This window comes from Pestalotiopsis fici (genome assembly GCF_000516985.1).
Source record: "Pestalotiopsis fici W106-1 unplaced genomic scaffold PFICI_Scf_10, whole genome shotgun sequence".
Lineage (NCBI taxonomy): Eukaryota > Fungi > Ascomycota > Sordariomycetes > Amphisphaeriales > Sporocadaceae > Pestalotiopsis > Pestalotiopsis fici.
Window position 1 is genome coordinate 1,087,148 of NW_006917100.1, and position 62,650 is coordinate 1,149,797.

At 49.4% G+C, this 62,650-nt stretch overlaps 18 protein-coding genes across 18 annotated transcripts in view; 9 read left to right on the plus strand and 9 right to left on the minus strand.

The window, feature by feature from the left end:
- PFICI_12577 (uncharacterized protein) overlaps positions 1-1,262 on the minus strand; it is a gene marked incomplete at both ends in the record, with an annotated part of 2,312 nt that extends 1,050 nt beyond the window's left edge. The window contains 3 exons of the mRNA XM_007841158.1: positions 1-987; positions 1,058-1,114; positions 1,182-1,262. The exon at positions 1-987 is cut by the window's left edge and continues 1,050 nt beyond it. Of these exons, the coding sequence (XP_007839349.1) occupies positions 1-987; positions 1,058-1,114; positions 1,182-1,262 (1,125 nt within the window). The remainder of the gene's footprint in view (positions 988-1,057; positions 1,115-1,181) is intronic.
- A 5,017-nt stretch (positions 1,263-6,279) lies between these two features.
- Positions 6,280-8,315, minus strand: PFICI_12578 (uncharacterized protein; the record flags this gene model as incomplete). The annotated part of the gene is made up of 5 exons (XM_007841159.1): positions 6,280-6,779; positions 6,841-7,036; positions 7,098-7,988; positions 8,046-8,186; positions 8,244-8,315. 5 exons carry the CDS (start codon positions 8,313-8,315, stop codon positions 6,280-6,282), a joined length of 1,800 nt encoding a protein of 599 aa, XP_007839350.1.
- Positions 8,316-14,266: 5,951 nt separating this feature from the next.
- On the minus strand, positions 14,267-16,136 carry PFICI_12579 (uncharacterized protein; the record flags this gene model as incomplete). The annotated part of the gene is made up of 4 exons (XM_007841160.1): positions 14,267-14,539; positions 14,609-15,431; positions 15,586-15,734; positions 15,852-16,136. 4 exons carry the CDS (start codon positions 16,134-16,136, stop codon positions 14,267-14,269), a joined length of 1,530 nt encoding a protein of 509 aa, XP_007839351.1.
- Positions 16,137-18,038: 1,902 nt separating this feature from the next.
- On the plus strand, positions 18,039-18,485 carry PFICI_12580 (uncharacterized protein; the record flags this gene model as incomplete). Its single annotated transcript, XM_007841161.1, has 1 exon — positions 18,039-18,485. One exon carries the CDS (start codon positions 18,039-18,041, stop codon positions 18,483-18,485), a length of 447 nt encoding a protein of 148 aa, XP_007839352.1.
- Positions 18,486-18,984: 499 nt separating this feature from the next.
- On the plus strand, positions 18,985-21,053 carry PFICI_12581 (uncharacterized protein; the record flags this gene model as incomplete). Its single annotated transcript, XM_007841162.1, has 5 exons — positions 18,985-19,563; positions 19,616-20,515; positions 20,577-20,742; positions 20,806-20,922; positions 20,980-21,053. 5 exons carry the CDS (start codon positions 18,985-18,987, stop codon positions 21,051-21,053), a joined length of 1,836 nt encoding a protein of 611 aa, XP_007839353.1.
- Positions 21,054-21,306: 253 nt separating this feature from the next.
- PFICI_12582 (uncharacterized protein) lies at positions 21,307-22,530 on the minus strand (the record flags this gene model as incomplete). Its single annotated transcript, XM_007841163.1, has 2 exons — positions 21,307-21,891; positions 21,973-22,530. The coding sequence occupies 2 exons, from the start codon at positions 22,528-22,530 to the stop codon at positions 21,307-21,309; spliced, it is 1,143 nt and encodes a 380-aa protein (XP_007839354.1).
- Positions 22,531-23,270: 740 nt separating this feature from the next.
- On the minus strand, positions 23,271-24,648 carry PFICI_12583 (uncharacterized protein; the record flags this gene model as incomplete). Its single annotated transcript, XM_007841164.1, has 4 exons — positions 23,271-23,988; positions 24,060-24,156; positions 24,219-24,377; positions 24,435-24,648. 4 exons carry the CDS (start codon positions 24,646-24,648, stop codon positions 23,271-23,273), a joined length of 1,188 nt encoding a protein of 395 aa, XP_007839355.1.
- A 1,699-nt stretch (positions 24,649-26,347) lies between these two features.
- On the minus strand, positions 26,348-29,353 carry PFICI_12584 (uncharacterized protein; the record flags this gene model as incomplete). Its single annotated transcript, XM_007841165.1, has 2 exons — positions 26,348-28,530; positions 28,597-29,353. The coding sequence occupies 2 exons, from the start codon at positions 29,351-29,353 to the stop codon at positions 26,348-26,350; spliced, it is 2,940 nt and encodes a 979-aa protein (XP_007839356.1).
- An 808-nt stretch (positions 29,354-30,161) lies between these two features.
- PFICI_12585 (uncharacterized protein) lies at positions 30,162-31,289 on the plus strand (the record flags this gene model as incomplete). The annotated part of the gene is made up of 1 exon (XM_007841166.1): positions 30,162-31,289. The coding sequence occupies one exon, from the start codon at positions 30,162-30,164 to the stop codon at positions 31,287-31,289; it is 1,128 nt and encodes a 375-aa protein (XP_007839357.1).
- Positions 31,290-32,592: 1,303 nt separating this feature from the next.
- PFICI_12586 (putative pectin lyase C) lies at positions 32,593-34,096 on the plus strand (the record flags this gene model as incomplete). The annotated part of the gene is made up of 4 exons (XM_007841167.1): positions 32,593-33,281; positions 33,343-33,403; positions 33,467-33,635; positions 33,696-34,096. The coding sequence occupies 4 exons, from the start codon at positions 32,593-32,595 to the stop codon at positions 34,094-34,096; spliced, it is 1,320 nt and encodes a 439-aa protein (XP_007839358.1).
- A 1,514-nt stretch (positions 34,097-35,610) lies between these two features.
- PFICI_12587 (uncharacterized protein) lies at positions 35,611-36,977 on the plus strand (the record flags this gene model as incomplete). Its single annotated transcript, XM_007841168.1, has 3 exons — positions 35,611-35,829; positions 35,918-35,990; positions 36,070-36,977. The coding sequence occupies 3 exons, from the start codon at positions 35,611-35,613 to the stop codon at positions 36,975-36,977; spliced, it is 1,200 nt and encodes a 399-aa protein (XP_007839359.1).
- Positions 36,978-37,174: 197 nt separating this feature from the next.
- On the minus strand, positions 37,175-38,837 carry PFICI_12588 (uncharacterized protein; the record flags this gene model as incomplete). Its single annotated transcript, XM_007841169.1, has 2 exons — positions 37,175-37,514; positions 37,570-38,837. 2 exons carry the CDS (start codon positions 38,835-38,837, stop codon positions 37,175-37,177), a joined length of 1,608 nt encoding a protein of 535 aa, XP_007839360.1.
- Positions 38,838-40,536: 1,699 nt separating this feature from the next.
- On the minus strand, positions 40,537-42,069 carry PFICI_12589 (uncharacterized protein; the record flags this gene model as incomplete). Its single annotated transcript, XM_007841170.1, has 1 exon — positions 40,537-42,069. The coding sequence occupies one exon, from the start codon at positions 42,067-42,069 to the stop codon at positions 40,537-40,539; it is 1,533 nt and encodes a 510-aa protein (XP_007839361.1).
- A 3,093-nt stretch (positions 42,070-45,162) lies between these two features.
- Positions 45,163-48,088, plus strand: PFICI_12590 (uncharacterized protein; the record flags this gene model as incomplete). The annotated part of the gene is made up of 5 exons (XM_007841171.1): positions 45,163-46,834; positions 46,931-46,985; positions 47,034-47,317; positions 47,371-47,482; positions 47,566-48,088. 5 exons carry the CDS (start codon positions 45,163-45,165, stop codon positions 48,086-48,088), a joined length of 2,646 nt encoding a protein of 881 aa, XP_007839362.1.
- Positions 48,089-48,836: 748 nt separating this feature from the next.
- Positions 48,837-50,435, minus strand: PFICI_12591 (uncharacterized protein; the record flags this gene model as incomplete). Its single annotated transcript, XM_007841172.1, has 2 exons — positions 48,837-49,775; positions 49,842-50,435. The coding sequence occupies 2 exons, from the start codon at positions 50,433-50,435 to the stop codon at positions 48,837-48,839; spliced, it is 1,533 nt and encodes a 510-aa protein (XP_007839363.1).
- An 835-nt stretch (positions 50,436-51,270) lies between these two features.
- Positions 51,271-53,471, plus strand: PFICI_12592 (uncharacterized protein; the record flags this gene model as incomplete). Its single annotated transcript, XM_007841173.1, has 2 exons — positions 51,271-52,152; positions 52,245-53,471. The coding sequence occupies 2 exons, from the start codon at positions 51,271-51,273 to the stop codon at positions 53,469-53,471; spliced, it is 2,109 nt and encodes a 702-aa protein (XP_007839364.1).
- Positions 53,472-53,955: 484 nt separating this feature from the next.
- PFICI_12593 (uncharacterized protein) lies at positions 53,956-55,724 on the plus strand (the record flags this gene model as incomplete). The annotated part of the gene is made up of 2 exons (XM_007841174.1): positions 53,956-54,941; positions 55,004-55,724. The coding sequence occupies 2 exons, from the start codon at positions 53,956-53,958 to the stop codon at positions 55,722-55,724; spliced, it is 1,707 nt and encodes a 568-aa protein (XP_007839365.1).
- Positions 55,725-58,413: 2,689 nt separating this feature from the next.
- Positions 58,414-59,406, plus strand: PFICI_12594 (uncharacterized protein; the record flags this gene model as incomplete). Its single annotated transcript, XM_007841175.1, has 1 exon — positions 58,414-59,406. One exon carries the CDS (start codon positions 58,414-58,416, stop codon positions 59,404-59,406), a length of 993 nt encoding a protein of 330 aa, XP_007839366.1.
- Between the last annotated feature and the right edge of the window lie 3,244 nt (positions 59,407-62,650).

Genomic DNA, 62,650 nt, shown 5'->3' on the forward strand with positions numbered 1-62,650 from the left:
CTTGATCTGAACGTTCTTGCCGATCCTGCAATTCTTGCCAATAAAGCTATTGGTGATGTGGCTGTCGGATCCAACGTCCGTGTCCCGACCAAACATGGAATTCCGAATCTTGCAATCCGAGCCAAAGTGGACATCGTTTTCCCTAAACACGTTGTCGTTCCACTGCTGGTATGTTTGACCTTTGACCAGGTTTGTGTCTGGGCTAAAGGGATATGCCCAGCCGCCCAGTACATCCCTACTCACGGCCTCGAACATTTGTAAATTGCTAGCTCTCGCGCTGTAGCCCTCGGAGACGATTTCGGTGTGGATCATTTTTCCGTTGAGCTCGTAATCCTTCAAAACACCGTGAAGAAAGTGGGCGCGCGGCAGTTCATAGTCGAAACTCTCCGACCACTGGGCCAGTACGTCTGGCGTGCAAATATCGATTTGCGCATCAATCAAGTCGCTCCTGATATCGAGTTCCTTGGTCTTTAGCAGGTCGGGATCGAGGGTCACATAGTGGTCGGCCTGGAACGGGTCCATCTCTTCGTAGTGTAAGCACCTCTTGGCCGATGGGTCGACAGCAAAAATGGGAGTGATGCCATTGACCTTGGTGTGGTGTTCCGACTGCCCGCCCTCGCGCAGGACTAGCGTCATGATAGAATCTCTGTTCGCCTCTTTCCGAGCTCTGTGGGCTGCCAATGCGCTGTCCAGTGAGATATTCGAAACCAGGTCACCGTGGACCAGAACAAAGTCTCCGTCAATGAGACCGCGGTTGTCGAGATCACGAAGAAAGTCGCCGATCGATCGGGCGTCGGAGACCTTGACGAAATCCACCAGGTTGAAGGGGCAGGCTCTGGACAGGGGAGTCCAGCGTGATTGTCTTATGTAGTTCTCAATTTGCTCCTGGTGTGCGCCGGCGTAAATAAAGACTTCCTGCACGCCGTTCATGGCGAGGAACTCGAGCGTGTACTCGATGATGGGCGTGTTGGCAAGAGGTAGCAAGCACTGTTGAAAGATGGCGTTAATCCTCGACTCGGGCGCAAATAGAGAGCATACATGGCGCGCTTCTTCTTACTCTTGGCTTTTCCTGCGAAAACGGTTGAAATCGTTGTTGGAATGTGTCGGCAATCAGCTAGAGTAGGAGAGTCATTTAGCTGTCTGTCCGACTGCCAGTCTGCGACAGGATGGATTGGGCTCACCACAGCCTGGAGGACATCTTCGCGCTTGTCCTCGGCGCCGCCCTTTGCGGCCCTCTTGCCTTTGGGGGCCTTGCTGGACATGGCGTATAGCAAGTCGCTGCTGAAAGAAAGACAAGATGTGACTGACGAAATAAGGGAAGCGACACGGGTGTTGATTGAGAGAGTCGCGATTATTTTTGTGCGCTATGCCGACACAGTCCGTTTGTGAATTGTTGTCGGGTATTTGGTGTTGAGCAGCAAAGAAATTGTGAGTCAACCGAAGCTGTGAAGCTTTTCCGGCCCCGCAATCACGGCGTCGGTCTTTGGCCATTTGGCGGGGCACAAAAAGAAGCAACCGTGCGTCATTTTGAAATTCGCGGGGCATGCGCACTGTCAATGCCTAAGCACTCACTCATGTTCAATGTTCACCCCTCCGCCATCTGGGTAAATAATGGATCTAGATGCTTTCCGTGCCTGGCTGTAATGCATGTGCGAGAGACAATGAATAAGCGGCAAGAATATGCCTGATGACGACGACAACACTGATGGTGAAGCCTCGAAGCCGAACACAGCCTGCTCTCGAATATGACTCTGTTAATACCGCCGAAGTTGTCAAATAGGTTTTTGGAAGGGCCATGATGTCGATGCATTCGTCATTCATCAACTTTTCACTTGTTGGAAAGGTTCCAACCGCGGGATAGATTTGGTTGTATTTCGTAGTCATGCAACAAACCCTAGCAGTGGGGATGCATTGACGTTCAGATCCAAAAGTTCCGATATTTCTTCACCGGTCGGGCAGGTCTAATGCATTCCAAAAGTGAATTCCACACACCGGCTTTTCTAAGGTAGGCTTTGTCGAAATGTACCCTTCTTTCGGGAATTTCCAGTCTCTAATAAGGCGTCTTTAGGCGCGCCAGCTTACCTTCGATGTTTTCTGCGCCGCTGTGGGAGAGATTAGGTACTTACCTAGGTATGCAAACATTAGGGCAGTCAATTGTCTGATTGCTTATCTGTCCACCAATAATCGAAGTTTTGAAGCAAGGCAGCAAAAACAAGATGACTGTCTTTTTTTTTTTTTTTTCACATTAGGGAGGACTTGAAATGTAATGAAACCTTTTTGCCATGTTTATCTGATCTTGTGTTTGCTCTATACTTACCAACCTTCACCTAAGTTCCAGGCAGCTAGCTAGTAGCTGAGGTAGCTGGATGACAAGAGGTTTAACTAGATCCTTGGGTAAATTGATCGACCGTTCCAGCCTTACGCCTCGATCTGCCGCTTAGAGGCTCGCCCAGATCCATATGCTCTGTACTTGGCCGTATAGATGTAGAGTAAAAAAAAGTAAGGTCAGCGCGTAGGATGGATGAGGGTTAGCTTGCCATGAGGTAGTGAAGTTTGCAGCCTGTAGCTAATGTAATGTAGCCCCCTTTTTCAACGGATAACGGCTGGATGATCATCTTACCTGCTGAAAATGCGCTGGCGTGGCACTCTATGTGATAACATATTGTTCTGTTTCAATATCTCGCGGTGCCGCACCCTAGGTTCGCATGCCTTGTAAGCGGTACCTACTAGGTATATTTCGGAAAATGCTGCTTTATAAACTTGCCTTTGCTTCACAGTACACTCGCATCATTATACGGCTCGAGAAGTGATTCATAAATTGCAAGGCTGCTACGTGCCCTGCCATTCCCCCCCAAATCTTTTCAGACTGTGAGACGTGTGAATAAAATGATTCTCTTGTTGCGTTGTAAATAAAACCCTAGATAACAATACCGGGAATAAGAAACCCGAGCACAATAGAAGAGCACCAACCTTTTCGAAAATGACACCGAATTCTCCAAGCTTTACAAGCCACCGCTTGCGGACCGGTCTCGACCCCGGAATCCCTGCCGCAAGGGCCGGTCTCGACCACGAACGACGATCCGGCTGTCGTACCGCATTACCCTTTTGTGCCCTCGTTTCATTTTACGCCCTGGGAGAAAGAGAGAAGGAAAAAGGACAACACGTGGGACAGCCCACACGAAACAGGACCCCAAGACCATTACCTACCTTGCTTCACTGTAACACCTATTTACTATATGTAAACCTTTTCTTTTCTTCTTCTGAAGGGTTGCATCCGTTTCTGCACATGATGCTAAAGATCATGCATTTGCATGCCCTTGTCATGGTATTTTCTGGACTTTGACTATGTGGCCAGGCCGCTGGGCTCAATATAGACAAACATTCCGGAGGCGTTTTCCTCAGCCAGCCCGCTGTCATTGTAGGACTATATGGTCCGAGGGGACTTTGAAGGTGCACAGTGGCTTGCTTTACCTTGGATTTGTTACCTATCATTCGTATCACCGAAAAGAAAACTGGCCCAGAAGAGCCTCGGCAAGACGGCGCACAAGAGGCGGGACTATTGGCATTCAGAAAACGCACGATCGAAACAGACTGGGTCACGGCCGACTGCAGTCGAGACAGCGGACCAGCTGAGGGGGGTTTAAAAAAAAAAAAGACGTCTTTCTTGCTGTTTCTGGCCGTTTGCTTTACTGGGTTCTGTGGAACTGTACCGAGATGCCTTGATCCAGCCTGTATATTGGTCTCAAAAGAGGGACAACGGTCTACAGGAGGAAATTTAGATGTCAAAGTTACGCAGTGACATGAACCAACGTCTTTCCGCAAAAGAAAGTGGTAAACATTCAGAAGGTTCGGATCTAATGTATGAATGATGATTTCATGACTGTACTAGGAATAATTCATGACTGTTGAACACTGCCGGAATCACGGCCAGAATCGCGGCCAGAATCAAACAAGGCACATGATGCAGACCAGGAAGCCTAGTGATCAAGATCATTGAAATGGGCTGAAGAGAAATAATAATAATAATAATAATAAAAGCCACAGACTACAGCATCTCCATGCGCAAGGAGTCTCGCCGTGTCTGGCTTTACAGATATAGTCGGCCAGGCTCAAGCCCATAAACCAGAAAAAGGCCAAGCTCTAGGCTTCCAGGCTCCAGCCAGCCCCCTCCGAGCTCCGGTGTGGAAAAGGACCATTGGATACGCTTCTGTCAGTAAAAACTCTATGCTAGCGGCCATGAATGACACCCACACCCAGATGACCGATGGGCGCAGCAGTTGCGCCGGCGTTTTTCTGTACCTAGGGGTCGGGTTGGGTTCGCGAGTCCCCAATATGCAAGAAAACGAAACTGATGGGGACGAGGGGACTTTGTGTGAGAAGAGCTAGGTCGTCCGAAATCTTGATCTCTACGTTACTTATATATATATAAGATATTGAACGAAAACTGAGTAAAGGAACACCAATGGATTACGCCCACCCAAGAAAGCCACCCTCGGACGCCCGTTTGGGGTCTCTCCCTGCGAGTCTGGTCTGGTCTGGGCATGGCTCTCGCTCGCTCGCTCGGCAGCCAAAGTCGGATGGAAGGATGGATGGGATGTGTGTAAGTCAAATGTAAGTGCGGGTACTTGTCATGTTGCCCGGACCCTCATTTGGGGGTCACCCAGAGGAGGGGTTTCAACAGTTGCAAGTGGCCTACCCTAGGGATTTCCTTTTAAGATTGTCCAGGGCCCCTGTCTTAAAAGTCGTGTTTGTTTCCTGGGGTACCTGTGGTCGTCTTGTTTGCGATTGCGCACCTTCTGGGGCTACATATATCGCATGATCTGCTTATACGTTGGATCGACGCTTCTTAGACTTTTTATCTGCTCTCATATATTACCTACTGCGGGTCTGTCTCTGTTCCTGTCTGGGCCGTTGCAGATCATTTTTCACCTTTCGGGGGATTGATGCAAGCCTAGTGTTTACCCTACCCACCCGCACTGGCGTATACTTTATATACCTTGCGGGTAGTGTCACCAACATGACCCTCAACAACCAACCTCACTTGCTTACCAATTGCGGTTTACGTTTTTGGACCTTGTTCTGGTGTCTGGTTATCCCTTTTTCTTCTTCTTCTTCTTCTTCTTTTTCACACTCTCTCCTTCGTCCCCGTCTCAAGTACAGCAAGCAATCATGGGTATGCGCAATCTCAAAACGGTTTAGAGGTCATCTAATTGCTGAACATCACCTGGGCGGCTTTGGTGGTATTCGATCCTGACAGCTTGATTGCCCAGTCCAAAGAGCAATTACCGTTTGAAATTTCTACGTCTTCTGCTGTGGGGACCTCACACTATTTTCACAAGGTCACGATTCCCAAGTGGAAGTCACGACAGTCAGTCTATTGGTCCGAAGGCGGTCAGACAAACGAGAGCCGAGTGGCAGCAGGCAAGGCCGTCTTCTTCAATTTTGAGCAACCACGTACACGTGTTGTTCCTTCATCTCATTGTCTTGTTACTGTCACGGTCGTCCAATGCTTTTCAACATTCTGGCACAAGTCTTAATCTCTTTTGGAGGTGAATCACTTCTCAAAATTTATGTCGATGAATCTTCTACTACTTTTTTCTTGGCATGCTCGGAAAAGTAATGCCATTTCTGTTTTCTCCCCCATCCAACAGGTCGTGCTGGAAGCCGTGCTCATCTTGAAGCTAGCATTCCGAGCAAACAACAGACGCGCAATGTGAGCTCGCTCCCAAACATGTTCAGCAAGGCTGAGCAAATGGGCGATACGACTCTATCAGGCCGGGTCATCGCCGACCGAATTCCATCTATTGACCAAGTATTGGTGTCGAGGTCGTCATTTTGTCGAAAACACTGGCCCTCCCACACCATACCGAGCCTCTGCGTCCGATTACCTTTCCGCGAAACCATCCTTTCAAGCTGCTCGTGACGAGCATGTCCACCCCTCGAGTCCTCAAGACTCCCTCAACCACCTTCGACCTTACAACAATGCGAATCTTTGGGGTATTCCATGATCTATGACAAGGTTCTAAAGCGCTTCACGTCCGCCTCAATCCCGTCGAATTCGTTCAGAGGACGAGACGTCTAACCCAGCGCCGCCGCCAGGGAGAAGAAATTAGGAAATATGGGGAAGGTCAATGCCGATAATGAAGGAAAGATAAAAAGAACCCATCATGTCCGTTAACGCCAACCGAGAGAAAGAAAATCGTCGCGGTGCCATCCCTTTTGGCACATATATACAGTTCGATAGCATCTTGGTCGTCAAAGAGGGATTCGATGCCGCTCTTATTGCGGATACTGGCCCTGGAATGTAGGGCCATGGAGTCGCTGTCTCTTCTCAGGCGGGCCATCGTTGGGCATACCCTCGGGCATTCTGCCATGACCGGCCGTCATGGCAGGGAGCATTGTATTCGGGAACCGAGGCTGCGAAGGTGCGCCGGGGTTCATGCCCATTTGTGCTCCGTTTCCAGCAGCCATGTAACCTTGCTCGTGGTTCAGGTTCGGCGATGCATGAGGCATTTGTCCTGGCGAGTGCCACGAAGCACTAGTTGCGGGCGACTGTATCGGCGTCGTCTCAAACTTTGCCATTCCCGAGGATGATGCTGCAGAAATAGGCAGGCTCATGCCAGCATTGGAATAGGGTCCAGGAGTCGGCGGCTGGCCATTACCATACGCATCAATGTAAGCCTCAGCTGTTGCGTTGCGCATGAAGCCAGCAAGGTGCTTCCGCAGCTTTCCAATCATGCCCTCCTTGGTGAAAGGCTTGGCCAACACATCCTTCATTCCTTTACCAAAAAGTCAGCATCGTCCCAGTCGCAGAAAACTCAGTAGGTGATCAACACTTACCCCAGTGAAAGTACATGTCTAGATCTTGCTGATTGATGTTGGAAGTCATGGCAATAATCGGGATTCTAGGGTTGACTTCTCGAATCATAGCGGTGGCCGACACACCATCAAGTTGTGGCATGACAATGTCCATGAAAATCAAGTCAAACCAGTTTGGATTGGCATTAATCTTGTGTACAGCTTCCAGTCCATCACGCTACACGTTGAGCATTAGCAATGCGTTCTCAAGCAGACATAAATGGGGCCAAGATACTTACAGCAACTTCGACACCACAGTCAAAGTTGGCGAGAAACTTGCTTCCGATTCTCGAACAGATCCTGTCATCTTCAACGAGCAGAATTCTAGGCTTCTTAGCACCCCACGGAGAACTGGCGCCAGGTGCACCGCTGGGTGGGCTTATGGTCGGCACAGTAGGAGGCACAGTCTCTGGTGCGGCTGCCAGGGCGTTCTGCGACAGCGGCCGGTTATAAGGGATGTTGCCCAAGTGCTCGGCAGCAAAAGGATCGATACCGATATCTTGTCCGACTGGGTATACCATGTGACGAGGGTCGAGCATGGGGTTGTGGACAAAGTCTTGGGGCATAGCTCCAGTTCCCGGCGGGCCCATCATGGTTCCAGACCCAGCCGACTCGGGCGAGGCACCAACCTGCTGGAACTGTACCGACATCTGGCGCAGGTCTCTTTCGGGGATGTGATCGCCAGACACACTGCTCATGATCTCCCGTGCCCTTCTAAGCTCAGCGGCAGGCTCGAGCGTTCCGTCCGACATGATGTTGTCAGAAAATGCTGGGCCAGATGCATGGTTCGAGGCGGATCTGGCATGACGGCGGGACTGGTCTGCCTTGTTCAAGTGGCTCAACAGCTCATTGTTGACCTGGGACTGGGCCTTGACGACACGCTGTAGGTGAAGTATCTCATCCACAAAGACCTTATTGGCCTGTGTGAGGGCAAAGTATGACTCCTGCAAACTCTGGACTTGCTGTTGCATGGCAGCGACATTCTCTGTCAATGCCACAATCTGAGTATTGGAGTGGTGGAATTGCTCCTCATTGTTCTGGGCCTTTCTCGGAGCCGGCGCTTTTCTGCGAATGTTGTCCAGGTTGTGCTTGGCGTCACGGTTGAACTCTGGGTGCTTGAATTCCCAAGCCTAAAACGCGGTCAGTCTTGGCTGACTGGTATTGATGCCGAGCGACAGAGTACTTACATTCTGACCGTACACCGACTGACCCGTCTCCTCATTCTGGCGCACTTTGTGGAAGTCATACTTGTTCAGCTGACGAACAAAACTAGCAAAGTTGCTGTGTTTGAAATGCTTCGGAAGGATCGTTTTCGTAAATTTTTCGTTCTGCAATACAGATTAGCATCGCGACACGAATCAGACGCTTGCTCGCAGTTTGCATACCTCGAGCACGACGAAACTATCACCGTGGTCACCCCAGCGGACGACTTCACTGTACGATGGGTCCTCCAACATCCTGTTGGCACGACATGGTTAACAAATTGGACAGTCAAGTCCGAGACTGTCGCGCAGTCCCAGACAAAGAAAAGGCTCATGGACTGGGGGCTGTATTTACTTATAGAGCTTGCGAACCTATACCCCGCCAGAGTCAGTCAGACGTCTTATCGCAAAACAACCATCTGAGTGCCGCGACCGAGTGCTTAATTCGAGTCGCAGAAAAGGGTGTACTTACAAAGTCACTAGAATTGTTACTGCCGCCCGCAGCAACAGACATCTCGGGTTCGGGCATCTTGGGGCGATGAACGGTGGGTTCCGATACCAGTGTATTGTTATCCTTTGCGACAAGTAAGGACCGCGCTGAGAGGCTGCTGCTGGTATAATGACGAGGACAAGAAGACAAAGGACGTATCGCCTAGTCACGAATATTGGCTATCGTAAAACTGTAGTTGTGTCCCGGCGCAGTCCACCTCTTTCTTCAACATGCAAATGCGCGCAATATATATCGTCGTGCACGGCCGAAATCGAAGGCGACGAGATTCCTTTGCAGCTTCTGTCGCCCTGGTCGGTCTCTGATCAAGGTCGCTACGATCGCTTCATCGGTCGGGGAGAAAGGCGACGTTGTGACGCGTTCTGTCGGCGTCGTTGCGTCAATAAGGGAAAAAGGATCAGAGGCGTTGTTCTACTGTTGCATGTCCCGGATTAACGCAATTGATTTTCTCTATGCGTGGTAACGGGTGCCCCTGAGGTTGGCCGAATTTTTTTAAAAGTTTGTTTTTTTCCCTTCTGATCAGCAGCAAAGGAATCGTCCGTCGAGATTACCCCCTTTGGCTTCTGGGAGCTGGGTAAGGGTAGACGGGGACTCTTTGGGAAGAGAAACAGAACAATGGTCGGAGGTTCAAACTCTTTGCGGGCTTGCCCTCTTTTCCAGCCAGCGACGAGGATGGGATAGGGCAGGATTGGACTGGGCTGGACTTGGATAGGACAAGATGGGACGGGAACTGAATTGGGACAGGAGGAATAAACTCTGGCCACGGAACCTGACAGCCAAGGGAAAGGGAAAAAAAAAAAAAAAAAAAGGAAGAAGCTAGCCCACCCTCTAGTTAGCGGCCCTCTGACGGCATCGAGCAAGGATGGTGGGGATCTGAATCGGGTCAATTGCTTGCCCTGCCTGATCAGTGGTCAGAAGCTGGGCTGTTTCCCAGTGGCTGGCTGTGCTGGTTGGGCGACCCGCTGGTACTTGCAGATGTAGATGCAGGGAGCTGGTGTATGTACACGACAAGGTCCTTGTGCAGGCTTGCGGGGGAGAGGGGGTGGGCAAGAGGCGCCTGATTTAATGGCACAAGAGAGACAGACACAGGTTGACAGGCAGGCAGGCAAGAGAGTGTGATGAGATGAAGAGAGGAAAAAGAGAGACCCTAGCCAAGGAGACGAACCGAGACAGACCATAACCAGCTCAGAGTCTCGCCCGGCAGCAACAGGTAGGTAGGTACGCAGTAATAATAACCATTCTACGGGAGGACCCTTCTTTCCACTATTATGGGAATGGCGCAATATGATAATAGACGACCTATCATTCTCACTCTATTGCGGCTCATGCTTCGAATGTATTGGTTGCTTCCAACGTGTTGTGCTATACTGTGCTCTTTGTGTACATAGTTGTGCCATTTGCACATAGGAAGAGAACCGCTCGAGAGTAGTAGTAAAAACCTCCCCTACAAATGCCTGTACCTGGCTGAACGATTAGTTGGAAGATACTAACCGAGGCTTGGGAGATGATACAGACAAGGATTGGGCTACGACATACTGTGTAACAAGACATGACTTGTGACTGGCGTGCTAACTGTGACTTGAATACTGCAATACTGCAAAGACTGGCAATATGTGCTGCCCGGCCGACTGGAATGATGATTGGGTGCGGATACTTGCTATTTCCATGGTCCCTCAAGACACTCAAGCCTGCGCTGTGCCTGCTGACAGTTTGCGAGACTGAGATTTTTCTTCGAGCCGCAAAAAGCAGGCGGAATATTTCAAGTCTTTCCACATGTGCAATTAGCTAGGTCTAGATAGTACTTTTTTTTTTTTTTTTTCAACTTCACAGAAGCAATCAATAGGTACTCTTTCTATACGTGAGCGTTTCTTCTCGAAAATGTAGTTTTTATGTGCCCTTTGCCTGACCCGAATAATCATTGGGGCTCACTCATGGTAACTGCCAATAACTCAATAACCTCGAAGGAAGCACGAGTAATCATTGAAACTACCGCTTGAGTCCGTGCCAGAACTGTGCCACTAATTTGGACACGCCACAAGCAAGCGCGTTGCCTCCTTTTGGCTATGACATGGCGGTACCTCGAGCTCGAGTCAAGACTCTTTCTGAGTCGCTTGACGGCCACCGTCTCGAAAGAGCCTCTCCAACCTTGAACAACTGGATATGAAGCAGTGAATGATGAGCATGGCGGGCGGGCGGGGCAAACATATGGATGCTACTAACTACCACTCTGTGTGTATATTGTGTGTGCCCAAACCAGCTTGTCACAGCGTAGATGGCACCCACCAGTGACAATTCATCCGGCAGCGAGCCAGTCAACCAGCAATATGTGGCCACGATCATTACTTGTTATGTAATTCCCTCACTGTTTCCCTTTCTTCTTCTATCATCTACAAGCCTTGACCTGGCACAAATGCAATCTGAAGTGTACATGTACGCATTGCGCAAACCAGACAACCATACACATAATCAACCCCCCCAGCGAGTCCCGGAACACAATTACCGCCTCTGGGTCGCGTTGCTTTTGGAGGAGATTGGGTACATGAGCGTTGTGGGGAGCTCACGGCAGAGGCCAAGGTACCCCCTGAGTCGGCATTCTTTAGCGCCGCCTCGGAGCACATTTGGCTGACCTTGCAGTCAGTGGCTTTTTTTTCTTCTGCTCTCCTAGTGTAATACATTAACCCAACTAGCCTCTAGGCAAGGTACCTAGGTTAGTTAGAAAGGTACGATGCGTTCGGGACTCACCGTGTCCGAGGCGAGATAATTTAAACCATCCTATTGACAAAATGCACTATTCGCTTTCCATGATCTAGTATAAACATTACTTTTATCAATAACAAGACAGTCTCTTTTTCTATTTAGGTTTTCGATTTCATGTCGCAAGACTGCTCGTCATTTAGCCCCTAGCACATATACTTCCCCCGTCAAATTAGGCGAGTTTTACTGACAGCTACCACAATGGAACGATTACCACTAGCTCCCACATGCCATAAGGTAACCAGGACCTGGGTTTCTGTGATTGACCCGCCATGCTTGAAAGAACAGTGGAGGCGGTTTTGAAAATGGATGGGCTCGATGGATAATATCCATTGTCGCGTCGTGATCGCGTGTACAATTGGCAAAGTGCCCCCGGGGGACCCCGTTCCTACTACTTCCATTTCCCCGCTTGTGCGCGAAAACGGTATTCTTTTTTGTTTTCTCGCGCCAACTTACCGACTTTTATTGTAGCGGAGAGTTTTCGGTATACTCTGCGAGGCGCTGCCCCAGACTATCATAATCGCAATATCATCGCAAAATAGGCTAGTCCTAGCAAAAGCAGAACCAAGTCGACCAACCGTGAAAATGACCGCCGACTACTACTCCAAAACACCTCTACGACTGATTAATTCCCGTCTCACCAGAGCCCATACAGAGTACAGAGCCACTATAGCACCAGACCCTCAGTGATTGTAGCGAGGCACGATGACGCACGCCATGCTCACCTTGGCCTCGCTTTCTCTACACACCAACTGCACCATGTCGAGCAGGAAGCAATTTCGGTCTTGTTGCTGCTACTACTGCCGCCGCTTCTGCTTATGCGGGAATTCCTTCTTCTGACAGGTTACCTAGATGCTTCCTTCCTATGCGAGAAAAATAACCCGCCTTGCTTGGTTGCCCGCTTGCGCCAGCTGATGGACAAGATGGAGTATGGCAACCCAAAGACCGCGTCTCTCGTTCCTCTCTTCAGCTCACCTCTGTCCAAAACAACTGTGATCGGCATTGCTCATACTACAAGAAGCAAGCAAGTAGAAGGCCGGGCCGCAGACCGTCGGCTGGTCTAACCTTTCCAGGTCGAATGGATCGAGATCAAAAATCGATGGCTTGGATAGTCTGGATATTCCCAACGGGAGGAACGACTCGGGGTCCTGGGGTACTCGGATTCTTGACTCGACTGTCTTGTCTTTTTGTCTTTTGTATATTTCGGCCCTTTCAGAACCACCACCTGCGGCCTCCGAAGAAGGCTTCCGTCTCTAGCTTCACCCAAATGCTTCTCTCTACTCTTCCTGTACATGCCACACCATGTCAAAATGCCTTAGTTGGCCTGTCTTTCCCACCCCTCGTGGCAGTCCGCGAGAGGCCAGCGTCTCTTGGCGCAACCCTAAGGGTCTTTGGTTACCGACTCTCTGGGAATTCCCAACCACGCTGGGGCGAGGGGAGGGCAACTGGTCAAGGATGAGGCACCGACTTGCGACTGGCTGACTTCCCGGCCGCCAAAGCCAAATTGAAATTAGGCGCTCTCGTACTTGTCTCGCACGTTCCGCGGCCAACAGATCACAATGAGAATTTACTACTTACTTCTTGCTTCATGGGATCCTGGAGCAGATGAATGCCTTTGGGTGTCTCTTTTGGCAGTTGGCGCTAGGTGTTGCATCTCATCCATTCAGCATTTCCAGACATCTGTTTGTCCTGGAATCTTTTATCATTCTCACAGACTCGCTGCAACAATCGCTAATAGTTGCAAATGGTTCATATGGGACGCCAGCCAATGCACGAACCCGGTGCTTTTCCTCCAGATTGGCTTTGCGCCTTCTCCGCGCCTACGACCACACTACGGACGTAGCCAGATTCCATAGCTGAGCCTCCAAAACCGCAAAGAAAAGGGCGACTGGCTCCGATGCGGCCATTCCAGTGCTGTAGTCTGAGATCGCGGCAACAGAGTGTGCCACATCCCACAACCAACCTGGAACTGCTCCCACGTGCAGTTAAGCCCCAACAATGGCATGGCATCCCTTACTTGCAAGTAAGGGATGCCGCCAGCCTGCCACACGATATACTATGTAGTTGGTAGGTTGGCGACACTAAAATTTGCGTGGAATGTTCTTGGAGAACTTCCATGAAATAGTCGAAGAACGGCTTTCACACCACGCGCAACCCCAAGCTCTACACAGTAAGGCCAGGCGCTTGGTCCTTATCCGCGGTTGAAAGCGGTAGACGTTGGTTCCTAGCATTCCGAACTCCAGTCACCCCTTCAACTCTTATGTTCACGTGCAGTCTAGATGACCCGAATTTCTGAGACTATAGCGTTTTGCACATGCCGATTAAAGGAGAATTGACCTAGAACGTGTTTACGATTCTGCAGATAATCGCAATACTCTCCGAACACCTGAATGGATCATAAATTCGCCCCTCCACGGTTTCGATGCAGGATTGCTAGAAAAGCGCCCATTCTTCGGGAATAACACGACAACTAGTCACGCAGATCTGACTGTTTATCTGCCTTGGCCATATTGTGACGTTTCAAACCATCAATTATATAGCAACATAGCTGTTGTCTAGAAATTACATGCTGCCTGAGATCTGCCGACTGCTAGAAATAATACAAGATGAAGGCACACGAATGTCGATGGTCTACACTATACTTCTGTACTAAGCGTGTTTCCAAAGTTGACTTGCCTCTTCTTCCCCATTTCAAGAATATGGCTTGCTTGCGTGATTAGCACTGGGCATGTGAAGCTGTAAAAAGTTACCCAAAATCATGAATGTTACTACCCTCGAATCGGTCGCCGCAGCCACGCGGCATATTTCTTTTCCGGGGCGCAAACAAGATTTTGGCAAGCATCTCGTAATGCAAGACCTGGAAGAAAGATTATACGTTCCATTATGTGAATATTTTTTTAACTATATGTACAGTATATATCTGGGGCCGAGCAAAGGGCTCCAATCAGGCGGACACACAGTCATCATCGTATGCACGACTCGGTCCCATGCTGAAGCTCGCCCACGTACCGTTCTTGTTGGCTTGCTTGGCGTGCGCCAGCCGTATGAGCGTGGTGCCATTGGGCTTGTAGTTCTCCCACCCGTCGTACTTGTGCAAGCCATGGACGGGATCTTTGGCAAAGGCGGCCCAGGCGCCGCGCATGTAGGTGCCCACGTCCTTCTCTCGTTGTGTGTTGGTGTAGTATTGCTGCGGTGCCGTGTTGAAAATCGATGGCAGCTGTGGATTTGGTTAGCATTCCTTTTCTCTCTCGAGGCATTTGATAACCAAAGATCCTGTAAAACGTACCTCTGATCCGTGCCAGGAACCATTGTATGGGATCCATGGCAGGAGTGTGTTGGGAAATGCGCCAAACCATCTGTATCGCCAGGTCGGATTGCCCTTGGAAACGCTGACGGCCGCCCGCTGGCCTGCGGGACACGTGAAGACAAAGATGTTCTGCACCGGCCAGTACCAGTGCGGCAGACCGGCCCACCACGGCGTCAAATGTTTCGACAGTCCGGATTCATCGTCGGTATTCCCGACCAGCACAGGTCGCGCGGCTGGCGATCGGTCCGAGTAGTCGGCAAATACGAGCTTGCCGTCGGCGACGGGACCATAGGGCAAGCCGGGCGTCATGCCGTAGCGGATGGGCGGCAGCCGCTTGATGAGGACGCTGGCTGGGATCGACTGCATGCAGGCAAAGACGCGGGCTTCGGTGGCCTGGTGGCACCCGACCGCGTGGGCCGCCAGATACCACAGGTCCGAGGCGGCCTTTTGTGTCTGGACGCCGAACCCCCAGGCGGTGCCGCTCTGCATCACGTAGCCCGAGGCAATAGGGTCCGAGGCGTAGGCGTAGGAATGGATGTCCACCGAGGCGGCACCGGCCGACTGGCCAAACATGACGATGCGGTTTGGGTCGCCGCCAAAGCTGGCAATATTGTCCCTTACCCACTCGACAGCCATGCGCTGGTCGAGGATGCCCAGGTTGAGTTCCGTCGTCGGGTTGCCCGGGAACCCGAAGATGTTGAGCCGGTAGTTGATCGTGACGACGACGACATCTTGCTCCTCGGCCATGAACTGCCCGTTGAACCATTTTTCGGAAGAGCTCCCTCCTGTGTAGGATCCTCCACTATAGGTACAAAGGGTTCATGATTAACATATAATCTCAAATGCTTCAGCCAGTTGAAGAACTCCGCCTTGTAATTGAGCTTACAAGAGTCTCGGAACCCCAGGCCGAGACGCAATGTATGGAGGCGGGTGCCACGCAAACTTTCAAGACTTACTGTATATAGACGAGTACAGCTTTTGAACTCTCGCCTTTTTGAGGATCAGTCCACACATTTAACGTCAGACAATCCTCACTCTGCGGAGTATCTGGAAGCAGGACGTCAGGTGTCACATAGTAGCCACCTCTCGAGAGATTGTACAAGGGCTGCAAAGCATGTTCAGCTTGCAGTGACGGGTGAGCTTGCATGCATGGGAAACCCTCGAGATGACATTAGCACAGTGATGCTACCTCAACAGCTTTTTATCGTTTTGAAAGGCTCACAAATGTCGTTCCATTTATCGGCGCCGTCCCTGTATACTCGACTGGCGGCTGCCAACGCAAGTCGTCCACGGGTGGCTTTGCATAAGGTATACCCAGATATTCAGAGACTTGGGTATTATTCGAGGCAGCGTGTCCAGTCACCGGACCGCTGGTAGTATCGACAACCTGACCAACGGTCCAATTTCCTGCTCTTCTCGACACATAACGCTGGGGAACTGGTGGCAATGCTAGCACCGTCGGTACCAGGAGCAAACCGACGATGAATCTGACGACGTGAAGTCGCATTTCGAAGAGGATATTGACAAGCAGAAGATCGCTAGAAACCAAAACATGATTATGAAAGAGCCCGGCGGAGGAATATCTATGGCATGTCGAAAAAGAAACTTGCTCGCTTCCCTCTCGCTTCTCGCCTATCAAGATTCGGCTACGACATACCGAACGGTAGCAGCGTTGGGTCTTGTTCATATGTATCAAGGTCGCAATCATATGCGAGAAGCACTTTAAGCTTATTGTGCGCCACCCCGGCTGGCTACGGTGACCTTTTTGTCTGCTTGCTTGCTTACTTGCAATGCGCACCGAGTTTCAGGACGCCGAGCGTCTCCATGATTGGACGGCCACGCCCGCGACCCGCGCCGGAGATGGGCTTCCCTATAAGGCAACCGGGAAGCGGACGGTCGCCCAGCGCAGGCGATCCCCCAATTCAGCCATTGCAAATTCCTGTCTGGCATTTATTTGACTGGATTCGTCGCACACCTCGCCTGTTACTCAGATAGGGCAATGTGAAGCTTTTTCCAAAACAACATATCTAAACCAGATTGCAACACCGTCAGGGATTCTAGAGTGGCCAATGACACGGGGGCGGCTGTCGGTCGTTCAAAAAGCAGGTCCAATGCCGGTTGAGCCGTGCAACCGATACATTACTGTGTATACAAGCCTACCCAACAAATGCGTCCTAGAACCATTGGCGTCAAAAAAGACAGGAACCGGCTGGCATATGGCAATCAACTGTGAACTTCCGGAACCTTAGGCTCTTCTTTCTCGCCGAATATGGAAGTTGCCAATCTATAGTATACCTAGGCTGCCAGTTGCTTTTACATCTGTACCCTTATCATCCAATTCTTGTAACACTGCAGATTCCTTCAAATGCCAAGTATCTTTGTCATGGCGACCGTAGCATCAGTCGCCTAAGTCACCTTCTCAAGTCAATACGAGTATAGAAACCAAAGCATTTCCTGCGGATATATACTTTCCCATCAACTCACCTTGCAAGGATAATTGAAATACGCCATGACATTTACTCTGGCTTGTGAAGATATAGAACATTGACATCTGCTCGTATTTGATTCAAGTACATTTCAAAAAGCCATAGAGTTACTCAACCATGGTAGCACTATTCGAGCCGACAAGCATCATTACCATGCAGTATTGTGAGATGATAGCTTGGCCGCATTATCTATACTTCAGTGGCATATCGCCGAGCCGAGCAGAACCCCCCACAGAACAACCCCTGGAAAGAAGCTGCGAAGCCAAGACTTTGGCCATCCAGGATCACTCAACTCGGTGTATTGTGCCGCCTAGAAATCGGCGGCAATTACGGCACCAATATGGCTGCACACATGGAGCCGAACCAATGACGCGGATATGCAGATATCGGACGAAGCATGCAGTGATGAGCAGAACAACAACAATAGATATCTTTCATTGAATCTCTTCAATGAATGTTTGCACGAGGCTGTTCACTTGTTTAAACCAAGTATGACATGTCAATATTGGCGCAGATGATGTAGAGCCTGCCGACAGCAAAAACAGGCTTGTGTAGACGAAACATTCTGCAGTCCTACGGAATAGCCTCTTAGTATTGGTTGAATTGTGACGACTGCATAGCGTGACGTCAAGTAACACGGCCACGTATTGTGCCGCGAGCCTCGTAGGACTTGGTAAAATCATTGCGAGATTGGGGACCGCAAAGATGAAAGAGTCAATGGAATATAATAATACCAGCTCTCTGAATGTGATGCAATCCACTTGCACATGGAACTCACGAAATCGCCAAAGCCACGAAAAGAATCACCGCTACTGCTTGATCTAGGATAACCACAAATAATTTATATCGTGCCTGCACTCTTTTCCAACCATCTCAATTCGCGATCCATTCTTCAGCACGTACCGCGCATGGACAGCGACGACATGTTTGCCCGTGACACCGATAGTCCACATCTCACTCGACGGCGGTACGGAGGGTACAGCTCGCCTACAAGTCCCCAAAACCAAGGCCACGACAGGGCATGGGTTGTGCGCCGCTGCGTCTACGTCTTCATTGCGCTCGCGGGCTTCGCCGCCCTGTGCGTCGTGATTCGGTTCTACATGTACCGCGACCGAAAGCGACGCCGACGCGGCGAGCCCGTGGTGCATGGGCGCAACGGTCGCCGATGGCTCAAGTGGCACAATCAGCACGAGTCCAACGCCGACGATGGTCCTGTACTTGCTGGAAAGCACGCGGGGGATAGAGAAGCCGAAGCGGGAGAGCATGGTACTGCAGACGTGCCAGAGAAGCCGAGGCCATCTCATGCGAAGCCAACGCGAGAGATGCACTATGAAAAGGATCCGAATCCGAATAGCTTGCTCAACGTGTAGAAACTTTTGCTACATGGTTAGTGGGATCAGGTGCGGAGAAAATAAACAGTGTGGTCACTGATCAAGTATATCGTTAGTCTTTGTAGGTGGGTTCATGGATCCTCTCATCGTTGAAATTACAAGCCGGAGTCTGGTCATGACGCAACGTTTAATTCAATCAATATGATGAAAAGTCAAATCAAAATTTTCTCCTAGCCACCCGTGTAAGAAGCCGATGCAAATTCTCTTTAGGTAACAAGGTCCCCCACGGGGGATTGCGGCCGAGCTGCTGATCCCCCCGCATTCTCGGCATCGCTCCGTAAACTCCATCCTAACTCCCCGGCTTACAACCTCTATAATACCATAATTGAGAATATAGTACGAACAAATGTAACACCAGTATGAACTCACTGTCTATAATAAGTCGCCCAACCCGGTACTCGCTAGACTGAGTGGGACCTGACAAACAGCTACACGCACGTGTAAAACTGAAAGAAGACAAATTCTCACACCCATCGACATGACGGAGCAACAAGTAGACGTGCTCATCTGCGGCGGCGGGTCCGCCGGCCTCTGCGCCGCCGTGTGGTTGTCGAGGTGCGGCATCAGCTACAAGATTCTCGAGCGCCGCGACGGGCCCCTCGCCATGGGCCAGGCCGACGGCGTGCAGTGCCGGACCGTCGAGGTGTTTGAGAGCTTTGGCATGTCCGAGGACCTGCTCCGGGAGGCCTACCACGTGATTGAGCTGGCGTTCTGGGCACCTGATCTCGTCAACGGCAACGGCCACGCGAATGGAGGGGTGGGGGACAAGGCGGTGACATCCTCGTCCTCCTCGGGCATCAGGCGGACGCACTATGCCGCCGATGTCGAACCCGGCATTAGCCACCAGCCCCATGTCATATTGAATCAGGCCCGCATGAATGCGCTCCTGGCTCAAGAAATGGAGAGGGCTTCCGGCACTTCGGATATCCTGTATGGCTACGAAGTCAAAGGTGTAGAGGTCGATAGTGCTACTGCTTCGGATCTGGATGCCTATTGTTGCACGGTGACGGCAACTAAAGCGGACCAGGAACACAAATTCCGGGCAAAATATGTACTGGTAAGTTTTCTCATTCCTCTTCAATGGGACTTGACTTGACACGGAATAATAGGGTTGCGACGGAGCTCATAGTACCATCCGAAAGTCTCTGGGCTTCAAAATGGTTGGCGACAGCACCAATGCAGTATGGGGCGTGATGGACGTGTACCCGCAGACGGACTTTCCAGATATTCGAAAGAAGACAGCCATCAGCTCCGAAGCAGGTAATCTGATGATCATACCCCGCGAGGGCGACAGTCTGGTGCGCTTCTATATTGAGATTGAGAACGCCCACGACGTCTCCAAGCTGACGCTCGAGGACCTGCATGAGAGCGCCCGGCGCATCTTCCGGCCGTACAACATGGACATTGCCGAGACGGCATGGTGGTCCGTCTACGCCATTGGACAGCGGCGGGCCGATTACTTCCACCGGGACCACCGCGTGTTCCTGACGGGCGACGCCTGCCACACGCACAGCCCCAAGGCAGGGCAGGGCATGAACGTGAGTCTACAGGACGGCTACAACATTGGCTGGAAGCTGGCGGCGGTGCTGCGCGGCCGCGCCACCGACCCCTTTGGCCTGCTCGCCACCTACGTTTCGGAGCGCGAGAAGACGGCCACCGAGCTCATTGACTTTGACCGCTCCTGGACCAAGCTGTTTTCCTCGTCGTACCGCCGCGAGCACGGCATCACCCCGGAGGACTTTCAGCAGCAGTTTGTCAAGGCCGGCCGCTTCACTGCCGGCATGGCGACCAACTATCATGACTCGGCAATCATGTCCGCAGTCACCAGCAAGCAAGATCTTGCCAAGGGTTTGCCGGTCGGTATGCGGTTTCCTAGCGCGCAGGTCGTGAGGTTCTGTGATGCGCGAGTCTTGCAACTCGTGAGAGCTCTTCCGGCGGATTCGCGGTGGCATATCGTCGTGTTTGCTGGCGATATTCGATACCAGTCTGCTGCAGAGCGGTTGAATTCTGTAAGCGACTTTAGAGGATTCGTTGTCTGAATTTCGAGTCGGACTAACACTCATATTCTAGGTGGCTATCGAGCTGGATCGAATGGTGAAGCGCTTCACTCCTCTAGGCTCTGATTATGATAGCATTTTCAATATCCTTTTGGTCCTATCTGGAAAACGCACGGAAGTTGAGCAGGAGCAGATACCGGATACTTTTGTGCCGGTAAATGGGAAATGGAAGATGAAATGTACGTCAAGAGTCCCACTTGATTCATTAACCAACCACTGATAACCTTGTCTAATACTCACAGGCCTATTCAAAACATTTGTGGATGACGAAAGTTACAACTCGGGCCACGGTCATGCATATTTGACTTATGGTATCGATCCTACCCGTGGTGCTATAGTGATTGTGAGGCCTGATCAATGTAAGTGCCGCCTCCATTCCCGATCAAAAGTTTCGCATTCACTAATGGCTGGAACAGATATCGCGCGTGTTGGTGCATTGACAGACGTTGATGGAGTTTCGCAATTCTTTGACGGCGTACTAAAACATTAATCGAGGAAAACAAACAATTTGGCATGAACTCTACAACAACATTCACTGAACTCTGTACTGTTCAAATCAACAGTCAACTTCCCAATAGTTGCACATTCTCACTTTTGTAGAAATTGATACTGCTGTTTGTTGGTCTTAGTCCAATCACACAAGATTAGGGGTATATTATAAGAAGGGAGAAAAACAGACTAAAGGACAATGACCTCGAGGACACATCGCTTGCTAACTGAATTATTTCACTTGAGCCTCGTTCTTAGCTTGGTCGATCAGTGCTCTTTCCCCAGTCTGGACTGCCGTCCACGTCAATCATTTCCATGCACATCTTCAAGAATCGTTCTCTGTACTCAGTGCTGACTGCCGTCAAGCTCATCGGTCCCTGGGAATCGATGAGATTATACGTCTTGATCAGCCCTGTCATTGCCTTGGCGTGCAGCGTATGCTTTGCCCAGAAGAAGTCTAGAACAGCTGCACGATAAATCTCCTTGCCATCGTACGAGGTTATGCCCGTTCTCCAAGTTGGTGGACCAGGAGGTGCAAACGGGGGCTCATCTGGAGGTAAGCTCTCGTTCAGTTGCGGCTGCTCGACATCTTCAGAGGTGGTTGATGAGACCCGCACCAGGAACAGCGAGTAGTCGACAGCATTGCAATCGGCAAGAAGTTTTGTGTCCTTTTGTAGTTGCGCCTTGAAGTCTTCGGCCTGGTCCAAGGTCAACTTGATCTTGTCGTCAAACTCGTCGGCAAGCCTTGATTTGGTGGCTTCCGAGGTGAGTACACCACCTGCCACATCTCTTTCTGGGTAAAAGTAAGATGTAGGCTTTAGATCCCAAGATTCCCACTTCTAGAATATTGCAGATACGTTAGCGTTTGTTTTATTCTGGGCGTTGAACGCCAGGAAAGGATTATTGCTGCTGGAACTTACGCTCTTTTTGCCATCCTTATCCCCCTCGTCTGCTCCATAGAGAACATTCTCCATGACAATATGATGGCTTGGAGCCATGCCAAACAATGAACCAAAGCTCCGCTGCGAGCACTCCAGGAAATCCGTGATGCGAACTAACAGACTCTCCGGATTGGCTCGCATGTGATCAGCGTAAGGAATGATCATTTCGTTTTTGAAAAAGGTGTGCTCAAAGTATCGCGGAACCGACTTGACCAAGTAGGCGCCATCGTAGGTGCGATAGAAGGTAGAGCCACTGTAACCCATATCGCCCAAGGTCTGTAGGATGTCCTTCTTTTTGGACGCAACTTTCCAGTCCGAGCCAAAACTTGCCTTGTAGTCCTTATCCTTGATGGCCCACAAGCCGCGGAGTGCTCTGAAGAGATCGGTCCTCACGAGCTGAAAAGTCAACCAGTAGACCCAGAAGCGGCCGAGGAAGCGACCAAAGATGGTCGACTTTGTGGTTGGCTTGCCATTCTCGTCTGTGCCCAAGATGGCGTAGATGATGGATCTGGCAATGATGAGTTGACGATCTGCCATTTTGGTACCTTGTCGTGGTTTCTGAAGAGAATATCGAGTTTCATGAGGAACGTCATTCGAGATTTCATTTTTGTTGCCGCGACTTTTCTTGATCTTTTGTTGATTCACGAGTCCGGCGGCCTGGAGCAAAGTCTCCGGGCGTCGTTCGCTTGGCAGTGGGGTGACGTCAGAGCCACGATCAGATGGTGAATGTGCTTTCGAATCGCAGGACGCGGCAGGCGTCAACTACAGAAATCGCAACTGCCCATTCTGTTTTCGAGGTCAGCGAAAGCTTCAAGTCCAATATAATCAAGGCGTAATTTACATACTCGGTCCAGGCATGCAATAATCAAGACGTTTCTGGTTATACTTTGGCTGTATAATGTTAGAGGCGCTTAAACAGTCAACCTCAGTGAGCCCTTGAAAAGTTATGGAGGGTCGGTAGCTTAGCACTACTGCAGCCCTATAGCAGCGGTAGGTTAGCGCCCTCCGCCACAAATCTGCACTAAATTATGGATGTCACAGGGGCCTTCTCCACCGAAATATTGAACAGTGATTTCACTATCAGCCACATATATCGTCAGCCATGGTCCTCGACGGTCTATCCAGGTGTCCTGACACGTCCATGGCTCCCTAGTTGGGCATCAGTGGATGTCTCCCACTGCTGGGAGATGGACGAAAAGAAAAAAGAAAAAAAGAAAATAGAAAAGAGGGTATTGTGATTATGAATAAAACAGGTATCATTGTGCATCTACTTTGATTTAACCAGCGGAAAACTCTTTATCAACAGCTTTTGAGTTGCCCTCACGACTTCCTTGATCGATTTTGACCTCTTTCTCTGATCTGACCATGTTTCCTTTCAGATCGTCCAGCTCTTCCAACTCCAGACCCATGTCATTCTGTGGTGTCGAAAAGATTCCTGCTTGACTATTCGAGTCGGAATGGTTATCCGAAACCCCATCGAAGCCACTACCATGACGCATGTAGCGATTCATCGATCTGTTACGAAAGGCCGAACTGCGTCGCCCCGAAACAGGAGGCCCGGAAGATGTGTCGTTTCTTGCTTCGTACTTATTCGAGCTGTATAGCTTGCTCCTGAAGCCGCACATGTAGCTGATCTGGCGGACAAGTGGCTGCAGAGCTGGGAAACAGGCACACCAGAGTCCGACATGGCATTCGAGATCAGTCCAAAAGCCAACGGTCGCCATCTTGTAGGTGGTGTCGACGCTAAAGTCGGTACGGACTATAATGCTCAGGCGAATAATACCGGTGATGACGGCAAATATGCCCACGCAAAAGATGAGCGCGACTCGGACTGCTTTTGCCGTGCTCATCATGTTGCTGCGCACCACCCAGATTGGCAGACAAAACAGCGCCACGTCAACGACAATACCGATGCTGGAGTGTGCCCACATCATATAAATTTCGGATCTCTTGGATACGCAGTCATCGCTGCTGCCCGGTGGAAGGAAGAGATTACTAACGTGAGTAACTTGCTGTCAGCTCCATCTGTATCTTCAAGGCCCCCCCAGCCATAGATCTTGACTTACCTGAGTTTATGGCATTCCAGAAGGCGGAATAGAAAGCAGGAAACAGTCTGAGCTATGATGACTCCTCCCGCCGTGTAGGTACAGACCCTGAAGAGCCCTGAAGCCATGAGGATGTGAGTGACAAGCATTGTGAAGCAGTCCTTGTGTGATCGGACTTACTATCTTTGGATAAACGCAGAAGGAAGGCGACAATCGCCAACCTCATCAAGCCAATCCCCCAGAAATACAGTAGGTGCTGCCTCGTAAGAGCTGCAAAGAAGGGGAATATGAAAGCCTCTGGAATCTCGTCCATATGAGCACCAGCTCCAAATTCGACCGCTAAAGTGGCGCATTCGTTAGGTTGATATACACGCCTGCTGATTTCGTTTGACTTACTTTGTATTTCAAAGCCCGAGAAGACCACTAGCAACAAATACGCGATCGCTGTGGCAACATCGTCCAGACCAAGTCCTTTCGTCATGAATAACCTCACATAGAGGCGAGAGAACACGACTAGTGTCGATATGATGATCAAACATATGTTTAGATTTCGCACTAGGTATCCGCGGTACTCAGTTGTACTGTTGAAGTCAAATTCTGGTAAGGGCATGGCGAATAGTGAATGGCGCGATTCCCTCCGCCAGAACGCCTGATTCCAAACAGCTGGTATGGGATCATGAAGAGAGAAGAATGTGTCCAGATATTTGATGATGCTTGCGACCACACCTCGTCCTGATCTCTTGATTTTGAATGAGTGCGTCTTGCATGTAGGTTCAGTCGTGCGAACACTGGTGAAGTGGAAGCAAGTAGCTTTGGTCCTCAATACCTCATTAAGAAAAAAAAAAAACCTTAAAAAAATTCGAACTTGCTGTCAGAGAGGAACAATGATAAAGATGATGGTCTCTTTTTACTTGGCTGAGTCAAATGGCGTAGCAAGAATAGGCGGCTTAGAACACGTCCCCGGGGACTGCTAAATGGGAAGGCAAAGAAGTCGGAATTGGTGGGCTTGTGCACAAGAAGAGCGCCTTTTTGCAATCGCGCAAAGTCCCTTGAAACCTTAAAAAGTCTAATAACAACAAATACAGACGCTTATTCATGGCTGATGAAGACTTCGGGTTGGGCACGGGGAAGGGATCAAGGATTGATCAACTGCATCGAGAACGGCACGGCATACTTGTCTCATGCTATTGGCTGTATGCGCTCTGTATATGAACCTGCATCTGTCACTCGAACTTGCTTCCTGGTAGCTCGAACCATGAATTTTCATTCTCACTCGCTCTGAAAAGTTATAGCATGTCTTGGATTCTATACGGCAAGGGCTGGGGGGTTTGTTGCATAAATGCAATCAGAGAGAGAGAGTATGTGAAAACGACGAAAGTAACTAGAATTCCATGATCACCTGGCAACACCTATTTGGGAAATAGGTGGTAGATACTTGGAGGTTCTCAATCAGAGACGCAAAAAACAATGAGATGGGGTCGAATCTCGGGGAACACAAACATCAGTTTGAGTGTGCTGAAGCAGGGCTGAAGAGCGTCGTGAGCGGTTCGGCCATAACAAATCCCGGACGCCCCCCCTCAAAATCTCACAAGCGAGCCGCGATTGTCACACTTTACTATATTACAACACTAGGGACCGTGCCACACGGCTCGTTCCTTTTTATTCTCCTCTGCCGTCTGCACGCAATCACCCGGTTTGCGGGGGAGAATGGCTGTCAACTCGAAGGATTCGTCGGATGACGCTCAGTCCTGGCTGATCGCGACAATTCACAAGTGTCTACAGCTTCTCAGCGTTGCAATCACAAAAACTGCCGTTGCATACTATGGTCAAAGAGTCGTTCCCGTTTCCGAATTGTAAAGCGGTCAAAGCAAGGAAGAAAAATAAAAAATAAAAAGGAAGATGAGACGGGATGAAAATCGGGCGGCAGGCAAGCGAAACTCTATCTCAGTGCTTTTTATGCAGGGAAAGAAAAGATACATGCATGCGGGGAATTCGGGAATCATCGCCTGCAAACCCTTTCGGATATTCCCTCCCTATCCGAGCTCTAGAGAGCCATCGGCAAAAGACTACAACACTGAGAAAAATATGCAGAACATGCCAACATGGATGCGACCGTAATGCGCTCATCTCAGACTGAACGAGTATCTGGGGGTATATACCCATGGTAGCTCCGCCAATCTTTGCCGTAGAGCCGGTGACCTCGCTGGGACTTATCGAAAGACGAGGGAATCTGGCCATGGATGTCAATTCAATCCTGATTCCCAGTCTTCCCTATATTCTTCCGGAAATTCCGAAGTCCTTATCCACCTTCATGTGCTTCGACTCGATTTCCCGACCCTTCCCCGACTTTGAAGAACGAGACAAAGTTGTTCCGCAGTCATGCATGTGTCAGGGTGATTGCGTCCCAACCGCCTGGTGGACAACTCGAAAGCTTGATGCAGAATCTTCTCGGCTTCCTCGTCCTTGCCTTGGCTGTGAAGATTCATCCCGAGCTTGAGCATACACTTGAGCATACACTTGAGCGTCTGTACATGTTCGGCACCCAGAGTAGCCAATGACGAAGCCAGTGTTGCACGGTGTATCTCTTCAGATTCAGTGAGTCTTCCCATCTTGTTCAGAATGCTGGCCAAGTTATCTCTACTCTTGACCGTCTTGGGATGGTCAGGGCCGCGCACCTCTTCGAGGAGAAAGATGACTGTCCGCAAGAGGCCCTCAGCTTCGCTGTACCTTTTCCGGTTTGACAATGTAGATGACAGGTCGTTCATAATCTGGATACTGTCTGGATGCTTTATGCTATTCAGTTCTGTCATGGCCTCGAGAGTCTTTCGTTGCAGCCTTTCAGCCTCTTCATATTCTCCCGATTTGCGAAGACAGTACGCAAGATTCTGCATACTCCAGAGTGTGCTTGGATGCTTATCGCCCAAGATGGCACACATTCTCGCTAAGTTCTCACGATGCATTCTCTCGGCTTGCTTGTACTGCCCCAGCCTCTGAAAGGTTATGCCAAGGTTGTTCCGTGTCTCCAATGTTTGGGCGTGATCCTCACCAAGCACAGCTTGTGTTTTGGCTACCGCCGCTTCATGTAGCTCATGAGCTTCTGTAAGTTTTCCTTGCGTACATAGTACGCATGCGAGACGATCCATACTCATCAGCGTGTCAACATGATCTGTCCCTAGTAGCCTCTGTCTTGTCTCAAGAGCTTCACGATGCAAGTTCTCAGCTGTAGCGTATTGACCAAGAATCTGGTTGCTTTCAGCGGTTCTGAACAGTAGTTCCGACAATGTCAACTTGTCGTCGAAGTCTGCACGGAAACTCAAAGCTGAGTGAACATGTGGCAGATGACTCGTCCAGAAATCTCTTGATGCATGATCTGGTAGAGGATAGACTTCTCTAAGCCGTTGCACCACCTCATATACACATGTGTGCCACTGGCCTTTCACTCTCATCCAGTTTCGTATAGCGAGTCGGACCAGTCGATGTATGTCGAAGAAGGCAGAGTCCATGTGCTCGTTGATAATAGCGTATCCTTTGAGGGCGCCGATTGCCTCTTCTGCATCTAATCCTTCACCGCCATCCGGAAGCAAGGATCTCGGGATTGTTCTTTCCGATAGTAGACTGAAGAAACGCAAGTATGATTCCGCAAGTGGATGCTCACGTATGACATGTTCAAACGAGATCAGCCAAGTGGTGATTACGGGGTTCTTGGAATTTTTGTACCTGCCGCGGTCTTCAAAGTCTGTGCTGAGCAACCGGATGAAGGTGGAGTCCCCGGACTGGCAGTACTGAAGGTATTTAGTGGTCGTTATACGAGTCTTGCTCATGTATGCCGATGCCTGTTTGATAGCTAACGGGAGGTTCTCTAAGAACCTGAGCAGCCCCATTGTGCTTGTTGAGTCGCTTGTTTGTTCTTCGCCAAGGTCTTGTCGTAAGAGAGTTAGGGCATATGGATCTCCAAGCGAGCCCAGAATCAATCTATGTCCCTTGGGAACGCCGAGCCTGACGGTGACCTCGTAGTTGCGAGTGGTTACCAATATCGAGCCCTTTCGGTTAAAGGGAAGGGAATCGAAGAGGCTCGCTTCACCAAAGAGCAAGCTCAGATCATCCGCATTGTCAACAATCAACAGCCAGGGGCCCGAGATCTCCCGGCTCAGGGCATCTTTGACCAGGAGCCGTATATTGACATTCTCGTCGTCCGCTTGCCTGAGACGAAGCTCTTTAGCTATTGCACGGTATGCATTTTCAAAGCCAGCAACGTCAAGCGCAGGAACCCAAAATACCGAGCAATCTGGATGAGTGGCGCGTAGACGGTAGGCAAGTTCCAGTGCAACTTGTGTTTTTCCAGTCCCCCCAAGCCCGTGAATAATAGTTCGCTGACAGTCATCCCTGTCTGCACTAGGCGGGCTGATTTCGAGAAGCTGCGCCAGCTCAATCTCTCGACCTGTGAAATTTCTATTGCGCCCGAATGGCACAGCCCAGCCAGGCTCTTGCGCCGCTGGTCATCGTCAGCGGGTAATGAGACAGTAACAAGTCGAGGTGTTGTAGAGACGTTGCAGCTCACCTATGGCAGGTCGATGACCACAAGATTCACGACTTGCGCTACCTTGCCTCTTTTGAATTTCTTCCATCAACCTTCTGAAGGCCTCTCTCCTACCCTCTCCATATATTAGAGGAAGGTATACGCCGAAAAGGCCAAACAGGGAATAAGCTCTGTCCTCCTCACGCTTGGTCTGACGCCCTTCCGCCCATGCCAGCCGCTGAGATATGCTATACTTTGATACAAGATCTCCACGGAGTACACTATTCGGGATACCTGTAATCTCTTGCAGTTCTTGAGCTAAGGAGGCCTTGTCGCCTATGAGCTGGCCGTGGCAGGTGAAGAACTCTACTGACGCCGGAGCCAGCAACTCTTGTAGCGTCCAGCCTCTAAAAAGCCATCTGCTCGTACGAAAACGATTATCGTGACCATCTTCGCTGTCAGATACATCTGCAAGGTATACATAACATTTCGTCGAGTTTTGGTACCACCGAAACATGGAATTGATAGCCTCGTTGAGCTCAGTGCTGTTTGATTTATTGATACAACATGTGTCTACCCAGAAGTAGTGCAGCCCGTCAGCAGCTGCTTGGTGCCCACAGAACTCTATCTTTTCGTATCCTTTCTTGTGTTTTCCGGTCCTAGATAAGATGTCTTCGAATATGACTTCGTCGCCATCATTTCCCCACGTATGAGAAAGTATAGCGTACGGTGGTATGTCATTGGTGATGTCGTGGGTGAAGGCAAGAGTCCCATCTTGGCTGAACTTGAGGAGTCGCATAGCATGAAACTACCTAGTAAATAAGAAATGGCGCTGGGTAATCAGATAGTTTGTGAGACTAATCGATCCCGTCCATAATAAAGTGAGGTATCTCAATCCCGGTACGATGAGGCTCAATCTGACTGTGCGGGGTTATCAGGCAACGACGGCATCATGGGCATCTGCAGGTCGCCCGGTAACATAGCAATTTATGCTCGGATTCACCAAAAAGGCTGTTGGGGTCCGTCTGAGCAATCTTGTGCGCAGATCGCGGCTTCTGGTTGGACTCGTGATGCCCATGGCTGCTGATGCAGAGCAGCCCAACATGCGGACTGCAATCCACATCAACATAATCGTCGACCTACTCATGATTCTGAGCACCCTCATCCCAGAAGCAACCCCGTATCCACTTATTTATCTATATTTTGAGTCAACCATTTATGCCAGTCGTAATTCTCGCGTACTTATACTCGAAAACGCCCAAGTCTAGCCAATCACCTTCCTGCTCAGCCCACTACTCACTTCCGAGCTCACTAGGTTAGAATATTTAGCGTCCAGGCACACAATATTCTCAAAGTCAACTACTACATCGCTGTCAATGCTCGTATGTGATCAATTCCTAAAATAGCCCTAGGTCCAGCTTAGACCAGTATATTAGTATTCTGCCCCGCTTTATGTCTACGCGTCAAGAGTTTATTCCGAGCTGTGAAGTTCGTAAGTCCGCGATGATACCCACTCTATTCATACTAAGTCGTCTTCATGCGACCTGTCTTTGTCCTTGAGTGCTCCTTTTCAGGAACTCCAATATTTTCATTGTCAACTTGTCAACATGCTACTTCGTATCATTTTAACAGTTTCCGTGTGCGCTTTCATATACAAGTCCATGATCATGATGTGTCCTTGCTCCGCGGATTCGCAGGAACAGTTGGGTGCCGCCCAAACCGCAGCAATAACCAACGCCGCACAGTCTCTCCTGGCTCTACTAGACTCGACTCAGCACGCAAAAGCACTATTACCTTATGAGACACTAGAAAGCGCGGTACCTACTTACTTTCCCATGCCTGGCCGTCCAAGCTTCAATTTTGTTGGGGAGCAATATGGCCAGTCAGTGTGGTCCAATTTTCCCGTCAGCGATGTCCTTCGTCCAGGCTTGCGTCTTGGAGACCTCACTCCAAAACAGCATGGTGCTGTCATGGAGCTGCTACGGGCAACTCTGAGCGATCGCGGATATCGCAAAGTCCAAGAAATCATGGGCTCAGACCAAGCATTAGCCGATGAGGGCGTCCCGTATGCCGCTGGACGCGCCGTCTATACAATCGCAATCTTTGGAGAACCAAGTCCTACGAACCTATGGATGATCCAATTCGGCGGCCACCATCTTGCATTGAACATGGCAATATACCAGGCGCAAAGTGTTCTTTCTCCTGTCCTGACGGGCGCGATGCCAGCCAACTATATGGAGGCAGGTGTCGCTAAGCGGGTGCTAGCGGACGAGAACGACAAGGCATTTGCCCTTTTTGACTCATTCGACAATGACCAACGGGCAGAAGTATCAATCAACCACCCTGTCTCCGATGTTGTGTATGGGCCAGGCGAAGACGGCAAGATCTTACCTGCAGTGGGCTTGAAAGCATCCATGCTAAACCAAACACAACAAGCCATGCTGTTCGAGCTCATCGCCGAATGGGCTGGCATTCTCAACGATGTTCATGCCGCTCCTCGCTTGCAAGAGATCCGTACAGATCTTCAAGATACATTTTTCGCGTGGAGCGGGCCTAGCACACATGAGCCTGGCCGGAATGGGGCATCGTACTTTCGCATACAGGGACCGAATCTTCTCATTGAATTCTCACCCCAATTTCCCGGCGGCGATTTGACCAACCATGTGCACACGATATATCGAGATCCACTGAGATCATATGGTCGCACCTTGGCCAGAGAGTACGAATTGCTATGAGGCACTCATGCTACGATGAGGATTTATTGCGACCGAAAGCACACATTGCCCCGATGATGAGATCATGCGTGTTTGCAAAAATGGCAATGCTCGTATGTAGGCCATTGCTTGATGCGACGATCGTGTGCCAAACGCGACTTTATGTGCACATGATATCAAACATTATACCAATGATATCATATATACCACCTGGTCTTTGAACAGACCTTTGACACCAGTGATGGGCATGGTATTGTGAGGTTGTGGTGATAAGCGACGGGACCACGCCGAGACGTACTGCGGCCTGATGGATGGCAATTGCCAAGAGAAGATGAATTGAGAGTATGTCGAAGCACAGTTTGTGATGAAATGATCATCTACTAAAAGCCTCTAGTCTCGGATCAATCATATAGCACTCTGAATCCCTTTCAGTCTTAGTACCTATATATACATACCAATTACTGTCTCTACGAAGTAAATGCCGACCAGGTGTCTCTACCCTCATATGCAAAGACTCACTCTACCTAGCATACTTTGTGTATGTAAGTAATGTTTCAGGTTTTGCTTACCCTTGTCGACAATTGTCTGCCGGAAAACTGTAGCGTATTCCACCACCACGGATACCCCCATGTAAAGCACCAGGGTACTGAGTAATAAGCTTTGGTCCCCCTAAGCTAGAAGATTCCGAGCCCACACTGCTTCTATGAAAGAGCGCTAACATCAAATGCCAAATAGGGTTGCGAGCATGTTGCGATCGTAGTGGGTTCGTTTATGGTCACATTGTCCCACGATTCTCTTCTGTTGCGACCTGTCACGACATAAAGTTTCGGTGCCAAAGTAGTCATACTGTTGTATTCATTTTCATGATTTGCAAGCATTCTGTGGATTTCATCAATTCCCACTGATGGCTTGTTCGGCAGTTTAGCGACAAGCGGCTCGGAAGCTGCCGGCGAGCCTATGTACTGTTACTCCACCATGACTATTCATGGGCGGCTGCAGCTGGATGGATCTCAGGCAAGTCTCCTTAAATTCGACACAATATCGCTTAGATCGACCGGGATGAGGCAAGCAATAGAATATCTATCTAGACTCGCGTCCGCTGAGTATATCACTCTCCTGTCAAACCATTGCTATCGGCTTGTTTGTGTAGCCTTACACTCTTTTCCTCCCCAAATTTATTGCCATTACACTCGTTTCTGGTCCTGGAAGACCATCACGTTCCCTACATTTCAATTCGATAGCTTTGTGACGCCGTTGAGATATTTGAAAGTCGCCAAGCCACATTCCACCTTGGCAAGTTATTGGCACGTTGCGACTTGCCATCATGAAACAACATTTCTTGCTCAATATTATATCAGCAGGTATAGCCAATGCGGCTTGCCGTGCCGGGAACCGCACAAGCACTGCTCCCTTTTACGCTGTCACTAATGCCACATCCTATTCGTTATCTTATAGCCCGGGCGCTACGAACTACTCTCCCTCTGTTAGCCCAACAATCACCAAAAGTCACAGCAGTACTTTGAGCAGCGTAACGATCACTACGAGCGTCACTTCATCCGCCGCCACTACTTACACAGCTGTGCCATCCGTGATTGGCACGGCAGAGGGATTCGCATCTGGTGTCACCGGTGGAGGCAATGCATCACCCGTATACCCAGCTGATGTTGACGAGCTGGTTGCTCTGCTCGGTAGCGATGAGCCCCAAGTAATTGTGCTCAACAGGACGTACGACTTTGTTGGCACCGAAGGAACGACGACGGATCTCGGGTGTGCTCCTTTCGGAACAATCGAAGAGGGTTGTCAATTGGCTATCAACGCGGTCAATTACTGCGGAGATAATGCCAACGTTACCATCACCTACGACACGGCGGCGGGCAATCCGATATACGTGCACTCGAACAAAACGCTCATTGGTTTGGGGAGCTCTGGTGTCATCAGAGGCAAGGGGTTGTATATGACCGGTGTCTCGAACATCATCATCCAGAACATCCACATCACCGAGCTGAATCCGATGTAAGTTGATGTCGACTGTTATTTGTATCTTCCGGCTACGATCCTAATGTCACATTTCTAGGTTCGTATGGGGTGGAGATGCATTGACCATGTACGGTACTGATCTCTTATGGATTGACCATGTCGAGGCGAGTCCCTATTCATTGTTGTGGGTTCCACTTGCAACAAACTGACAGTCGATACAGACCTCGAATATTGGCCGTCAACACTATGTCACTGGATTCAATCCCAACACTAGAATGACATGGTCCAACAACTTCATCAACGGGCACACAAACTACTCCGCCACCTGCAATGGTCATCACTACTGGACATTGGAACTGCTTGGCACCGGTGATCAAATCACGTTCCTCAGTACGTTTGACTGCCCCATTCCATCAGACGCACGAGATACGAAGACTGACTTACCACTAGACAATTATGTATACATGACATCCGGCCGAAGCCCCGCCCTGAGCGGCGCGACACTGTTTCACGCCGTGAACAGCGTGTGGGCGCAAAACAGCGGCCACGCGCTCGAGGGCGGGTCCACCGTTGGCGGTCTCTTCGAGGGCTGCGTCTTTGACAATGTGACCCAGATTGTTGGAGACGACATTACCATCCCGCTGTTCAGCACCAATAGCAGCATCAGCAACGACTGCGTCGCCAAGCTGGGCCGGCCTTGCGAGGTCAATGACTATGCAAACTCTGGCACTTTTAACCGGTCCGACACGAGCTTCTTTGACAGCTTTGACGGCCTGACTGTCGCCGCTCCCGTGTCTGTGGACGAGGTCCTGGCTAATGTCCCGAGCAAGTGTGGTATTGGACAGTTATAGTCGAGTGCTCGAATACTTTTTTACCGTGGGCATATTAAAGCATCAATAGGTCGTCCCTGGTGTCAAAATTCTACATGGTGCCAAACAATTGGACGGCCTGTCTATTATTCTCTATTACTCTTGTATTAATACTTTTTAATGTCGCTCAATCTTGCTTCAGGAATTATATGCCTGTACGAGTCGTGTTTGCTGATGTCCATGGTAACCAAGCTTGTTCTTGCTAGAGGTATAGCTGACGAGATGGAGAGGCACGCAGGGCCATGTTCATCGCCCGGGAATGATGCCGTCTGTGAATTCGAGGCCAGAATGTGACAGGATATGTATATGTACTGATAGCAATATAGCCCCGAAACTTATCCAAAACTGAGCATTTGGGTAGATCGTCGGAAGGCCATGTTTGCAAATTTTGCATGTGGAAAAGTAAGCGTTGATCACTGGGTCTCGAACCGGGGCTTGTATACATATCACATATCACGCTCTGAGAGACCCCGTGATCCCACATTTCGACTGCCTCGAGGGCAAAGAGGCAGTAATCTGTCATTAATTACCTGGAAACTGGAATAGGTGAGTATTCCTGGGTTTGAATATCATGTGCCTGCCTTAATCTTCAAAGGCTCGACAAGCGCCGACTCGCCACTGAGAGCAGTTGGGGGCTTTGCACGGCGGTGGGTCTAGATACGGAATGAGTTGTATATAAATGCCATTTCGGTAAGATCTACTACTTAGCCCCATGCCGGCAGTAGCTTGAACAGCCTTATCTGATTATTTGAATCAATGACTTGTAAACAGAAACAGTCCGTGTTAGATTGTCCCATTAATTGTAAATGTATGATATGAATGGAATGACTGATTTCTAGAGAGTCAATAGGGCTCTGTACGATCTGAATGTTTTGGAAATGACAACTTGAGCCGTGCTCGCACAGTCATGAACGCTCCCGTTTGTGAGGTCTTATCCACGGTCATAACGAGGCAGCGGTCACAGTGGACCAACTTCATGCAATGTCCCCAACCAACGTATGCACGACTGCACCAATCCAAGGATCGGGATGTGTCCCTTCCCACCAACTGCTCCATAGATCTCCTCCCATCAGCCAATGGCCGGGCGCGCACCACTGAATATCTTACCAGTTCGGCCAATCTTGCAGAACTTGGGGCTCGGCCCGGCGGGTACGCCTTCTAACTAACGAGCCCGAAGGCAATACTCCGCCCTGCTTGGGCGGGAATTTTCTTAGAATATGCGGTGCAGCATGGTGCAGCACGTTATGTTAATATCTATTTAGCACATTGTACCCGATAGAGTGATAGGAAAGCTGTCGCCAAGGTTCTGAAGAGGAGACGATCGACATGAAAGTCTGCGCAGTGTCTGTGATTGGAAGGGTTCCCAAAGTTGAGAGGGTATTCCATACATGTCTACCGCTTCCCACATAAATGAAAATTGGGAGAAGACATCCTGACATCAACCAATAGTCTATGTTCTGCAACAAAGATTTTCTGCTCATCTCGATACTTGAACCATGTCATCCGCCAAAGATCTTTTAGAGACCCTGCAAAAGTTTGATCCGCAGTCACTCGATGGCGATGAGCCCGAGCGTATTCGCGTGCGCGAGAAGTTGACCGAGGTTTTGCGTCAAGTACAATCTCCTTGGGACGTGTCATGGGAGCATAATTGGGTTAGTATGGCAACCGTGTCGGCTGGCAAGACACTGGTAGACGCGGGTGTCTTTGAAAAATGGGTGCGTGTTATTTCAATGAGCGTTGATTCTTATACATCATGTATAGTGAATTCTGTTGTGTGATGTCCCCAGCTGACATTGTCACAAGAATGAGGCTGGCTGGAAGCCCCAGACAACTGATGAGCTCGCTGCCCTCACTGGTGCAAGCGCCGACCTTTTGCGTAAGTGACGATTGCAGCCTTGGATAAATCCCTGGTCAGACAAGGTTTGTATTTTGCTCATTCACGTACCCCCGTACAGGCCGTCTTCTTCGCCATGTCGCGGCGAACCATCTCCTGCGTGAAGTCGGCCGCGATACCTACGCCGCCACCCCCTGGGCCAAGGCCTTTGTCTCGTACCCCTTCCTCGCGGGCACCTATGGCGGGTTCAATCACGCACAGACCGAGGTAAACAACAAGCTCCCGGCGTACCTGGCATCCATCCGGTACCAACACCCCTCGGACCCCAAGGACTGCAACTTTCAGTTTACCCACGGTGCCGGCTCGGGCCCGTGGCAGCTGCTCAGTACCAATCCGCAACTCGGCGCCGACTTCAACCAGGCAATGGAGAGCCACAGTCGGTTCAATCTGCACAGCTGGACCAGCCTCTATCCGACACAGAGCATCGTGCAAGCAGCCAAGGAGAGAGGGACCGGGGGCGTGCTTGTCGTGGATGTTGGCGGCAACAAGGGATACGATCTAGAAAAGTTCCGACTCGTGCATTCCGAGGATTGTACCTCGGAAAGTCTCGTTCTCGAGGAATTGCCTGAAGTGCTGAAAGATGCACCGGAACTGCACTCTGCAATCAAGCCTGTTGCCTACGACTTCTTCACCGAGCAGTCCGTGAAAGGCGCCCGGGCGTACCTCATGCACAATGTGATCCACGATTGGGATGATGACACAGCGGTGAAGATCCTGACGAATGTTACGGCCGGGTTCGAAAAGGGGTACTCGCGACTCTTGCTCCACGAGAGCATTGTGGACGAGGTCAAGCCAAAGGCCAAGGTGACGGCGTCGGACATGTCCATGCTATGCTGGTTTGCATCGAAAGAACGGACCGAGACTGAGTGGAACACGCTGCTGACACGAGCGGGATTGCGGCTGTTGAAAATATGGAGGCCAGAGCTAATTGACACGGCCGAATGCATAATCGAGGCCGAGTTGGCTTGACTGCCATGAACTGAGTTTTACTTTGGACACGAGAGAAAACATGTAGATCTTGAATATTTGTCAAGGCTTCGAATGAGCTGCCCGAAAAATGCCATTATTTTCTTTTTTACAAGTAATCGTGGGTATTATATATACATGGTATAATTATATCTCACAGCTGAGTACATATGATTTTGTTCATCAAATATGGTTCACGTCTACTCGTCATCCGACTCATATAGGATGAAACTGCTGACCGGCCAGCCATTGGCGGCATTGTACTCGGTCACGTTGGTTGTGCCGTGAAGGACCTCATATCTCGTCATGTAGCCGGGAATTGTGGCGTTACTGTCGCCGTAGGTCTGGTTGGCGCCGAGGACCGAAGCGACGCGCATGCCGACCTCTTGTCCCTCGAACCAGGCTCCCTGTAGGAAACCATAGTACTCTGCCGACTGAGCCTCACCGGCGAACCACAGACGGTCGACGTTGGCCCTCAGGTTTTGGTGCTTCTCGAGAGTCAGACCGGCGGGCCAGTTGCTGTAGGATCCAAATGCCCATCTAAGTGATTGTTAGTCATGTATTCTCAGCGTTGCATAGGATTCGTGTCACTTACTCCTCTTGACTCCATCTGGGGTACAGGAAAGCAATTGGTTCGGGAATCTCAATATCAGGGAACATGGCCTTCAGGACCTCCATGCATTCGGCCTTTGTGACCTCGTCATCCTGCTGCTCAATACGGTAGGACTCATCACCAACGACGGTGGCAAAGATGATGTTGGAGCCGGGCAGGAAACCCTCGGTGGAGAGGGACTGCCACACGGGGTAGTAACCACGAGTGTCGGGGTCAGCGTACAAAAAGTACTGAGTGTCTGCGTCCCAGAACGTCTCGTTGAACTGCATAAAGACCTTGGTGTATGTGCCCATCTGGAACTGCTCAATCACTTCTTGCTTCCAGCGAGGCAGAGCCGGTGTGAACTCGACCACGTCGTTCTGCAAGACACCGAGAGAAAAGGTGGAAATGGCGTGCTCAGCCTCAATGCAGCTGCCGTCGGCAAGCTCAACAACCACACCGTCTGTCGAGTAGTTGACGCCAGTAACAGTCGAGTTGAGCAAAAGACGCTCGTCGTCGTCGGCCAGGAACGTGCTGGCCTCGCCAATGATGAAGGCATTGAAACCACGCGAGTCGACGACCAGGTTGTTGGCGTCGCCGAATTGGTTAAAGGTGACGTTGGAACCTGCGATACCAAAGACGAAACTGCTGGCCTCGGGCGAGTACGACGTCTCCCAATCCCAACTCCACCACTCGACTGCCTGCTTGTGCATATCCTTCTTTGGCTTCCAGTCGGCCAGACGGAAACCGGTGCGGGCGTCAAAGTCTTGCAGATTGTTGGTCAGCATGACTCCCGAGTCGTCCTCGGCGACATCGTAAATCTCATCCCAGACGTCCAATAGATCCGAGAAATCAGTATAACCAGTCTCGTCGTATGTGAGGATTGAGCTGTAATTCGAGTACGTGTTGGTAAGGTTGTACTTCTTGCCCAACGTCCAAATGGGGTTCTCGGGACCGTCGGCGCCCAAGCCCTGAATCCAGTTGGCACCAAGCTCGATGGTATAGGGGCTGCCATCGGCCTGGTAGCCAAAGCTCGTATGCGAAACTCTGCCGCCAATGTGGTCTTGGCGCTCGACAATCAGGAAATCTGTGACTGAGGCATTGGACAAGGCCTGGGCGGCTGTGATGCCAGCGACACCGGCGCCGAGAACGGCGACCTGGGTCTTGCGACAGGAACTTGTGCTATCAGCATCCTCTCGGATCGCCAGTGCATTAATTCCAGTGGCTAATAAGCCGCAAGAAACGGCGGCTAGACGTAATAAACTATTCATGATGACGAACTTTTTATTAATATTAACAAGAAGGGGCTGCGGTCAGAATGAAAGAGGGCACCGAGATCCAAGGAACTGGTTCAAGAGCTCAGGGACCAAGATGATGTGGAATGGACCTCTTGGTTATTATAAGACCACATTCCTCTGTTGGAGAACGACTCCATCGCATTGATCGGCAACTAGGTGCCAGGCCAAGCCAAGATTGCAGTCTTGTCATTAAACACGATATCCTGCTGCATATCCAGCTGCCAGGTACCTTGATAGTAGTACGTAGCAGCAGCAGCAGCCGGCCGGTCCACTCCAAGTGTGCCAAGATAAACCCGCCTGCGGATACTGGCGATGCACTCCGCAAATGCCATGACCCGGATCTTGAAATGTACCCAGCCGAAAGGGCCCTGGGCGATCTTTAGCGTCCGTTGCTCGCTATGATCCAATCAGGAACCAAATCCCGTAAAGACTTGGGACTTTTTCACTGAATATAGTCTAGTCAGTATGGAAAACAAGTCGCTCCCCATACTATGTACTCTTTTCCATGTGGGCCCTGTCAAGCGAGAATCGAATGTGCAGTAACGCAGGAACGGGGGCTTCTGGGGGAACGCTTGGGCATGCCCCATCGGGGAATGACAGGATGGAATGACAAACGTTTGGCTTTACCAAGGAAACCTTAACTGATTATCTGATTGACATGTACTACAACTTTCACATTGCGCGTATTTACGACGAGGCCTCGGGATATTTGGGAAAAGATACGGAGTATTGCCTTGGACAAGAACAAGACAAACAGAAACGTCTCCCTGCTTATCTTGCCGAGGTTTGTGAACCCATGTTTATCAGCTGGCTTGTACAAAGTGCTGGGCATTTTCATTATAGGGGGCAAAAGATAACACTTGCATATTTCCATGCCGGCAATGCAAGCGATGTTGAAATGGGCATTTCTTATGCCAAGACTTGGATTTCCATATGGGAGAACAGATGATCTAGATGTTATTCGATCTTCCTGCCTTTGCTTGGCATACTGAAACCCTACCAACATTACTCACAGTTTTCCCCGCATGCACGCTACAAGTAGTCCGACTCCTACGGCGCCAGCTCTAGCTGATGGGTGTGCTGTGGAGATCATCGTCAACGTCCTGTGGGGGGCCTTGTGCCCTGTTGATAAGAACCATCCTCTCCCATGTCTCGCTTTCGCTCGACATCATGTCATAGTAATGTCGGTGATATCGGAATTATGCAAGTGCATTACCACAAAGCCAATGATGCGCCTTGCACCTGACGGGCAATATGTACTGGCTTGAATTTATTTGCATTTGTATCACTGTATACGTAGAAAGGTAGCATGCAATGGCTCTAATTGGGCTGTTCGATCCGAGATCCTTCAATTGAAGGATCATCGCTGTAGACACCTCAGCCTCGGATACGGGACGCTGCTAGATGGGGTGGAAGATGATCAACTATTAACGTCCTAGAACAGAATCAAGAGTTCGTATACAATGCCGTCTTATTTTTGCAACACAATGGATAGACCTATGTAAACATATAGGGCAATCGCTAAACTCCTAGCAATCCATATTCTCACAATGAGACGAGATGGTTTCGTGGATTGCATCAATTTGGATTGATTGACATGTGTCTATTAGCATAAAATTATATTTAATATCTGGTCTTTATGTACCATGTGTGAAAGTGATTCACTTGACGATCAAGCTTCAACCTCGACTGCTCTGACAGTTTCACCGTGGATAGTCACTCTCGGTCCAACAAAGTTCTTGCGCCCGTCCACAATCCACTGCAGTCCAGAAATGAGAAAGATGATGGCAAATGCAACAATGCAGTAATTCATCGTAGTTCCATCGACCGGAATGGCAGGAGGGAACAAGAACAAGACAGTCGTGACAATGGTATAGACCAGGCCGATGATGTTTGCGGTCCAGCCCAACCACTCGGGCAGCGCGAATGCTCTCTCAGGCAGCTTGCGGCGCGCAGACATTACACTCAACGCGACGGGGATGCCGTAACTTAGACCAAGCGCGGTGACGGCAGAAGCAATGATGGCGTTAAAGGCAACCGTGGATCCCAGGTAAATCAGTCCAAAGACGACAACGACTCCCACATTCAAGTACAGCGCGTTCATGGGCACGTCCAGGCGCTTGTGGACCTTCCACCACAAAGAAGATGCAGGAAGACCGCCATCTCGGGCAAAGGCAAAAACCATACGCGACGAAGTGGTCAGGCAGGCTATTCCGGCAAAAACCAGACACAAGAAGGGGAACATGAGGAGGCAGACAGCACCCGCTTTGTTGTTGGTGGCAATGTAAAAGATTTCCAGCAGCGGTCCCGCAGTTGATGAAATAATGTCCGAGGCATTGTCTGCTCCGCCAGAAGCAAAGAGTAGCACGACCAAGAAGAGAAATCCGGTGGAAATGCCAATGTACTGACACTCAATCATGACCTTGGGACCATCCAGAGCGGCATCGGGAATTTCTTCAATCATGTGGGCCACAGCGTCGAAGCCCGTGAGACCAAGACCTCCTTGCAAAAGGCCCAAGAGCCAAGCGACTCCGTCGGGCCAGCCAGTGGTGTTGATAAACGTCGCAAACACGTAGCTGGGTGTGGCATAGTCGGGTGCAGCGCAGGCCAGGACCGTGATGGAAATCGTGAGGAAACCGGCGATGCTGAAGAACAAGACGAAATGGTTGAGCTTGGGCAGAAGCGGCGTAAGGAACGCATTGACCGCGAATGCCAAAAATGTAATCGCCAAGTAGATCAGAAACTGGTGCCATCTCTGTGAAACATAGTCGGGATTGAGCAGAGAGATCATGTTGATGACGAGCGAGCTGGCCAGAGAGCTGTTGGTAGCCACCAGGGCGACCCAGCCAGAAACGCTAATCCATCCCGTCGTCCATGAGAGTCCTCGTCGTAATGACTTAGGTGCAATCATGGCTACCCAGTGGTACTGTCCTCCGGCCGTGGGATACGCCGACAGGAACTCGGCCAGACTGGCAGCGAGCGACAAATTGCAAACGCCGGCCGTGACTAGACCCCATACCACGGCAATGGGACCACCGGACGGCAGTGCCAGCGATAGAGAGGCGGATAACGCAGTCCACGAGTTCAGAATGGCAAAAGCCAACCCCAGCATAGTCCATCGACTGAATCTGCGCTCAAAACTCTGGGCATGGCCCATTTGCTCCAATTGCACCTCATCGGTGAGAGGCTGCTCCGTCTTTTCCATCTTGGCACCGTTGAAAGCCACTATAGTGGTGTAACAGATTGAGGGTACCGAGATCCGTGTAGTTGACGCTGAGTAAGGCCGTCAACGTCGGTATCCTCATTGACTTGGGACCCGAGTCACAAATGAATTGTTATATTGAATGGAAGATCTTTCAGCACTAAACACAAATGTCTGCGGGTCCCAAGGAGTATAAAAAGGTTGCCAGACGTTTTGACTATATCTAATCCATTGCGGGGAGGAGAGCGCAACTACTACTGTGATAGGGATACTGGACCTAGTACTATCTGCCAAACCCCACTGAGCAGTTCGAACTCGACCTAGCTGCAGCGGCTGCATAAGCCTGAATGATAAATGCAGCTTCGGGCTCAGTTAGCAGGAACACCTTTGGCACCGAAATTCCAAGCACTAGATGTATACCTGTTTCCATGACACATCATCTTTGGTCAGATTGGAGTCCATGGGTGACAGAAGAACCCTCCAAGAGCCCTGAAGACAAACGTAGGATGAGCCGTTACGACAAGGCCAATCAGTATGAGAGGCGCTATCTGTGGACGACGTTCCCAGCGGAGATTGGAGCGGAGGGGGGCCATCTGATAAACAGCACTGATACGTTCGCTATAACCCAGCACACAGTCCCCTAGCAGCGGCCCCATATTCCAGAAATCGCCCTGTCCACCTGGGGACCTAGCCGGGATCGACACAGTAAACTTCCCCATGATAAGCATTTTCCAAGGATGGACAAGAGCGGAAGTGGCCGAGGAAGGGGTGCGCATCACACCAAGAGAGAGAGGATGGTCGTCGGGACTTTATCTCGCCATTGGGTTTAGCGCGCAACATCATGGAGATTTAGTGACTGTATGCCATGGTTCGGTGAAGCTTATCACTTGGAGGCAGTTCTGGTCAAGCATATTAGTTTAGGTAGTAAGCCTGGGAGGCAACTTGAATTTGACGCCTGACCCTTTCTTGGTGCGCGTTCGAGTGTAAATACAATACCTCTAATTAAATTATAGCTGTCGCATGTAAGAATTGACGGGTTGTGGACAGAAGGGCCGAGCTTTTAATATAAAAAGGAATTCAGGAAAAAGTTTTCATAAGTTATAAGATTTTTTTAATTTTTATTCAAGAAGTAATAAATTTATATTCTATATAATTATATTATTGGCTCTGACTGGTATAACCTGTGGATAATCTAAAACACAAGGGGTACAAAAGTTATACTCAAGTTCTACACCCTCGACGCTACGGGAAGACTGCAATTGCCTTGTCTCTGCCAATCGCGACTCGGTGAGGCATCGCCGTAGGATTACGTATTTATATGGCATCATATATGTTGGTAAATGGAGTTTTGGAATCAGATAGCCGACAATAAAGCCTCGGATGAAGTGAGGAGAGTTGACGTGATACACGAGTACTTAGTTAACCACAGGCCTTGAGTTGACAGAGTTGAATTTAAAGACCATACTACATACGGTCTTCTTTCCATCCTTATGTCTAACCATATCCCCCTGCACGAATGACCGTCATTGGGTTGGAGAATTTGACGTGTCGAATTGTCCGCCTATTCCCGAAAGAAGCTCTGAATGTTCCTGCCTGCATTGCTGTGGGTCTATGCGGGTTCCGGCAGCTGAGACCATGACATCGTGTTCATATTCTTTCGTCTGTGAACAAGTATCCGGCTCGCATGTCATAGATGAAGCGTCCCTTCCTCCCGCGGTTGAATTTTTGTCAGACCTTCTCATGGTCAGAAGTGGTTTAAAATATAGATAGAACATGAGAAATGTGATATGCTTGCCCTTTGCTTTTCGAGGGGCCATGATGTCTTGAAGCACTTGGCATTGTCGCTGGCGTGACTGGCAACTTGGGTTGAGGTACAATTTTGTCGTAGAAGGTTGTGTATTTTGTTTCAGCATCTGGAATCAATTCTATATGATGGGACGGCAAAAGAGTCAAGATATAACCATGAATCAAAAATATTTCTTGGCAACTACGAAACACATGTTGAGGACAGCCTTCAGCTCCATGACACCTTTTGAGCGTATTCCTGTAGGCAGTATGTTGACAGCAACAATTGTCACTGGAAAGAGAGCGAATCAACTTCAGCTTGTCATGTGAAGCCATATGTGACCCCAAGATGAGGTCGCGCAGACTGTGTAGAATGCTTACAGCCATGCGTTCTACAAATTGGACAGTCAAGGTGCGAGTCGGGGAACAATCTGAGTTGGATCCTGATCTGGCATAGCGCCGTTTATCAGCAGGCACACACTAGAGCCGTACCGTACACTTAATGTGTTGAGATTGGTGATCCTCCGCCAATAAGAGAGCTCCCTGGCACGACTGTATCGAGCAAGTGTATTGCGCAAACACGAGAAGTGTCTATTTTCCTCGTTCAGTGCACCCCGCTTCTTGGAGTGTCAGGCTCAAATCACCCACCCACCGACCCAAAAAGTTTTGTCATTCCAGATTCAAGTCCTCGGCGATTATAGCTGCTGCGCAGAGGAAACAGCGGACTTGCGCGATACTTTGATTTTACGACAGTCCAGTCTCCCTGATCATCCTCAGAGCACTTGAGCACACTCTCAATTCATCGTTCGATCATCTTGATTCAATATCAAACAGGAAAGCGATAAACAGTAGGGTTACGACACGGTTTCACTCATTGCCAAAATCATACAGGAGGAGTCGTTACGGCGCCAAAGCTCAGCACCTTTGCCATCGGTCCTGAACCTGGAGCGCATGGTCAATGTCCTTCATCGTGGATCAGTATTGATGGGAGCACCCGACAGACGACTTCCTACAAGTCATCCTCCACGAACTGCCAAGTCTGGATGATTTGTTCCATGACCAAGGATTTGCACGTCACTTAGTAAGAAACTTATTCCATGCGCTTCCGATCTCTAGGCATTGACTCAGTGACCAGGAAGAAATAATCAGAACACTAGTAAGGACACAACTCCTCCAGCGATTCTGAGAGTTATACCATTGCTTGGGGTTGCGGCGCAATCACTCTCACTTTGCAATGATTATAGCCAAGCCTATCGCACCAAGGAAAGCTCTTGTGATCAGCTCTTCGGTACCGCATATCACATCAAAGAAATGCCTAGCTTCGGAGAAATCGGTAACAAATGGATTGCACCGTCCAACCCGACGCCTGCCAAACGGGCATCTAGCCCCCCTTTAGTAGCATCTCCCTATCGTACCGCCGCCGCTACTTCATCAGTTCCTCTTAGGGGGGCCGCCAGTGTCGTATCCACCGATCGGAGCAGCGTTTTCGACCATGTTTCTACCATATCAACCGCTCCTTCGTTGGGTCCCGATCCGTTGAGCGAGGGAGGCAATATTCTTCCCTGTGAGTTTGTAGGGTATACTGGATGTAATCGTACGTTTCAACTTGACGATACTGACCGGTGGATCAACCATATCATAATTGATCATCTTGAGTACCGGCTACCGAGCAGATGTGCTTGCTGGTACTGTGATGACCACGTCTTTGATGCCTTCCAAAATCGCCCGGACGACCACGTCTCTAATGCCACCCAAAATCGCCTGGACGTAGCGACCAACTTTGGCGTTCGTCTCCGTCATATTCGCAATCACATTCTTTATGACGGGTATGGCATTTCCCAAATCAGGCCCGATTACGCCTTTCTCGCACATATCAAGAAACTTGGTCTAGTTAGCCAGGCGGTCTTTGATGAGGCTCTATCCTGGATACCAGATCCTGATTCTGGTATAGCAGATATGTATAATCACGATTGTGTGCCCCATGGGCGCCACTACCAGTACGAAGAGAGCCCAGAGATCGTCACCGCAAGAAGACCTAGAGGAAGAAGGCTACGTAAAAACCAAGAACGCAAAGCAAACCGGGAAGCTCGAGAAGATGGGAGTCGAGGACGAGGATGGGAATGGGGACAGATTCCGTCCCAAGGCGTCAGTATGACAGAAGGAAAGCGCCCCGACTCCCTTTTACATGCATCATCTCCTACGACAAAACCAGATGACCAACCGACGCTCAATCGGAGTATCCAAGAGACACCTCAGCCTCATCTGTCACTTTCATACCGTGAACTTTCGGCAGGTGCTGAAACAGACATTGGCAATTCTGAAGAAATCGACCTTGTTGCTGAGAACTCGGCGCATCAGAGAGAAGTGATGGCAGAAAGTTCCGAGCCGAAAATAGAAGAGTCTGAAGGTGTGGGTCTACATATTCCGTCAAGCACGAATGGCATGGGTGAGTTTCTCGACCTCGAAAAGTATTACCGTCAGGAATCTGGCAGACTTCCACTCATTGAATCGACCCAACCCCTTGTTTCTAGGGATATTTCCACATCTGTTTCATCCAGGAACTCCCAGGAAAGCGATGCCCCATACTCACCCTCGTACACTAGGCAGATGGGCATTGTGAGGATTCGTATTGAGCAGCTCTCTCTCTTTGACCACTGTATTGCAGATGCAAAGTCAGACGGGAATTTGGACAGCCAAGCCGATGTCACTGAAAATGAACACAACGAAGGGGTCACAGAAATCGAGTCTGGTACTGCTGAACATCAAGAGAGTGGTGAATCTTCGTCCAGTTCTCCGGGAGAACCGCGCTCGTCCTTTCAGAGATCGAATAGAAATAAAGAACATCGGAGTGGAGAGAATTCGGACGGAGAGCAGGGCGAGCAGAGGAGATTCCCGGTTCAGAAGCGACGAAAGACAAATTGCCAGGAGCAACTGATGCGGTTCGCATGTCCATATCAGACGTTTGACGCGTTCCAGGATTGTTGTAAGTATTTGCTCACCAATTGATGTACTGCCTGGAGGACGAAGGTCCGAGACAGCTAGGACCCGTCAAAAATAATAACTCATACTACATCTGCAGTGAAACCAGGCCCACGAAATCCCAGAGGCGGCTGTACAGGAATCAATCGACTCAAGTAAGTATGTATCTCAATCATAACTTGCAAGTCTAACGTCTCGTTAAGGCAACACTTGACCCGGCGCCACATGAAGTCCTATCGGTGCCAGAGGTGCTGGGGGTCATTCGACTCTCGACGCAAAGTTCAAGAACATGAAGCGCAGTTGATGCAGTGCAGTTCCAGAGAGGTGCCTCAGAATGAAAGATTCATGAGTCTAGAGCAGGAGGGAGCAGTTGACGCCGCATGCCGTTCTGCTTCCGACGATGAAGCATGGTGGAATCTGTTTCGACTTTTGATCCCGGGTATGCAAGGCCAAGACATCAAATCGTTGAGTCCTCCATACCAGCCATGTAAGACCGCATCGCTCCAATAGTTTGAGAGAGACTGACTCATGTCGACTCAGACTACATCCATCGACAGTCAAGTTTCGTTATCCCCTCTGTGACGTTGTCAAATATCTCTTTCGAACCTGTGTTGCAAGCAGCTTCGAATGGAGAAGATGCAATACTCAATACGTATGTGTAAAGCACAACCTTTGGATTTCATGTCTCTTTGCAACTCACTTCTTTGTGCATGACCGGCTCACGTACCATCGCAGATCTACCATTCCGGATGTCTTCACGCAGGGAAGCTTCAACTTTGACATACCAAGTACACCGTTCGCAATCCAGCCAATGTCTTCACAGACTATATCCATGCCACTTTTAGAGGTTCTCGATAGGGATGCCAGCGACAACGACTACTCCGCTTTCCTCAGTAATACTGGGACAAGTAGCTCTATCCAATGCAATTCCAATCTTGATTCATCCTCCTCTAGCAACAATTTCCCGCCTTCACTAACACCTGCCCCCGAGTCTGAAGCTTCGGGCTTGATGGAATCATCGATGAACAATCCGGTGCATCTGCGGAGAAATCACGAGCGCCTCCGGGAACGGAACCGCCAGAGCGAAGCAAATAATGCCGAGCTTCGCAGAACGATACACGAGACGCTGGAGGAGCTGAATCATGCCGATACTCTTGTCGAAGACTTACTCAGCTCTGAGGACATATCACATTTCTTGTATGACAAGCTTGATAGCTTATCATCCATACTGCGCTCGGCAAAAGAAAAGCTTCAATGATACCAAGCGCGACTCTAGTGAGAGCCGGAACGACACTTGAGAGCCAGGGAGTAGTTCATTTTGCTGCGGGGCAACGACAGTAACCCTCTGGCAACAGATCTAGTATGGAGCACCAGAGAGCAAACTGTTGAAAAATACTATTTTTATCCTATATACTCACTTTTATGCCGCTATAATATTATATTATAACAAGAAGCAACTGGAATTCAACAAATTTTAATTATCTTTTTATCCTTTTTTCTTCTCATTTTTTATTTCTTTTTTTTTATCTTATTTTTTATTGCCTTTTCACATTTCTTTTTCTTTATTTTTTTCTTCTCATTTTTAATAAAGCGACTTCAGCTTTCACTGCGCAATTTAAGGTTTTTCAACAATTTGCCCTTAAGGCAACCGTAATCTAGTGGTGCAGGCACGAGTTTGGCGATTAAACCTAGAATGGGCCAAAGTTATAGTGGATGGTTTTGCACTAAAGGAGCATATCTGACACAGTGTCTGTTTCTCGGTAATGAAATGAATTTAAAAGACGATTCCCCAAGCATAATAACTTCTGCGTATCGTAAATTCGTTATATCCATGTTTCCACTGAACACGGGTCCGTTAATTTGAAAGAAGTCCTTGTTGTTGATAAGGCAAATAAAGCGACAAATTGATTGCGAAGGAAATGGAAGAAGGAAAGGGTTTCCAGTGGAAGAGCGATAACACTGAGGTATGAGGAAATTGAAAGCCGTCACACCAAGGAAAAGAACGCTCAATTCCGCCTGGTTCTGTCGAATGGAAGTTGCGGTATGTCTGATGCAGGATGAGGGTTGAATAACGACAACACTCCTCGCTGGTACCTGTTGATCATGTCGGAGATCGCATTGACAATCTCATCGGCCGAGGCTCGCTCACTGACGTCTGTTTTGAGCATGCGGTCTGCAATGATGTTCAGTAGCTCTGCTAGTCCAGTCCTTCCAGTGCACCTTGGATCATTCAAGAGGGCATCGACCGTCCCATTAGCCAAGTGGTGGACTCTGGCCTGCTTCTGCTCTCTGTCCGTGACTTCATATAGCGATGAGCCACTTGTTTCTCGTGCAATGTCAAACTCTGCCATGGCTTCTGGGCCATGTAGCAACCAGACGGAGAACTCCAGAAAGACACACCCTAGTGACCAGATGTCATACTTCCTGGATCTTGGTTGCTGGTCATTGGGGGCTGCTCTTTCAAATTCTATCTCTGGGCCCTGATAAGAAGCTGTGAATGCAAGATTCGTTGTGGCCACCTTTCGGTACATTGTGGGCATATCGTGAATTTTCGAAATGCCGAAATCTGCTATCTTGAAGGTAATCTTGTCGTCTTTACCGAAGCAGAGAATGTTTTGTGGCTTAAGGTCCCCATGCCGACATTTGAAGACTGCGTGGAGGGCCTGGAGTGCAGAGACGAGACCATGCATCTGTTGCAATGCCCACAGCACATGCTCCTGAGTAAGCTCCTTCATTGGCGTTCGCCAAAAGTCCTGCAAGGTCCCGCCGTCAGTCCATGGGAATATGCTGTATGCCTTTCTCTCCCCACTTTCAATACTCATCAGATGACGGATGACGTGAGCATGCCTCAAGTCTTTGATTTGCTGGAGGATCTTATTCTCTTGTTGAAACAACTCTTTTCTGTGGAACTCCTTGACAGCAACTCTGAGTTCAGTCGTCTCCACCTAGAACTAGCTTTAGTCAAGTGCATAACGACAGTTGAAAATAGGGTAAATCAACTGTAGGCGTACCTCAAATCCTTCCTGATGCGCTGGATGTACTCGTGCCCTGTACACCAAACCACCACCGCCCCTGGAGGGGTCCTCATCATTATCATCAATGAATGGCAAGGGACACTTCTCATGAAGCTTAATAGTCTCTCCGTTGGCCTTGAGAACTGGTGCGAGGAAAAACCATTGCTTATGATTCACGAACTCCACCAAATCCTCTTGTGGACAATTTACGAACGGTATTTTTCTTTGCCCGTCGTAAGAGGTACAATAGGAATATTCATGATCGATTGACAGTGGCAAGTGTTCATCTCGCAATCCTTCTTCTATCAAGAGATTCTCTGTGAGTACGGACTGCTTGAGGATGACGAGGATGGCGAAGATTGCCCTGGCTTCCTCTGTTATGAGTCTGACAAGACTTAGCTCTGTTAGGTGGTTTTGCGTTTGACATGCCCTGGACCAAGTTCCGTCTTGGATTCCCAGCATGGATCTAACGTTCTCTTCATTAACGAGGTTCTGCAACGCGTCCCGTGGCAGAAACTCCGAGCCTAGCCCATGGTAGCATTTGGTGAACTCCTTCAATTTGACAGCCAATGGAAATGACTGGGTTGCCATGTGGACAAGCAACAAGTCAACGAATGGGGAAAGGTTAATTTGAGTGTTTAGTCCTTGAGAACAAGCTTTCTGATGAACATGAGAATGAGTGGAGACGATGAAAACCCTAGAGAATTTGACTCGGTTGTAGCCAGCGACTGAACTTGCTACGGAGTAGTGGTTCAAGAGCACTTGGGGGGTTGATTGCAACTCTGGTAGCGAGTTCAAGTCTGCTCAATGGGATGCGCGGGCCGACATCCTCGGTGTAAGCACGGTAACACAAACTCTGCCGTTGACCAAACGAAATAGGCTTCACATCACCCACAAACTACTGACGACATTCAATCAATAATAGACATGTGTCGCCCGGCTAACATGACGCGATGAGATCAATTGGCCAACATGAGCCTCGTCAAAATATCTGCGGGGTAAATGTTACTTTGCTTCTCTTCGTTGGCCATTGTCATCAGCCAATTTCATGCAGTCGTTGACACGGCTGCATCTGTCTGAAGTATGTCAGAAATCTTGGCATCTCATGACCTTGGAGGCGTGCAAGTCACTTTCCATTTCCGTGCACGTCGGCTACATATCAGCACCTCACTTAGGTCTTAATGCCACTGCTTGCCGCTTGAACGACCCGCAGATACAATCGGCAAATGTAGAGATGTCGTACTACGACATCTGAAGGGGAAGTCCGGAGCAAAATAGGATCAGTCTGTGCTTGATCCGCACAAAAATTACGAAGTACACAGTTAATGCATATGAGGCCATGTAGTCAGTACATATGGAAGGACCTCCTACACCATTCTGCAAAGCAGCCCAAAAGTCTTGGGCAACAATTGGCTGTTGAACAAATATGCCTATTCTTCTCCTTTTGTCATGTGGAACTTTCGGTTCTTCGCAGGTCTCTGTGGACCAAATCCCGCCACGCATTGCGTATAATGCAGATGAAGAGAAGTCTGCAACATCACCCGATCCTTACCTAGACTTTGTCAGACCAACCTTGGCAAGTTCTCAGCCCGGTGAATTCCATACTCGCAGGCCTACAAGACGTCGGACATTCCCAGATGCAGAGACTACCAGTAGACTTCTGAGTCGCTCGTTGTCACTTAAATCTCTTCTCCGAAGGCATACATTTGGCAGTCAACCTCCGATGGCTCCAATATTGACAGAAAGTGTGACCATCTCTGGCCAAGTCCGTCACAAGTACATGGAACTCAAATGGCTTCCACGAAATTTCGGAAAGGATTTACTCGGTATCTGTGACATGGATACCCTCGTGAAAGAAATCAAAAGCAAAACACGAGACTTTGCAGATAGAGAAACTCAAGACTTGAAGGATTTTATCCGCAACAAAGCTCCACAGCTCTCCGTCATGCTACTTTATTTCAAAGACATTGGCCTCATTGAGCAATTCTATCGGCACGGCATCACGGACTCACATTTCCCCCTTGACTCTAGGCAGGCCGATGACAACCCTGACCAGATGCACGTTACACATCCACGGGCAACATTGGATATCGATGAGAGGTCATCGCACGTGTTATTTTACGCTCCACATCCTTCGCAAAATGAATTCTTTGTCCCTGTACTCGAGTGGAAAGGCTTCAATGACACCCCTCTGACGGGGCAATTGCCCTTTCTTATCAAACCTACTGCAATCAGTACCACAGATTTCAGTATAGTGCGCAAATCCACAATCCACCGCCATCATGTTGATATGAAGGTCAACGGTCTCGTAAGTATTCATAGAGCTCTAGCCATGACTGTTTTCGATAGGACTTAAAACGACCTTAAAGAGAAATAAGATTGACTAAGACGTTTCTCTAGAAAACCGAAGTTGATGAGGACAACAATCCATTGGTCGCTATCAAAGAGCTACTGCAGACTACCATGACGTTGACTCAATTCGAAACTCTGACCAGATATGAGTACAATTGTCTCAATAAGCTGAGGACATCAGAGTTTGATACGCCACATCTGATCAAGGCAGCTGCATTCTACCGGAAGGACGACAGCCTTTTCTTTGTCTTTCCGTGGGCAAAGCACGGCAACCTCCTCAACTTCTGGAAACAAAAGTCCCCCGAAATTCATGATCAAAGATATGTCAGGTGGCTTTTTGGCCAGTTTCTTGGAATGGCCCAAACCGTCGAATCCCTGCACAATCCGAACGTCAACATTCGTCATGGTGACTTGAAACCTGAGAATATACTCTGCTTCGAATCTTCTGACTCGAATGCTGAGGGGAAAGACACCCCTTACGTGTTTGTCATCTCTGATGTAGGCTTGGCAAAAGAGCACGAGAGATTGACTCAATTCCGTTCTCGGACGAAGCAACCGGGGGGCGGAACAATGGTCTACGCTGCCCCAGAAATGGAAATGCATGAGAATCGGGCCACATCACGAAGATACGACATATGGTCTTTGGGATGCATATATCTTGAGTTCATCATATGGCTGCTTTACAAATTTGAGGGACTGCAGGAATTTTCCAAACAAAGGAACGGAAAGTTCTACAGAATCCAAGACAACACAGATGCCCTGCGGCCTGGGGGCATAGTGAAGACTGCAGAGCTCAATCCAGCGGTCTCACACTGGATCTCGCACGCGATCAAGTCTTCTCGAACTGCACCAAACGAAGACAGTGCAATAAGCCGCTTATTGTCACTCATTGCAGACCGCCTTCTCGTTATTGATGCCAATCCCGACTACACCGACCTGAAATCAGCAGATAACGATGAAGCCATCTCATTGAGTCCAATTTCAAGCAGCCCGCCTTCACAGTTTGTTGACCAGCCAACTATCCGTGTTAGAAGAGCCTCGACGGATCTTGGAAGGAGAATGTCAACAGAGAGAGCGTATGCTGGAGAGATGTACGACGAGATATCTGAAATAATCAGACAAGCTCAGACAGGACAAATCAAATGGATCAACCATGGAGATTCGACGCTGCAAATACCAGATTTGCCACCAAGTCCTAGTCGACCAGCCCTCAGAGGTAATGAAGTGAGTACAGACTATGACCATTCTGCGGAGAGATCTGTTTCTGACGCATAGTAATAGTACGTAAGTTGAGTCGTATCGATAGCCGGATATAGTTGACAATAGCCTGCTCGTCGATCCAGCAGGTATGATTCAACCCCATTCAACACATGCAATCTTGATCCCGCCCTGGTCGCTTATGTAATTTCTAGTTTGTAAGTACGCAAAAATATGCCCCCTTGCATTTGCTTAGCACTAATAAAATCTGCAGCCGGTTCGTCTTAGTCTAAAGTAGTTTCCTTTTGTGTTTGTGATTGCTAACACTGCTTGATGTCGTAGATGGTATGCAAACTCCCCTCAAAACTCTCATTAAAGGAATGAGTGATTACTAAACTCTAATCAGCTCAATGATTTGTCAGAATATATACCGGATAAAGAGGCAGCCGCTGAGGTGGTGGATAGCTTTGCTCATCTGGCCTTGACAAATGAGCAGTCCAATCTTTGTAACCGCTGTCACCACTTGACAATCATTCCACATGCTGTCGTATTGGAAGCCACGATGAGTGCACTGAATAAGGAATCATCACATTGTGATCTGTGCAGGCTTCTGTGCCACGTTCTGAAGGATAAAGCCACAACACCGAATGATCTCTTGCGCTTTTTCAGGGTTGGTTCAACTATCCGAGTTAACAATCAGCAGTTACCCGCCATTCTCTCGCTATACGCTTTAGCAGGCAAGGAGAGATTGTACAATGCCAACATCCAGCTTGGTCATCCGAAGCTCCCAGATGCGGGCGATGCGAGACATGTTAGCGTTCTGACTGGGTGGTTACGGAATTGCGATCGCGATCATGAATGTATGCCTCTTGGTAACCAATCATTTTTGCCAACACGACTCCTCGATGTCAACTTCAGTGCGACAAGCTGTCGCCTGATTTCCGACACGAACCAGCTCGGTCAGAATTCCAAGTACCTGGCCTTGTCTCATCGATGGGGCACTCATCCCGATCCTTCTCTGGCTACGAAAATCGTCTGCACCTATGAAACGAACATACAGAGGCTAGCTGAGGGAGTCGAGGACTCGGATTTCCCGCCGCTCTATCAAGACGCAATCAGCGTAGCTAGGAAACTGGGCGTACGCTACTTATGGATCGACTCACTGTGCATCATTCAAGCGGAGCCAGGAAACCCGAACGACAGAGATCAGGGACGAGATTTTCTGAGAGAAGCAGGCAAGATGGAGCTTGTTTTCTCTTCCGCATACGCAACCATTGCTACAACTTGTGCCGGGTCACCTGCGGAACACTTCCTCAAACGCCGGCCCAAACGACAGTTTGCCACTATTCCGACCGAACGTGGCCCATACTACCTGGCTGAAGTGATTGACAAGTTTTCCGAAGATGTCGATCGGTCGGAACTCAACAGCAGGGGATGGGTATTTCAGGAGCGTGCTCTTTCTCGGAGAACAATCTACTTTGCTGAGAAGCAGACGTACTGGGAGTGCGGGGAGGGTGTGCGATGCGAGACACTGACACGAACAGAAAAGTAAGTCAAAACTTCCCCTTCTCCCAGCAATGTGACTAACGTGACTTGACCACCTCTCTCAGCACCAAAAGCTCTGTCCTCGGCGATGCCAACTTTCCGTTTGCCCTGCCAGACTTCGACAAAGGCAAACGTATCAAGCTCTACCAAACACTCTACGAACGATATACCAGACTGACCTTTACGTATCCCACCGACCGTCCCATCGCGATCAGAGGCTTGGAGACCCGACTCCTACGTGCTCTTCAAACCTCAGGCGGATACGGCGTATTCCAGCTGTATCTCTGCCGAGGTCTGCTCTGGCAACGTGAAGGGCCGAGCCTGACGCGAATTGACTTCTCCAAGAGCCCCGCCAGAAATGCGTACGAGTTTGTGCCCTCCTGGTCGTGGATGGCATACGACGGCCCAATACGATACATGGAAATTCCCGCTGCAGCCGAGTGGGCGGCCTGGAAATCTGATGTCATATCTCCATGGGAGTGTGGTGGTGCAGACGACGGAGCAGAGCCTTTTGAGCTGAGAGTACTTGTCCGTAATGTTGTAGGCTTTGCGCCGGGAGGTCGTGTCTTGCTGGATGAACCGAACCGCACATCCAAACTCGACTTGAGGTGTGTTGTGGTTGGCTCAAAACGCGCGTCTGATCCGATGCAGGCAGAGGTGTACTATTCGCTCATCGTAACGATCCTGGATGGCGAGGAGCATATTTGTCAGAGGGCCGGGGTTGCGTTTCTGGAAAGGCGCCATATCGACTGGCAGAGCCAAGCAGTAGCGATGCGTGTTCGCTGAAGGATTTCAATACGTTCGATGGAAAGTGATTGCTTTCGTACCTGCTTCATGACTACTAGTTAGGAGACTGGATAGAAAAAGAGAAACAAACAATGCTCTCCCAATTGAATCGGCAACATACCTAGGCACGCTTGTGATACTGGTTGTTGCCTGCTACAGGGCTCCAAGTTTCAAAGCAATGCTTCATAACGATATCAACTAGCTTAGACTACCAGCTAGGGACATGGGTTCAGAAATCAGAGGTCCTCGTCAAATCGAAATGCATCTTGAGTACAATATCAAACCGGAAAAAGGGGATGAAGTTTCGTGGTCTGGACATTAATATCTCATTCAACTGGCCGACTTGGCAGGTTGATATTGATTGTTATCCGCTTTCAAGTATCGCAGAAGGCCGATCCTGGAAGCGAGCGGTTCAGATCGTCCTAGGTGTCTGCGGTCATGTGGTAGGTGTCGAAGACTGTTTTGAATATTGCAGTCCTCATTAGGCACACCACTGCGACAAAACTTCAGTGAATGTGGCTTATGTATTTAGAGATCGACCCGGCATCAGTGACAATGACGGTGGATGCAACATTACGCATACGTAAGATGTGATGCAAAATAGACCTGCTAGGAGGTCGGAGAATGAGTATATCACCGGCGACATCCAGGACACTTCACTCATCGAAACCATACTGGATCGTGAAGCAAGATTAGACGAATACAAGCTTATTTTAGAAAGACTAGGGCTTGGGCTCGCCTAACAGTATGCAAGTTCGCCAATTACTTGTGCCAATGCCCAGTTGAGTTGCCTGCCTATTCGGTCAGCCATAGAGTCTTTGGGCGGGTGATGATGCTGGCCCCTGGTTAAAGGCGCATGTATGGCAAATTGCACCCAATATATTCTGATTAGCATTTCGCCCTGACACAGGATACACCGTTCTGTACGGGACAGAAATGAGCGAATCGATTCGATCAAGAACTCAATCTGCAAACATAACAATACGGAAACTTCGAGAAGATCTACATCTAGGCAGCTAGACTTAAGTTGAAGGTTAATGCTCTGCTCCTTTTCTCCAGAAATGTTGGTACCTAGGTGGAGGATGCAGGATTATTAGCAAGCTTCTAGACTGAATCTTTTTTGATTGCTGGACCTCGAGACAATATGTTTGCCCATGCAAGAATGGGTAGACGTCAGGTAGAGCGTCCGTCCCATCCTTGCATCAAGGTTTCCTCGCTTACATCGGCTGGATCCGACCCCTTAGCCATTAACAGCCCACGAGGCGTTTCTTTCAGACATGCCAAGCCTAAATTGATCAAACAGAAGCGACAATTCTTATTGACGTGGACGATGAGGCTCCACCATAACCAAACGGACAAGGATGGCCGGGGGCGCGTATACAGCAGTCTTGTTGCAACACTCGTCGTCAGCAGCAGTCATCCCGTGCATGATTGATCACGCACGAGTCATCATCATCGGCGGTTGTCTCGCGATACACAGTGACTGCATATGTTTGAAGAAGATTGAATCCGCGCGACAGAAATCTTGGCGCTGTAGCGTATCGCTGGTTTCTCCTAATTGTAAGAGGGGCCATGAGGTTGTCTCCATCTTTTGACCATTACTTTTTTTTTTTGGGCATACATCGCACCGATGTAATCGAGCTAGCAACTGAGCAGCAAGCCTGCGTTGCACTCGGGGCGCCCGCCAGTTTGTTCGATTCATCAAGCAGTGGACATGATAATCTCACTCGCGAGACTGTTTCCAGACTTCTAGGTGACGCCAATGCTAAGAATGGGTGGTTTCCCGAGATGGGTGGACCGAGGCTCTGGAAAGGGATCCTCTCTTTAAGGTCTTGGCAGTTTCGATCGTATTGCCGATCCCCGGGGTAGAGCCCGGGACGAACGAGCCTCAACCAGGGCTGAGCTTGGGATGTCGTGCAAGTGTCCGAATATCTTTCTTTGCATTTTGCGCGGAAGGGAGAACATGGCGAAACCAGTGGATGGGTAAATCTGGATTGGCGTTCTAATCCGACCGGTAAAAATATTCTAACTTGAGAGGCTTTCTACTCTACATCATGCATCGTCGTGTCTCGTCCTACTACTATGTCTGCTGCCTCTGTATAACAAATCGTATACTCGTATATCGCCAAGGAAGCTTAAACGCTCCCAAAAATGGGACATAGCACTCGCGCCAATGGCCGTTGGTCGACCAATTCTCTAGGAATTTGGTTGCTCCGCTTTTCCTCACCGTTGAGTGGCGCGAAACCAAACACACTGTTGGCTGGAGCGGGCCAAACCCCCGTCGTCCTTCATCTATTTGGTGGGCACTATAATCAGCCAAGGCCCCTGAATATACAGAGCCGCATCGTATGCTGCATCTCGACCGACTGACAAAGCACATGGGCATGGAGTCTGGACGCTATGTCATTGGGGGGAAAGGGAATCGTGGGATTCGAAGGAGTCGCGAGTAGTTATAAAGCAGGTCTGGGAATGTTAATTCGAATGCTCTTTTTTCCTTTTACGCTCTTCAAGCTCGTCCAGCAGTGTTCTTTTCACCATCTTGTTTCTCGCTCATTGGCAGTGCCATACATTCATTCATTTCTAACATTCTTTACCATTTCACACTCATTTTAAGCCAAGGCCTAGACGCCACGCAAAGACAAACATCAAGACCACTACTATCACTATAACCAACAAATCCTTCTTCAAGATGCGTTACTCCGGAGTTGCTACTTTGGCTTTTGCCAGCGGTGTTGCCGCCCACTCTCGCATGTACAGTGTCTGGGTCAACGGCGAGGACCAGGGTGATGGTCGTGGCACTTACATCCGCTCCCCTCCTACCAACGACCCCGTCAAGGACCTCACCTCCAGCGACATTGCCTGTAACGTGGCCGGTGCTACCGCAGTCAGCGACTTCGTCTCTGCCGCCGCTGGCGATACTCTCAGCTTCGAATGGTACCACGACTCCCGTGGCGACGACATCATCGCCAGCTCCCACTTGGGTCCCATCATCACCTACATTGCTCCCTACACTGATGGCATGGACGGCACTGGTTCCATCTGGACCAAGATTGATGAGGAGGGTTACGATTCCAGCAGCGACAAGTGGGCCGTTGACAACCTGATCTCCAACTCGGGTAAGAAGGAGTTCACTGTCCCCTCCGGCCTGGCCGCTGGCAAGTATATGTTCCGTCAGGAGATCATTGCCCTCCACGAGGCCGACACCGCCTACTCTGCCAACTCGGCCCGTGGTGCTCAGTTCTACCCCTCCTGTGTCCAGGTCGAGGTCACCGGCTCCGGTACCGCCTCCCCCTCTGAGGACTTTGAGCTCCCCGGCGGCTACACCTACGACGACGCCGGTATCGTCTTCAACATCTACTCCTCGTACACCTCGTACGACATCCCCGGCCCCGAGGTCTGGGACGGTACCAGCACTGGTGAGAGCTCCAGCTCGGCCACCACCTCGTCGGCTGCCGCCGCTGCCTCGACCACCCAGGCCGCCGCCACTAGCACCGCTGCTGTCACTACCAGCGCTGCTGCCGTGACCACCACCGCCGCCGCCCAGACCACCCTCGCCACCTCGGTCAAGGCCTCCTCCACCACCACCGCTGCCGCTGCCGTCACCACGAGCGCTGCTCCCTCCGCATCCAGCTCTCCCTCCAAGTGCTCCAAGAAGCGCAAGGCCCGCCGCTCCAGCCACTAAGCTTCTTGATATAAGTGTACCATAGATGGAAAAGAGGGGGAAATAGAGGTGTTGTTCTTAGTGTAAAACTCTTCCTTGGTCAAGCTAGACTTGAGAACAGAAAAGCCATTTGGTTTGCTGGACTTTCTTCACTGTAAATATATTACTGTCTCTATAAATACATTGGATGGCACTTTAGTCATCCGGTCCTCAAATTTGCTCTGGTTCCTCAAAAATTGCTCTCAAACTTGCTCAAGGTTCCAAATTTCGCTCTAGTTATTACGTAGCTTGACAAGGAGTATCAACAAGTCGCTCAGTACTTTGTGAGGCGATGTGCAGTAGAGATCTTGGCAGTGCCCAGACTGTGGGAATCCCAACATGCACAGGCATTCATCACTGACTGGCACGTAGTAGGCTCCCCTCAGTCGTGCTAAAGATTTCTCTATGTTCAGATCAATGTTGATTTCACATTTTCATTTTCTTTGTGTCTGAAATTGTTGCCCAGCTAGTGCATTTACATATCAGAGATTGCCCAGATGCCTACCCCGAGCTGCGAATGGGTGATTAGAGAGTCGTGATTCTCCATTTTGAGAATTGTCCCATCTACGTTCATAGAGAGGGAAATTATCAAGGAAAGAAGTTGGAAAAAACTCTGAGTTGATTCTATTGAGCTACAAAAGAGATGTGCTGAAGAGCTGCCTGCCTGATATACTCGGGTTGGTGATCTACGGTGGGTACAATCTATGCCAGCGGGACAGATTGAGGTGCCTTTCTATTCTTATGTTCCCTCGGATGATTGTGGACAAGATCCTGATACCTGAAGAACGTGCCAATTTTCATTACTAGAACGTGTCCTGGAAGACCAACGACAGTCAACATACCTTTGTTCTCTTGATCTGGCATGGAGCCTTTCTCTTAAAGAGCATACTGAGACACGGGAGCTCGTTACATTTAACGAATCTCGTACTCGAAACACGACATACTTCCACCTTGAGTCAGGTACTTGCCTTGGAATCTCGAGGCGAGTCTCTTCTTTCCCGTACTAGATTACGAGATCGCGCGAGTAATATAGATACACAGATCATGGCCACCCCATAAATGGCCACAGATGGTAGTAAACAGCTCCCATTTAGCGCTGAGCTTGGGACAGAAGGCTCTGTCAATCAATATACTTTCGTTTACATTCAACACAATGTCATTTTTGTAGTTGTGTCTTCTAACCAGCCACGTGTTTTTGCAGTCACTGTTTTCGCTCTCGTTACGACTCAACAGCTGTATATCGATCAACATGAATATGCTGATAGCCATAATCCAAGAAGTGGACATATGAGATATCAAAAACACATGCTACATAGATAGTATGCCTTCGTTCGTGACCTTGGGCAGGTTCGTTTTAAAAAGGGAGGAATAGAAACATATATTACTGCACTGCTTAATGCATTCGTGAATTAAGGCAAAGAGTTTACATTGTGTATACTCTTTGAACTACGTCCATGTGACCTACTATTGGATGCTCTTGAATCATTGAGACATTGGGAGCATACTTTGAGGGCTTCATGATCACCATATTGTCCTGTAAAGACTCCCTAAGCTTGGCATTGGTTTTCCGACCAAACCAAAGCAAACATATACACTTGTGTGATTAGGTCATTTGAATTTACAAGTAAGCCCGTTTAGTGACACAGAATCTGAATGAGGTTATTACTGACAAATCTTTTCGTCAGTGCACCATCGCGGCTTACAGGCGATCAACTGCCAAAGGATTCGGTCTTGGATATTTACCTAGGCAACTTCTTGCTCGATAGTACGAGCTAAATGCTCTACTCTTCTCCAAACGTGAATGAATTAGAACAACCGAGCTTGCTGTGCTAACACCGAGGATCTCGGTCGACCGTTTGTGAATAATGATGGTGCCTTAATTACTATATTGAACTCTGTTTACCTACACCCCGTGTCAATGTAGTTGAGCGGCAGTTGGATGGTATTATGCACTTGTATCCAATCGCATCCAGAGAAGGCAGCAGACCTTGCACACGTCTAAAAGATTCTCCAAATCAAGTCACTAGGACAAATCAGTTGTGCCGAAAGGGAAGTCAAGAAGGTGCCGCATCTCATACAACTGCTTGAATAGATTCAATGTGTGCAATTTCGGAGTAAGTGTGGTTATCGGACATGATTGACGCAGCTGCAGTATAAGATCGTTTTGATAAGATGCTGCGGTAATGGGAAGCCAAGCTGTCGATTTTCTGTATTCATCCATCGGATGTTGGCGTGGGGGCATCTATGCCCTATATGGAAGATCGAGACATTGTTGAGAGCTGTCATTGCGACTTCATTGCATTTCATAGCTTTTCTCAAAAGACGGATCAACCATACCCTCTAGCGGACCAAATGCGACCTTAGCTTGTCGTTGAAGTCCCAAAAATGGTTGAGTATAGCCTCTGATATACCCGAAACAGGCAACCCAGTATACTCGCCTCCAACCACCGAGGAGCTGATGCGACGCAACCGACTCAAGATACCCATATCTTACGGGAGTTTCTCAGCAATGACAAGAATTAGGCAATTGCTCACAATGATAAGGTCTCATTGACTTGATGCATTGCCGTCTATCGCCATCGTTCTACTATCTCTTTGTGTGCATTGACTTCATAGGGCAGGACAGATACTAGAGGATGTCAACACCCCGGATCCGAACAAGAGAATCGAGCGTACGGGATCAATGAGACCTTCAAGCTGTTTCACATCATTGTGACTCAACATCTGCGGCCCAAAGATTCAAGTCAGCTCGCTACGTCCCTGGAGCCGAGCTCATTTAGGCAGGTGCAAGGCTCTCTCCGATCAAGCGACGAGGACTGTGAGGCTCTTTCAACGCAGATTCTCGGGCGAGCGTTGAGACCAGAACCCTGCGCCCAGCGTGGAGATCCCTGTGGGTTTTGGTGCGGCTGTTGGACATCACAAGCCCAAGCGAGGGCCCGAGTATAGATTGAATACCGAGGAATGTAACGCGACGCTAGCGATACAGGGCGGACGGGGACATGACACTGTGGTTGCGTAGGTAGGTAGATCATCACAACAACAACAATAAAGCGCCGACACTTGTATTATCCCCCCTGCTTTGAAACGAGAGAAAGCTAACCAGTCGGACCCACTTATGCAACGCACCCCCTTTTGCAACAGGATTCCCCGCAAAACAGTGATTTTTCAATCTTTTATAATTAATTAACGAAAAATGGTAAAAATAAACGGAAACCGTTATTTTAGA